Source organism: Hoplias malabaricus, chromosome 2 (genome assembly GCF_029633855.1).
Source record: "Hoplias malabaricus isolate fHopMal1 chromosome 2, fHopMal1.hap1, whole genome shotgun sequence".
Taxonomy (NCBI): domain Eukaryota; kingdom Metazoa; phylum Chordata; class Actinopteri; order Characiformes; family Erythrinidae; genus Hoplias; species Hoplias malabaricus.
The window spans coordinates 34,496,833-34,568,921 of NC_089801.1; the positions used below are offsets into that span (position 1 = coordinate 34,496,833).

The 72,089-nt window shown below is 39.0% G+C and overlaps 1 protein-coding gene across 1 annotated transcript; it reads right to left on the minus strand.

Annotated features, from left to right (window-relative positions):
* Positions 1–2,758: 2,758 nt before the first annotated feature.
* Positions 2,759–20,446, minus strand: LOC136682197 (uncharacterized). Its single transcript, XM_066658815.1, has 14 exons — positions 20,365–20,446; positions 13,980–14,189; positions 11,813–12,006; positions 11,695–11,718; positions 11,565–11,589; positions 8,997–9,209; positions 8,702–8,895; positions 8,260–8,290; positions 7,932–8,153; positions 6,447–6,592; positions 6,276–6,323; positions 6,072–6,090; positions 5,294–5,530; positions 2,759–4,774 (listed from the first exon to the last, which is right to left on the minus strand). The coding sequence occupies exons 1-14, from the start codon at positions 20,381–20,383 to the stop codon at positions 4,563–4,565; spliced, it is 1,794 nt and encodes a 597-aa protein (XP_066514912.1). The 5' UTR covers positions 20,384–20,446; the 3' UTR covers positions 2,759–4,562.
* Positions 20,447–72,089: the final 51,643 nt, after the last annotated feature.

The window sequence follows — 72,089 nt, forward strand, 5'->3', positions numbered from 1 at the left end:
AGCTGCTCCAGATGAGGGTAGGTACATGAGCTTTGCCTGACGTAAACAAGGACTACTGACGTGCAGACTGACCAATTAAAAGTTTACAGAGAAGGTTATCGACCAATAACGGTAGCTCTACAGTCAGACCGTCCAATCAGAAGATTTTAGGCTACTTCACCACGCCCCTTTCTCACTCAAGTGAACCAATCGGAGTAGGGGAGGGCGGGACTAGTTTGTGAACGAAACGCTTCTGGAAATTGTATGTAAGCTCTAGAAAAACAAAATCCCGGACATTTGTGAAATTCCACCCGGATATTTTTTTAAGTCTGAAAAAAGGACATGTCCGTGTAAAAGAGGACGTCTGGTCACCCTACTCCACACTCTTAAAACACTACAGTGCAACACATAAAAGCCCATTACAATACAGTATAATGCAGCTTTCTTCAACATTGCAAACATTGTCTTTTTTGTGTCTAAATTAAGTACAGATGATAGTAATCCAGAAGTCTGTTGATTTTTCTGCCTGAAAATATTTACCAAATCAATTAAGCAAAGCTAATAAGTGGGCAGCACGGTGGCGCATCAGGTAGTGTCGCAGTCACACTGGAAGCTGAAGCACCCAGAGGAATCCCACATGTACACAGGCAGAAGACACCAAACTACTGACAGCACTACCTCGAGCTGTGTGACAGATATATCCTGGCTGGTGTTTTATTTGGAAGCATACAAACTGATACAACTGATGACAGCACAACTTTGAGTACCCTCTAATACTCAAACAGACCTACCACTTTCCCAAGACTGAATATTAGCACAGCACTACTCTCAGTAGAAGCTCTGCCTAGTGTTAGCAACATAGAAACCAAAAATCTACCTGTTCGTCTACAGTGTTTGGCCCAATCAATATGAATAAACTCGCTATTGTTTTTATGCCCTTCAATAAAGCTCAGCATAAAGAATTATAATAAATATGCATAATTAAAACTGGGCGGCACGGTGGCGCAGCAGGTAGTGTCGCAGTCACACAGCTCCAGGGACCTAGAGGTTGTGGATTCGATTCCCGCTCCAGGTGACTGTCTGTGAGGAGTTGGTGTGTTCTCCCCGTGTCTGCGTGGGTTGAAACATGCGTGGGGGTGCTCCGGTTTTCTCCCACACTCCAAAAACACACGTTGGTAGGTGGATTAGTGACTCAATGAAAGATATTCCTTCATGTTTGATCAAACAGTGTTCTTAAAAATGCACCTCTTCAGTATTATAAAAGTCTACACCTGAAAACTTTTACTAATTAATGCAAATACACCTAAGTTTCCAGTTATCATTGATTTTAGAGAATTTCCAGCTTCAAAACCATCCAGTCTTTTGGAGTATTTCTGTATGTGCATTACCAGTTTTATAATGAAGTTGTTGAAGCGCTGCCTTAATGTCAGTTTCAACCACTGAGACAATGGGACAGAAACCCAGAATGACATCACACTCTGCCTCGGTGAACACCTCTTGTAGCTCTGCTCTTCTGTAGCAGAGAGCTCTCACAAAATCTTTATGAGAGTCCAGCATTTTTCCCATAACACAAGTGAAAAATCTCAGCTTTCCAACACTAGATTTAGCCTGTGACACAGCCGAAAGAAAGAGCCTCTTAAATGAGAATATACCTTAATAAATAACCAATGTATATGACTGAATACTGGTTGAAGACCTGCTAGACACTAGTGTTCGTGTTTGTGTTCCATTACAAGACAATTAAAATAATGCACTGTGTTTAAAAATAAAACTAAATGAAATGAAATGTTTTTCTTGATTTATTTCAGTGCATGATTATCACTGACTTAGTTTTACATCCTGTGGGGGGAAAATATAGTCTTTTATTAACACACCAATATAACAAAACCACCAAAACGGAGAGACAGAGAGAGCACACATTAAAGACTAAACACATTAAAGGGTACAGGTAGACTAAGAGAGAGGTACAAAAACAGACTAGAGAAAGACACACAATAGTTCTCACAGGCTAGGGAGAAATACAGACAGACTTGAGCAACAACAATCCAAACAGACAAGGCCAAGTGTGAGGGAAACAGATGAGAGAGAGGTACAAAGACAGACTAGAAGTACAAACAGACTAGAAGGGTACTTGCTTGAAGGGGAAATGCCCAAAAAAGAAGTAGCCACACAAAAGAACTTAAATGCACAACACAGAAAAGGGACACCTGGATCAATTAAAGAGGGGGCAGGACCACAAAGGAGGCACAGCAAGAGGGTGGAGCTAAGGAGGAGACAAGGAGGGAAATGGAACAAAACAATAACAGAGCCATGTGATCTTAGCGATGTGATTGTCTCAAAATGAGATACTATCTCAAGATAATGTTACAGTGTCTCAGTATACTGACTTATGTAGTGGAGTCAGTGATAATTAATTATTATTTTAATAATAATTAATTATTTCATTCATATTGCTAAGCTCCATGTTTGGGAGCCATTAAGTAATACGTAGTGTCTTTACCTGTCCAATCTCAGCCGTAATGCTGAGCGTCATTACACATAATATAGCGGAATTAGCCAGAATTAATTATTATTAATGAATTATTATGCTCATTGACCCGCTGTAGGTTCTTGGCTCCAAAACTGAATCTTGCCCAAAAGAAATAACTCTGTACAAGAAAGGTGCACACACAAATAACCAAGAACTCGTTTTATCACACAACTGGTTCATTAATTAATATTTATTAGGTAATATCAAATAATGAATATTGATTATACATTCATATAATGAAATGGATTACAGCAATTTATGAGGGAGCAGAGAGATTAATATATGAGGAAATTTCTCTATGATAATTACCCTAAATTCTAAAAAGGCTACAGTTTATCCCAGCAAAGCATTCAGCACCACTCCTGAGCTATGAAAGGAATGAAACCATGTGACGTATCCCTGGAGAGGAGTGAAGATGGCTTGCAGGACATCACAGAAGTGCTGGACTTTCTTCTCCCAGACATGGGCTTTGTAGCATTGCACCTTTTCTTCCATTTGGCGTTTTTGGTCAATAACACAGCCTTGGACATGGCGACCACTCTGTTGGAACTGGTGGCATTCTGAGGGGCATGTGGGATTCTTCTTCCTTGCTAATCCTCCTTGTGAGAGCCACGTCCATGCATGTGGCCTTTGCTCAGAGACACCACCTCAGAAGGCGATCATTCTGAGGGAGCATGTGGCCTTCTTCTTCGTCACTGATCATGAACTCTTGTCCCCACTTTGAAGATCAGAGGTCTGAGATCTCTTTCATGCTCTGGGCGTGGCATTAATCTTTGATGAATTTACAATATAGTTTTTCTTTAACTACAGTTTTTTTCTTCTAGAAATAAAAATAAAACTTCAGATTGGAATTTCTGGGCTCTCTTAGCTGAATTTCTGGGCAGGAAGCAGATTCACCATTCCACCCCTCATCTTTTCTTCTCTCTCTACATTTTCTTTCTAGGTTCTGGGTTTGTTCTGCCTAGACCCTGATGGAAAAGTCTAAGCCTGTTTTAACAGAGAGCCATAAAAGAGATCTGAAGAGCTTCTGAAGTAGTCTGAAGAGAGCTGAAGAGCTTCTCTAGAAAGTACTGAGCTGAAGAGAAGAGACTAAGCTTCTCGCGCCACTCGTTTTTAACCAGATTTTAGGAACCCTGCCTTGAAGGCCTGATTGGTCCTCAGGGATTGAGGATTGGAGCATCTCTTGCTCCTGATTGGATGTTTCCTGTACCCATGCAATTTATGAGACTTGACAAGACAAAGACTTGAGGAAGACTCCTGTTGAATGAATATCCAAGAATTCTGAATCATGCTTTTACAATATAAAAGACACAAAGTAATGTCATTCAGACAAAACCATGTTTTACATCATTCTTTACCAAATAACACACAGAGTATGTGGCTACCTTGGTTCCTACATACGTTTATATAAACAGGTGATTTTAAACACATGTAAATTAATTCCACCTGTTTTGATTGTCTAAATGGAATTAATTTCACACAGGTGTACCCATATGCAGCTTGTTTACCAGGTAAGAACTTATGAATTAAGAAATGTTTGATTCTTTTAGTTTTAACAGTCATTAATATGTGTGAGAGAACATTGAATCAAAGTTGAATATTCTGTGAGTCTCTGTGTGTCTCTCTGCATTCCACTGAGGAGACCTTTAAGACCTTGAGTCATAAACAGGGCCTGGAGTGGCTTGTTGTGTGGTTTACGACTCGTCTGGCTGTTATCTCAGATTCTGATCTGGGCTTGGGACTGGGAAGAGTGACTGAGAGTGAAGAGAGGTCACTGAAAACTTTCAGCAGATTAAGTCCCAAAAAGTCAAATTTCTTTCAGTAAAATGAATGCACATTCATCATAGTGTACTACACTATAATAATGAGATAGTATCACAAAATATTAATTAGCAAGTTGCATATTAATGAATTTATTTTATTTTATGTGGTGGAAACAGGCTTCCATATGTTACAGATCAAATTCTCACTTTTCTCAGCTCTTTTTTAAATCTTTTCTTGTAAAGGTTATAAAATAAAGCAAACGTTAACCCTAATTTAGCATTAACTAAGACTATAGACCACAATTCTCCTCTGGTATTAACCAATCTGCAACTCGGCACAAGGCCTCATCATTTCGAGTGCACTCCAGTAATCCTCTGTCTTCTTGGAACAGAAGGTCGACTGTGAATGTGTTCTCTCTGGTCACAATTCTGCTGATATCTGGAAGTATTTTATTCATGTCAGATGTGTGATGGAGTGCCATCAGAACCGCAGGCTTGGAGACTGCAGAAGGAAAGATTTCAGAGTGAGTTTAGTGAAACTCTGCATCATTACATCAGTTTACTTCAAATAACTCATACATTTTGCTTCATATACTTTTCCTAATTTATGGTATTTGCTTTATTGTAATATAATATATATGCCTCATAAATAAAAAATAATTTATTAATATCAAATAAATATATTAATTTGTTATGAATTATTTAACATTTTCACTTTTCAGGCTTAACCTAGCACAGTAACACTTCTTTTTCCCAATAAACCTAGTCCCAATTAGACATGTAATGGAGACTCATCAGAACAGCAGGCTTGGAGGCTGCGGAAGGAAAGACTTATTTTTACTTCATAACATTGAGTTAAATTAAGACTTCATTATAGTGTATATGTATAAATTACAATTAAAGTGTATGACACTGAAATACATTATTATAAAAATGTATTTATCTCATCACTGTCTTTTTTGCTTAATTCCTTTCAGGGTTGAGGGCAAACAAAGACAAAAAGAGCTGATTCATGAAGTACCTGAAAGGCCGAATAGAATTCTCAGTACTGCTTCAATGTAAATTCCAAGTGGTGGCAAAACAGGACAGAAAACAAGAATGACATCACAGTCCTCCAGTGTAGACACCTCCTGTAGCTCCATCCTTTGACGGTGAAGGTTTATCTTTATCTCTGCATTACAGTTTAGCGTCTTTCCAAGCATAACTCTGAAGTATTTGTGAAGCGGTGACTGACGTTTTTCTGAAGTTGTGCAGGAGTCTGTATTTGCAGAGAGTAACAGATTTGAATAATGTAAAAATTTAAATGAAATTTTAATCAGTTAAAATATGTACAACTATCATAGCATACTATTCATTATCTGTAACAGCTTATCCAGCTCAGGGTCGTGGTGGGTCCGGAGCCTTCCCGGAATCATTGGGTGCAAGGCAGGAACACACCCTGGAGGGGGCACCAGTCCTTCACAGGGCAACACACACATTCACACCTACGGACAATTTTGAGTTGCCAATCCACCTACTAACTTGTGTTTTGGGACCGTGAGACCAAACCGGAGCACCTGGAGGAAACCGGAGCACCCGGAGGAAAGCAAAGTGGACATGGGGAGAACACACCAAACTCCTCACAGACAGACAACCAGAGTGACTGCGACACTACCTGCTGCGCCACCCTGCCCCCCATAGCATATTAAACAGAAACAAAATAATTTAGGACTGACTTCAGATAAGAATATGCAGAAGTGATACTAATATATTATAATAGTAATAATAATATTAATATTACAGAAATGAAGCCCACTGACCTTTATATGTCACCATTTTCTGTAAGAAAACAAGTAAAAAGATACAAGTTACAGGGCTTTCCAAACCTGAGGGCCCACACAGCAGTTATTGTTTAATGTATTTATTGAACGTTCAATAGTTTTGAAAGAAAAGCCACACTTGCAAAAAAGCACTGTGCATAATGACTTCTAACGATGAGATAAAATGAATTCATACACACGTACCTTTCTAAAATTGGTTAAAGCTTTAGGCAGTGATGCTGACCAGTTTGCCTGTGAAAAAGAAATAGTCCTTATAGAAGTAGACATCTTTTGCACGTGTGACATAGCAAAGCAACAATTCACTTCTGAACCTAAATGAACTCATCAGAAACATCCAACAATGAAGTCAAATACCATATTCTTAATCCACTTTGAGACATTTCTGAGGGTCTCATTGTTCTCTATTGTGTTCTCTCTGGTTACATATTTGCTGCTGTCTGCTACCGTCCCAGTGATGTCAAATGTCTGATGAAGCACCACCAGAAGAACAGGCTTGGTTGCTGAGAGAGAAAGCACAGTTACTTTAGTGAATCAATCAACAATGAGACTTCAAGCAAACGAATAAGCTGCTACCAAATATACTCAGAAAATTCTGATTTTAATAATGAGTACTTAATGTGCTTTAAACAATACAAGCTCCATTTCTGACAGGGTATTTTCATTCATTCATTGTAACCGCTTATCCAATTCAGGAATCATTGGGCGCAAGGCGGGAATACACCCTGGAGGGGGCGCCAGTCCTTCACAGGGCAACACAGACACACACACACATTCACTCACACCTACGGACACTTTTGAGTCGCCAATCCACCTACCAACGTGTGTTTTTGGACTGTGGGAGGAAACCGGAGCACCCGGAGGAAACCCACGTGGACCGGGGAGAACTCCCGACAGTCACCCGAAGCGGGAATCGAACCCACAACCTCCAGGTCCGTGGAGCTGTGTGACTGCGACACTACCTGCTGCGCCCACAGGGTATTTTGTTCATTGCAATAGAAGCAATGTTCTCTGATTTGTTCATTCTTTTTAATATTTAATTAACTGACAGAAGCACACAGAAAAGATTTCCAATGTTGACAATAACAAACTGGACTGTATTTTTGCAAATATAAACACATATCAAATTTAATGCCTACAACACACTCCAAAAAATATGAGACAGAGGTGTATATCACCTTTTCTAATAATTACACTGTTTAACAGTTTGGGATCTGAGAATACAAAGTGTTGCAGTTGCTAAATAATCACTGCTAAATCATCACTGTTATACATTTTCAATAGAAGACTCCACAATGTAGAAACACATGCAAAATAAGTTTAGCATTGTCTTGCTGAAATAACCATGGACTGCACTTAAAGAAACAATGGCATGAGGGAGACACATGTCTTTCGAAAATACCTATATCAGTGGAATATAAATAATACCCTCAAACATCATCCCTAACCATGAAAAATTGTGGCTTTTCTGCATAAGTTCATGTATAGAGTTAACGGTGTTACCTACACAACTTAAGCAATTACTGCTCCCTCTTCCCAAATTATTAAACAGTGTAATTTAGGGATACAGTGATAGATAGTGGCAAACAAACCTCTGTCCCAAGTTTTTGAGAGTATGCTGCCAGGAATTAAATTCTAAACATATTTACAACATACTTACAAAATAAAATTGAGGTGGTCAGTGACAACTTTTCTTTGTGCTTTTGTCAGTTAAGGTTCCAGAGAACAGATTCTTATTCTTATTTAATTTAACAAAACCTCAATACACATTTTACAAATATCTACTGCAAATTGGGGGTTTTAAAAATGGTTTGGACTAATCAGTATTGGAATGTGTATTACCAGATAAATCACTGAGCTTTTGCAGTGCCTCTTTAATGTCAGTTGCTGCATCAGAAACAAGTCGACAAAATGTCAGAATGACATCACACTCCTCCACTGTAGACACCTCCCGTAGACCTGCCCTTAGTTTGAGAATTCTCATAAAATCAAGATGAAATCCCGGTGTGTTCCACACAAAAGCAGTGTAGGTTTTCACAGGTTCAGGTTCTTTCTGTGGTACATCTTTAAAATAATATATTTATTAGCAAAGTCCCCAAAATAAACAAAGGCAAATCTGTATTCCAAACTAACGAAGCATTCAGGTGGTTCCACAGAGATTATAACTTACATTTGACTGGACTTGAAGATTCTTTCTTGTCCTATAAAAATCAAATTGTAGCCATAAGAAATCGACCTCGAGTTACACAAATCTGACTTTTGTGTGTTTAAGCACAAGTCTAAACAATCATTCAATCAAAATAAACTTTGTCAATTATGGAGCTAAATTAATGACATAAGTATTTGAATCTGAATTCTGAATATTTGAATTATATTTGTCTGAATTTTGAATATTTTAATTGTATTTGTATGGATATCTTATATTTTAATTATTTTTGTATGGAATTTGACAAACTTTAAATTTTGAGGTGATAAAATATTCACATAAACAAAATCGGAATAAAAAATTCAGACCCATATCTCTAAAAAATTACGAATCTATGCCAGAGGTCAACCAGCAGGCAATATATGCGTTGATTAATATATTAATAGAACTACAGACAATGACTCACCTCAGGGATTAACCAGTCAGAAATTATGCGCAATGATTCATCATTCTGAGGACACTGTGGTAATTTTTGATCATCCTGATACACACAGTTCACTATGCGTGTATTCTTTCTGGTAACAAATGTGCTGCTGTCTGGAACTCTCGTGTTTGTGTTGGACATGTGATGAAGCACCACTAGAACAGCAGGCTTAGTGTCTGACAAAAGAAAGTGAAGAATTAATTCAGTAAATCAATCAGAGCTAAACCTGACAGGAAGACAAAAGCTACCTCACGTTTTCTAATGTACTGTGTATTACCAGGTATCATTTTCAGCTTCCGCAGTGCCTCTCTGTTGGGAGTTCCAGTACGAGAAACAGAGCCAAGACCCAGAACGAAATCACACTCCTCCAGTGTAGACACCTCTTCCAGTCCTGCTATGTGTTTGCAAAGATTTCTCACAAAATCTTTATGAAGGGGCAATGTTTTCCCAAAATAGGTGAACATTTTTTTGGCTTCTTCTTGTGGAGGATCTGAAAAATGCATATATTTTTAAAAACACATACAGTTGTGCTTGAAAGTTTGTAAAGTTCTTTTCTATATTTCTGCATAAATATGAACTAAACAACATCAGATTTCTGCACAGGCCCCAATAGTAAATAAATAGAACCCAATAAACCCCTTAAAAACAAATGTGACAAAAATATTACACTTGGTCATTTATTTATTGAGGGAAGTGATCCAGCATTACAGATCTGTGAGTGACAAAATATGTTCAGCCTTTGGTGTAAAGTATAAAAGTTAGGGCACCCCATGAAAACCTTTGCCTTTTTGAACATTTTTAAACATAATGACATATGAGTATTGAGAGATGGAGCTGATATAACTAAACAAATTTAACTGAAGAAATTACTTATAAACACAAGTTGTAAAATTTAATCAACAAAATTGTACATTTGTTGTGAGGAAAAAGATAGGACACCCCTACATTTATTACTGTTTAAAATGTCTATATTTAGAATCAGATACACCACATCAGCTGCAAATGATTAGACCATCATTAAAGAGGACATTGGAGGAGGCTCTTATTTAAACCTTAGACATTAGTTTGATTTGCCCTTGGTGGCTGAAGTGAGTGGTATCGCCATGTCGAGATCTAAAGAGATCTCTGAGGCTTTCAGAAAGAAGGTTATAGATGTATGAGCCTTGGAATGGATGTAAAAAGATCTCATAACATTTGTAAATTATTTTCCAGACAGTAGAATTGCTGATTTCTAAGTGGAGAACATTTAAACCACCTGCCGACATGGCCAGGTTAGGCCATCCTAACAAGTTCAGTCCAACAGCAGACCTCAAGATGCATAAAGAAGTCTCCAACAATCCTAAAATATCATCACAGGACCTACAAATGACTCCTGACACAGTTGATGTCAAGGTACATGCATCTACCATCAGGAAACGACTGCACAAGGAGGAAACCCTTGCTGTCAAAAATACATAAGGGCAAGAATAAGGTGGAAATGTCATGGTCTGGGGCTGCTTTGCTGCAGCAGGGGCCTGGCAAGCTCTCCATCATAGAATCTACTATGAATTCTTCACTGTATCAGAGGGTGCTTGAGGAAAATTTGAGAATATCTTTCAAAAGGCTGAAGCTGAAGTGGACATGGACCATGCAACATGACCATGAGCCAAACCATTCCAGTAAATTCACAAGGAATGACTTAAAAGTAAGAAATGGTCAAGTCAGAGCCCGGATCTTAATCCTACTGAGATGCTGTGGGGTGATCTGTGCATTCAAGAAACCCCTCAAATATCACACAGCTGAAGGAATTCTGCATGGAGGAATGGGAAAAACCACCTCACAGTCGATGTCGGAGACTAGTAGATGGTGACAGGAAACATCCATTTGAGGTTATTTCAGACAATGTGGGAAATACCAGTGATTAGGGCATAGGGTGTTCTAACTTTTTCCTCATAAGAAATGTAGATTTTTGTTCATTACATTTTACAACTTATGTTTATAAATAATTTCTTGAGTTTTATTTGTTTAGTTATATAAGCTCCATCTCTCAGTACTGTTTAAATGAAGATCAAATGTTTATATGTTTAAATATGTTCAGAAAGACAAGGATTATAATGTCATGGGGTGTCCTAACCTTTTCACATGGCTGTGTATATATATATATATATATATATATATACATTTAATGAGTTAAAGGTCACTGTGATTCTGCATGTCCCACATTCCCAGGTCCAGACCATTTATGATTTGCTGGTAGGTGGTAGCAGGACATCCTGGCCCAAATGCACCATAATAACACAGAACACTACATTTCACAGATAGAAATGCTTCTAATGCTGAAATGCCATGTTTTACATTCTCCAGAACCAAAACCTCTTTTTTAAATACATTTATTTATTTAATTATTTATTTGTTTATTTATTTGTTTGTTTGTTTGTTTGTTTGTTTGTTTATGAATAGCATATTAATTTTATTTATCAGGCATGAGTGGGAATCAGGCCATATTTAAAGAATACCACACAGCATTGGGTACTGACTCCTTTCCAAATTCAGTTTAATATCACCTTTGTTAACTAAACTTTTTACCACATTTCACTGGAACTGAATTCACTGGTCGACACAACCCACTCCCAATAAACTTCACACACTCTTTAATGCCACAAGTTTAATCTTGTTCTTTTGTTGTCTTCATCAAAACTTTGCTTGTTATTAAGTAAATACATGTGTTTATTGTCATCAGTAGACTGCCTAGTATCTCAATAGTAGTCAATGTAAAAAATGTCATCATTAAATTTCTGACTTGAACATTTTAGGGGTAAATCACCACCTGCCCTCCCCCATATTAAATGTTGGAGATATAACTTACACAGACTTGAGTCTTCTTCCACGGCCTGTGGAACAAAGAGATATTGGGAATCTCACTGAAATCTCTCTACAATTTAAGGTTATTTTAGCTCTCATCTTTAAAGTTAAAAAGCACATTAATTGAAACTTACTTTACATTTCTGACGCCTTGATCTCTGTGAAGTAAAATTACATTCCTGTCAAAACTATGAATAGAATTACACAAGAATTTCCTAATATATATTTTTAATCTAAACCAGCAGGACTCACCTCAGGAATTAACCAGTCTGCAACTCTGCACAGTGCTTCATCATTTTGATCGCATTTCTGTAAACCTGTTTTATCATTAAGCAGACAGTCCACTCTGAACGTGTCCTCTCTGGGTACATGTGTGTTGCTGCCATGAAGATTCTTATTGTGGTCACATGGCTGATGGAGCACAAACAGAATCGCAGGCTTGGACACTGTGGAATGAGGGGTTTAGATTTTTCTGCATCATTTCCTCAGTTAGCATACACTTCATATAACAATAACAATCCATTAAATATGATCATATATATATGATTATATTTATATTCTATCTATCTATATCTATATCTATCTATCTATCTATATATATATATATATATATATATATATATATATATATATATATATATATATATATATATTCAATCCAAAGTCAACTTCTGTGATGTGTTTTCACTCACAAACTCCTTCTCCACAGAAAGTAAACAGGACTACACCTTTTCATTTGACTGTTAACTCCTATTTTGAAGCTTTTTGAGTTTATTGGGGCAGTTAGAGGTTTGTCAGATTACAGTAAAGGACTGTCATACGTTTTGTTGTAAGACTGTGTTATAAGTTTGTTTCTGACATTGATTCCATTATTTAATGATTTACAAAAGCTTTCATATTACTATTAGTAATAGAACATTGCATTTTATTTTTTATTATGTTTACATAGATTCACAAGATCATCTTCTTTACATAAGGGTCTACTGAACTATAATGGAATTTGAATGAGGTACTGTTTTTTTTATTAATACTATTTAATTAATTATTATTTGTTCATTCATTCATTGTCTGTAACCGCTTATCCAGTTCCCAGGGTTGCAGTGGGTCCGGAGCCTACCCAGAATCACTGGCCACAAGGCAGGAATACACTCTGAAGTGGGCGCCAGACCCTCACAGGGCGACACACATTAGATACATACTCTGAATTACACAAGTCCTTCGCATGGTGACACTCACACACTCACACACACCTATGGACACTTTTGAGTCACCAATCCACCTACCAATGTGTGTTTTTGGACCGTGGGAGGAAACTGGAGCACCAGGAGGAAACCCACGCGAAACACGGGTAAAACACACTAAACATCTCACAGACAGTCACCCGGAGCGGGAATTGAACCCACAACCTCCAGGTCCCTGGTGCCACACCTAATTATTATTTAACTGTATTTATTAATTATTTAAAAGATATTTTTATCAAAATTAATTTTACATGTAATTTCAGTAAATACAAAAATGCCATTGTGCTATTGTTTATGTAAGTATAATTCATAACACATATTTCCCTAAAAACAGTTAAAACACCTACATACCAATGGAAAAATATCTGAAAAAAGAACATGGGAAGAAACACAATTGTAACGTGCTGTTTTGGTGTTCTCTTTTGTATTGTTTCTGTTCTGTGCTCCCCTTGTCATGTGACTGTTTCCCCATGTCTTGTGTCTGCTTCCTGCTTGCTCCCAGGTCATATGATACCCTTCCCTTGTGTTTCTAGTGTCATGTGTACCCAGGTGTTTCTTGTTGGTGTTGTCTTTCTATAGTCCTTGTTAGCGTTTCTTGTTTGTGGGTCATTGTAAGTATGTTTGGTTGTTGTTCATGGTCCTTGGCATTGATCTATTTTAATGACCTGTGTTTAGACTTGTTTAACTCTTGTGTTTTATGTTTAGATTCCTTGTTTAGTGTTTTGTTTAGTGTTTAGCATTTAGCCCCTTAGTTCTGTATAGTCCTTGTTTAGTGTTTCGCCCTTGTGTTTAGTGTCCCTCTGTCTAGTTTCCTTTAAGTTATTGTAATAAAGCCTCCCGCACTTACCTCCATCCCTTACGTCTACACCCCATTATTACAACAATAAATGTTAAGAAAAAATAAAATTAATTTCACAGTGTCTTTGAATTGAAGGGTTGTGCAGAATCAGATCATAGCTACAGTGATCTGAAAAGTGCTTTTAATGTCTAATGCCATATGACACTCATGAAACTGCATGTTTTGTCTTATTACATTAATGGTTACAGGATCAGTAAGTCTGCTATGTCTAACATGATGTCCATACATTTAATACTTAAAAGTAATTGCTGGCAGAGCACACTTCTAACTTTCATTAAGAATACAAACTTGTAGAGTAATGTTTTGAAGCATGAATTACCTGGCAGGACATTTAGTGCTGCGTCAGTGTCAGGAGAGAAAACCAGAATGACATCACACTTGTCCAACACAGACACCTCCTGTAGCTCTGGCCTTCGTTTATGAAGGACCGTCTTTATCTCACTGTAACAGTTTAGTGTCTCTCCAGTTTTAATAGTGAAGTATTTACAAAGTGGCCTCAGCGTCTCTGTAATTGGACAGGAGCTCTGACCTGTAATCAAACAAATGCAGAGAAACAAAATAAAGATTACAATAAATGAAACGACCTCAGTACTGAGGCAGTGTTGAGGGAGGAAGGCTCAGAGTAATGTCTGAACTGAATGCCTGATCTGCTCCAATAACTTCAATGTTGTAATTATTCTGACAAGTGTGCGTTATTAAATAAGTGTCCTGGCGCAGTGTTCACATACTGCTGTCTTTAAATCCTGTCTCAGGAATGCAACGGCCATAGAGTGGGCCAATAGTTCTGGCCCGCCTCTGGGAAAATCTCGGCCCAAGTGTTGAGGCTAATGACGCGGCTCAAATGACTCGGCCCTACTCCGGAAAGCCATAGCTAAATCGCGGTAACCGGACTACGGCCGAGTTTGTGCCAGAAGCCATAATTGCCAGACTCTGCCCAGATCTGGTTCATTACCGGTGGTAATAGTTTATTTCTATACACCTTCCTCACTGCTGCCACACCAACCCCCTTCCCTCAGAAAAGGATAGAATCAGGTTCATGGAGAAATTAATGCTTTATTAAATAACAACTTACACTCTCAAAAAAAAGGTACAATATTGGTCACTAAAGGTACAACAGTATTTAAAAGTCCAGTTTTGTTCCTTAAATGTACATTGCATTCTCTTCTCCAGTGTTTGTAATATTTCATTATAGAAATGTGTCATATAACAAAAAAACATAATAAAAGTCCTGGAGATGAAACAGTGTGTATGAAATCAACACATTTTAAAATCTACAATTATAATAGAATTATGTTCCTAATTAAATGTACAAATATATACCCTTGAGGGTACCACCACAGAGACAGCAAAAGGTACCACCATATTGAGAACATTTCTGACAGTGTACATACATGGTGTTTAAAGCCCAGTTCAGTGTGATGAGATCAGTAACTGTGCTTTTCATACAACCTTGAAACAATGTTAACATACAGCAATTGCAATGTATACAAACAGTACAAAAAATCAATAAATAGAAAATACATTTGTAGCTGGCATTTGAAATTGTCATTGATTTCCTAAATCCAATTAACATTCAAACACTGTTTTTCAAAGAAACATAATTGGTTTTACACCCTAAGAACTGCCATTTACATTCAGAATTTTCTTTAAAACTATGTAATTTACTACATTAAGGCCATCAGGCCAAATAAGCAAACGCTTATAATCAAAAACTAAATATTTCACCAGTGGGTTTGTAAAAGTAAAAAAAAAAAAGTTTCTACATGGCAGAAGGGTACTTTACAACAGTCTGAGTTTCCACAAACATGTGTAAGTACACATTAGACTTAGGCTCAGATTCATGACATACATTAGTTCCATCAACAGTTTACAAGCCTCTGCTGTGTTGTCACACTTTGTCAATACTTCACTGCCCTCAACAATGATGGAAATATCAGCCGTATTCTCATCTCTGGCAGCCTGGACAACAGAGATCTTCAGGACGTGCAGTGTAGTGAAAGAACGCTCAAGTGTAGTCACCTCAGTTGTACCCCTTGTTGAATTCCAGCTCTATAATTAAACAGAGAGATTATGTACTTGTTCTGTTTTCTTCAATATATTTTCTTTAAAAATCATTAATGAAAACCTGTAAACTGCTTTAGCATGCAAATTCCTTAACTACAGAGCTTCAAATGTGGCAAGATTATCAGGTTATAGAACAAACTATTACACAAACGAATATGCTGCAAACTGATGCTAAAGATCTCATATAAATAAATTAAACTCCTATCTGCATTTCTCACTGCCCGACTAGTTTTCTTGCTGCAGTCCATCTTTACATAATTACATAAAGAAAATTAATAAGTTCATGTTCATAGTTAATTTTGAACATTTTAACAAATTTCACAGCTCCAAAAATGAACTACTTCACATGCATTTGTTTCTTTTTTATCTCAATAAACAGGCTTCTATCATTTTCTATTTAACCTCCTTCAACCCATTAATCATCAGCCCAACATCAGTGCTATTCCCTAACAAAGAATGATTTTATGTGGAATTATACTTTACATTACACCAAAAAACAGCACTGAGATTGAGAATGTATTTTAACCTACTTTTTGTCTTCTTGTATTTAGACAGTTTCATTTGTTTTATTTCTTATACTGAGGGAAGCGGTCCTGTGTGACATAAAACCCAAAAAATGCTCACATGCTTCTTGTAAAATATGCCATGAACGACATAATTGCTAAAATTAAAATATTAGTCTAATGTAAGAGCGATTGTCATATAATTTAAATGTTTTCTATGTCAGAGGGAAAAAAGGAGCTAGCTAGTTAATGTTAAACAGGTTAGCTAAAGTTTGTCATTATAAAAAAAACGGTTCAATAATATGTAGCTATGTAGCTAACATACAGCAATTGATAGAATAACAAACATAACATTAACGATGTTAATTACATTTGGGCGGCTCTTATGCGTCCAAAAATAAAAGGTTAAACAGAAATACTTACAGGATGAAGCTGTTCCCTGAATCCGGTGAGAGCTGCTTGTGCACAGCAGTCACAGAAAAAAAAAAAAAAATCTTCATTGTACTTCCAGTCCAGTTGTCTTCAAAAACTTAAGCACGGCACTGTCTCCATCCATCCATTATCTGTAACCGCTTATCCAATTTAGGGTCGCGGGGGTCCAGAGCCTACCTGGAATCATTGGGCGCAAGGCGGGAATACACCCTGGAGGGGACGCCAGTCCTTCACAGGGCAACACAGACACACACACATTCACTCACACACTCACACACTTTCAAGTCGCCAATCCACCTGCAACGTGTGTTTTTGGACCGTGGGAGGAAACCGGAGCACCCGGAGGAAACCCACGCAGACACGGGAGAACACACCAACTCCTCACAGACAGTCACCCGGAGCTGGAATCGAACCCACAACCTCCAGACCCCTGGAGCTGTGTGACTGCGACACTACCTGCTGCGCCACCGTGCCACCCACTGTCTCCCTATCTTACCTATAACTGTATGGCATTTAACAACTTAAAATAAGTATTCCGTTTATTTAATATTTGCTACATTGTTTTCCAGACAGTAACCAGTATTGTCTTTTATTTATAGAGATAGGCCACATACGATTAACACGCAGTATTTAAAAAAATGCTCTGATCAGTGCAGTGTGCTAACTAGAGGTGGGCGGATCGATCCAAATATCGATAATATTGATACCAATGCTGATATTGGTATTGATCAATACTCGTGTAAAAAGATCGATACTCAAACTTTTTTTCTTTCGCTCCTGCGCAGACTCTCTGTCTGTGTGTGACTCAGCCCAGAGCTGAATTCACGGTATCGCAGAGAAGGGTATCTCTGCAGGACGGAGGCAGCTCCAAGTGGGCCGTACAGCTTCAAGTGGGCGGTACAGCTTCAAGGAGCGCGGAAGAACATTTTAAGCACAACTCAAGCACGTCGCTGGCTTCGAGATATGTAGTTGTTACCCATAGGCTAAAGAACCCTTTTTATTTGTTTTTAAAAACAGGTGATATGGAGCAGTTTCTAAAAGCTTGTGTTGATGAGCAGAGTCTCAGGGTCAATGTGATGTTTGTAGTTATGCCAGACTTGTCTGTGGTTGGATTAATATGTGAAATTCTTGCAATAAAAAGAGAATAACCATTTAACTGAGACCACATGTACTGAGAATGATAATGTTTGCTTACATATAGGCTACTACTCACTTCCTAACAAGAGACATGACAGTAAATATGGGTTCATCAGCACAGCTCAGTGCTGGGGTGCTATATATTCCTCACCTGGCATTAGGTTCATGTTTCTCTACTCCAGAGAATCCAATTGTATTGTCAGTATTTCTCTACAGGGATTAGAGAGGCAGTGTGTGCACGTTTGCACATCTGTGTTAGTAATGGGTGCAACTTAATGTAGAGTACATTCATTACATGAACAATATTAAAATAAATTGATAGCCCTTCGGGCGGCACAGTGGTGCGGCAGGTAGTGATGCAGTCACACAGCTCCAGGAACTTGGAGGTTGTGGGTTTGATCCACACCCCATGTGACGGTCTGTGAGGAGTTGGTAGGTGGATTGGCAACTCGGTGTGTGCACCCTGTGAGGGATTGGTGTGTTCCTGCCTTCCTTCCAGTGAATGATAGTCCTTCTACAAATTCACATGCACAATCCAGGTAAGAAGAAAGGGAGGCTTTCTGACAGTCTAAGCCAGTGTTATCTAATTCTGATTCTATTCGACCTGTTCAAACAAACTTGATTCAACTAATTTTGTGAGTAGGGTGTTCCAGGACCTGGTTCTGATGCCAAATCAAAGCATATGTGATCATCTGAACGCAAAGAGTAATACATATGTGGTGGGGGGCACGCTCCAGGGCTACTATGCACCCTCTATAGAATAAAAGAGCTTATCACCACATACAATAACCACGACTACGCCACCCCAATTGTCTAAAGGGTATGGGATTCCCTGTCAGGTTTCTCAAATAAATGAGTAATAAGACTGCTTAACAAAGGGCACTTTATTCAGTCAACACAGCATAAAATCAAGTCACATTAACACGAGTCTTGAATTCAATAGTGAACAACGGGACCACACCCATTCAGCCCAACACTTCTGGCAAAGTCTAAAAGGTTAATAGCAAGATGCACTAATATAAAAAAAGAGAAACACCAACCTAGCTGCTGCAAAGTGCGATCAACCAGCACAGGAACAATGACATTCAGGCAACTGCAATCAAGTATAAGATTTAACGGCGAAGTCAGTTATCCCTTGGCCTCGAACCACCATCTACCCTATAGCTCGCTGGGTAGTCAAGCAAGGCTAGAAACCTGCTTAAAACTCGGACACTTGGCTTCCAATTCAGCCAGAGAAATACGACTCAACTTCCACCGCCGCGACGACGCTGCACGCCCAAACACACCACCTTGGTTGATCAAAAGCGGAAGTCGAAATTATTGGTGATCCTGGGGCTTTTATCGTCCTATCCAACCCACCAGGTTGCGCCAATAATACTCTCTTTAGCGCTCCATGTCAACCATACCACACATAATACTCTACAACAAGGACATACTTCTATAAAGAATCATTTAAAACCAAGAAAAGGAACTATTCTTAGTTTTAAGTTAACTAAATTACAGTGAATTTCCATCTTATTAAGTTCACCTAGCTTGTAACTACAAGCACTGACTCTATTGCCATACACACCCACTATGACTGAGTGCTCATGGCAGGTTTGCTGAATATTATGATTATTTGCAAATTATTAACACCGTTTCTCCCATGTCCATTAATGGAAAGGAGCTGCTTTAAATATTTATTTGAATAGTGGGCCATTTTCTACAGTGTTAATTATTGTATTAAGGGTTTACACATTTAAAATGATTATAATCCAATACTGTGCTGAGTACAAAACAAATAATACAGTCCTATAGTTCTGTAATCAACTTAAAATAATGATTGTAGACATGAGAGACCTAATGGATTTCATAAGTTAGCAGTTCACCCCATAATCAGATCACCAAAAATATATAATTAAAATATCAGGAGTGCTATGTATTTCGTTTTCACTGAAACCTAATATTTTAAACTATAACTAGTAGAGGGTACCTAGTTCTGTTGGAGAGAAACTGTGCCCTTTTTTCAAATCACAAAGGCTGCTTTTCCTACATTCGCCTTCCCACAAAACATAGATCGCCCACTTGCTGCGTACGCCCTTCCCACTTGCTGTTTCCGCCCACATGCTGGCCTCCGGCCTGCAGAGATGGATGTAGTTGATGATAATCGCCTCGCCAGCCGACAGTGCCGAGCCTGAGCCAGAATCGCTAGTCTTTGGTAGCTGGGGTGTGTGCACAGTTTTTATTTCATAATAAATCACACAAACCATACTAACACCGTGTAGATTCTAATGCATAATGAAATATATCAAACATAGGATGTACATATATTCATTCATATTCAGCATCAGATACAATATCAGTACAAGAAATAACCTATTTTTATCTAATTAAACTAAGCACGTATAAACAGTATTCTATTAAATTAATAAATAAATACGGATCACAGCAACCCTGGCGTAGTTTGATTAAAAGAAATTGCAAGACACAACAAAAGCGAATATTTTTATTAATGTTGGCCTAAATGGTTTAATTATGTAAATACACACTTAATATCAGATTATGCACATACTGCGGTATATTACTGACCCGATCCGACTGCGTCCATTTTTGTGGCAGAAATCCTAAAAATCCCTGAAGTTCAGTGAGACCACGGTCGTGTGTCTGGATTTCACTTTCACTTTCAACATCACGGACTACTGCGCCTTCCAGTGCATCACGTGACTAGAGGTAGCGCTCCTATTGGTCAATTCAAATGAACAGAACCGGTCTGCTTGTATTTGTCCAAATCATTTATGATTCATTTAGAAGTTCAGTATCAGCATTTTTAAAATTACTGCTTTTCTGCACACGTTTATCATAAATGTAGAGTCCACAGTGAATGATTCTTTATGTTAGACATAGGTTTAAAGTTTCAGTTAAAGCCTAAAACTTCACTTAATGTTTTTGAATTGATGTAACTTGATGACATGCTGTGATGGAGTGTGTTCTTTATTACAGTTAGCATGAAAAACAATCATTATTTCACTTTTACTGCTTAATCTTAAAACATTACAGTGCTTCACATAACACACATGAACATTACTACAATGCATTTTCTACAGATTTACAGATTTTTTTTATAGTAAATAGAATATTTTGTCTTGTCATAATTCAGTCTGGGTGTTTCTCCTTATTAAGCACTTGCCAAATCCATTGGCAATTATAGATAAGACGTGTTGGAACTAATATACTCAGCCCATATCTACTGGTGATTTATTTAGAATCATTTTTGAATCACACACTTTGAGTTCACCTGTTTACCCTCTAACCCTCAAACAGGAGCTCTGTTGCTCCCTGTAGAACAGGACTGCTTTCCCAAGATTAAATATTAGCACAGCATTACTCTCATTAGAAGCTCTGCCCAATGTGAGCCTTACAACATGAAAACAACTAAATAACTGCACACTTACAATGTTTGACTTAGGCAAAATTAATAGATTATTGTGTTGTTATTATGAAATTCCATAAAGCTCACCACAAAGCATCATTTACAACATGCATTAGTGATACTGGTATATGAAGCAACATGATCAACATTCTGTATCCTGTGCTGCGAAACGTCATTAGCACTTTCTTAGACTCTAAGTGTGTGAGGGTTAAAATAAAATTGATAACAAAATAAAACTCCTGATAGGTGTCCTTTATCCCGTGTCGTTCAATGACGAGACCAAACCTGAATAAAAATACTCAGTCTGTGATATTTTTCCTAGACATAATTTTCTTAAGTGAAATACGATGTTCCTGTTAAACATTATAGTAATTAATATCAAATCATAACAGAAATTGAGCAGCACAGAATTAAGCCCCAGAAGTCCAAATATTTCTGCTTGTCTTGACTTAAAGTCAACATGTGCTCCATTTTTAAACTCTGTGTTTGATTGTGAAGGTTGTTAAGGATTTCTAAATGATCTTCAGAATTCGTCAGTGTCTCGCAGCTGCATCCCAGTCCATCATATTTCCTTTGACTTCTTTCCCCTTTAGACAGAGAATAACAGAGGAATCTCAACCACGATCTACTTCATAGCTTTACTCTTTTATCTTTTATCCTTTGTTTTTTACTGGTGCTAATACAAGTGAATGTTCAAGAATCATGACATTTGCAGTAATCAACAAACAATAAAAATACCTTGGTTTCCAGCCACTGCACAATTATGCTTAAAGCTTCAGTATTTTGTGAAGAAACCAGTAGACCTGTGCCTTCAAGGAACAAACAGTGCACTCTGACAGTCGCCTGTCTAGCCACAAATTTGCTGCTGTCATCTGTTCTCTCTTCTTTACACACGTGTAGTGGAGTATGGATCGGATAACGAGATCAAAATGAAGAAATGAAAAGTTTTGAATTAAAACTTTTCATTCTGACCAGGATTTTCATCTGCGGCAGAATACAACATTCCACAGGTTGTGTGTGTGTGCCTGCGACCAAGTCAGCATTCCACGAACCGCAGGGATGCAAAGACCCTGCAGCCCCCACACACACGCGCGCACATAAAATCTACATCAAAGACACTTCCCAGGCCACATGGCCCCGACCCCCTTTCCCTCTTCAGGAACTAAAAAAAAAAGATAACAAGTTTATAATGCTTTCAAGAAAAAGGACATAGAACAAAGAGGGGAGTTTTACTGCCCCCTTTTACGACAGTGGCGCCTCAGGGTCTCGTCGTTATCGCTTACAGGATCAACAAATGGTTAACAAAAGTGACCTCGGTTGAACCCCCGTTGACTCATCTACACGACAACCAACGGCATGGACCAACAGCGACCCCAAATGGACACTGGCGAAACTACGCCTCGCTCGGGGTCGCCTAAACAAATAACGGAAATGAAATCAATTCTGATTAATGTGCATAAACAATATGTATTAATGTCACTTTCTGTGTCCTCAGATGAACGCCCACCTTCTAATGAAATGATGTGTATTACTGTTGTCAACCATGAAAAGAAGTTCTGTCTCTGATTAGAAAAGTGAATTAACACCAGAATTAATACTTCTAACGTATCATTGTAAACGGGACGTAAAAACAACGTACCCAAGATGAAATTTTACGTAAATGTTTGATATTAATAATCCAGGATACTCATTGTTATATGTTACTAAAATGTATAAGAAATTTCAATACGCGAAATTTATATTCCGTTTCTGTGAATCGCTGATTCAAACTCCCCCTCCTCTCTCTCTCGAGAGAGAGAGTCACGTGAGCCTCGAACTCGCATCCAATCGGAAAAGGACGCCTCCCATTAAGGCGTGACAGCGCTGGCTTTGAAAAACAGTTGAGTTGGGACACACAGCTCAGTTCAAGAAAATCAGAAGAGAGTTAACTTCGAAACATCAAAGAGATCAGCAGAACATCTCTTCAAGCTCAACCTCTCCAAGCGAGACGCCTATCTCTTTTTCACGCCGACGAACGAAACAAAGAAGAACCTTAAAGACTTCATCAAAGCTCACAAGAGACGTCTTGAATTAGCTAGAGTATGAAGCCTTACTAATACGTCGAGTGATTTGAATATCTTCTTTTCTTTTAATCGTGTTTATGTTTTATCGCCCAATCTAAGTTTAATCTCACGACTGATCAAAGCAGGTGAACTTATTTGTGGCCAGAGTGAGAAACACCGCCGAGATAAAGAAAGTCGTAGAATAAGTAAGTTTATTGAATCGATTTTCAGTTCTGGATCTGCAGTAACTAGCGAAACTTCTCGTCCAAAACGTCCATATGGTTGGACACTCCTGTTCAAGACCGTAAGCCAAAGAGAGGATCCTGCCGCCTGCGTCATCACGCTCCGAGTACGCCCGAGGCGACTCAACCTACGAAGAAAGACCTCCACGCTGACTCAGCCTGGAAACTTCCGCGAGAGAACCGCGAAACTAAGTGAGACGCCTCCACTCCCAGGACCTCATAGAGCCTCGGTATTCAACGAGTGGTGAGAATCGACGAAAAAGTAAGCTAAACTTACGCATCTCCAGAGCTGAAAATTGAATCAAATCTCTTGATAAATTTTTATATTAATTAAACCTCAGTTAGCAACACTTTAGTCACAAGCCAGAAGTGCCTAGCTCACCTTTAAGGTCAAATCGGTTTCCCCTGCGGTGAGGCCATGAGATTACAAGGTCATGCTATGTTAATTAAATACCTTTCTTCTTATTAATAAAACTTTCATTGTTTGAAATTACAGTGTATACAGTTTGTTCATTAATTTTCCTGAAAATCCTGAAGTACTCACTTAGCTTGACTATTATCCATTCTCAAACTAATTATTAACGTTTTAATTGCTTAAGCTAATTATAAACTTTAATCAATATCATTAAGTCAATATCAGAGATCATAAGAGTTTGGATAAGGTCAACGCTATAAACACAAACTATAAATATAAATATAAAAATATATTTATATTTATCGGCGTATGACCAACATACGCTACACACGTCATGAAACACCACCAGAGCTGCAGGTTTGTTGTCTGTGGAAAGAGGGGTTTTATGTTGCTTGGTGGAATGAGTACTGTACACTAACTCCTTTAGCTTTAGAACATCCAGCTCACATTCATTAAAACAGTCCTTACCAGGAATATATTGCACTGATTGACCAACAGTGTAGAACACCAGAGTAACATCACACTCTCCCTCTGCATCAACCTTCTGCAGATATGGTAATTGTTCATGAAGTAAGCTCAGAAATTGTTGTTCTGGATCCTGGGTTGTTCCACTTGGAATACAGAAACATTTTAGATTCTTACTGAGACCCCCTCTAGGACCTGAAAATAAATAATAAATGATGAACACAGGTACAGTAGCCACTTGAAATAATCATCTTACCTAAATTTGAACTTAATTTTGCAGACATTAAAGAAATAATAAGAAATGTAATACTTAGAAAATATGCATTATGTGTTCAATATTCTTTGGCCATATGTTCTTTTAGAAACGTATCTCCTAACCAAACCTACAGCAACAAATAATAATCCGCAAACACAAAGGCATGCTTCTAAAGTCATATTTATGATAGTGTTTACTAATCATCTGCACAGAAAACAGGAGAAAATTCTCAGATACTACACGTCTGCACTGTTATAACATACTGTGTGTTACTCTTTAGTCTTTCTCATGCTGGGTTTGCAGAAATGAAGAAAATTCTCTTTCACTCACTAGAAGTGTCAATTTTCATTTTCTTCAAGCCACCTCCTCAACATTTCTGACAGTTTGAAAATCAACAAAATCCATCCAAAGCTAATTCAAATAGTAGAAATCATAATGTGTGCAGCAGAATTATAATAAAAGGTGCCCCCAAAGATGTAGAGTTCCCGCATTTTCATGTCTCTAGTGTCACATCCTGACCCAGTCTCCTGTCTGTCTTTGGTTAAATCATAGTATAGTCTTGTCTAGTTTCCATGTATCTACCAGTGTTTATTTTGATTCTCTCTGTGTTAAATAAAATTCCTTGCATTTACGTCCGTTTCCTCATCCTCCCTGCGCAGCCTTGACATCTAGTTCCATCTTGAACGAAGCATGCCTGTTTTACCAGCTGTGTTAAGCTGTGAGCTCTTATTGGAACTAGTTCAGTGTTGGGTGCTAAGGAACTATAGAAATGTCTCTGGAACATAATGATCTCTTCAATCTGTAACAAGGCCGACCTAACGTCAAACTCTGGTTAAGGAAACAGTATGTGACAATTAAAAGATATTGAAAATGTTATTAAAATTTAGCACACGGGGCGGCACGGTGGCGCAGCAGGTAGGTGTCGCAGTCACACAGCTCCAGGGACCTGGAGGTTGTGGGTTCGTGTCCCACTTCGGACAGTCTGTGAGGAGTTGGTGTGTTCTCCCCGTGTCCACGTGGGTTTCCTCCGGGTGCTCTGGTTTCCTCCCACAGTCCAAAAAACACACGTCGGTAGGTGGATCGGCGACTCAAAAGTGTCCGTAGGTGTGAGTGTGTGAGTGAATGTGTGTGTGTGTCTGTGTTGCCCTGTGAAGGACTGGCGCCCCCTCCAGGGTGTATTCCCGCCTTGCGCCCAATGATTCCAAGTAGGCTCTGGACCCACCGCGACCCTGAATTGGATAAGCGGTTACAGATAATGAATGAATGAATGAATGAATTTAGTACACATTTAAACAAAAATAATAAATGCACTCATTCATTCATTATCTGTAAGCGCAGCACTGAATAGTGGGCCATTTTCTACAGTGTTTCTTAAGGGCTTATACATTCACCTCAGCACTGTTCCTGAACCGGTTATCTTTGGTTGTGACATTGTTAGTTCGGTGTCCTTGCTTTGTCTGTGATTTAGCCAGTTTTAACTTCAAGGGGAAAAATTAATAATTTCTACATTTGATATGTTTTCCAAGTCACAAATAACATTTAAACAACATAAATATCAGAAAAATAACAGCCTGTCAACAATTGATTGATTTAACTGATGAAGTAAAGCTACCTGCTCCACAATCCACATTGAAACTGTTCTGAAAGCCTCTTCATTCTTATCACACCGCAGCAGTCCTCTATCCTCAGAGAACAGACAGTCCACTGTGAGTGTGTTCTCTCTTTTTACAAATCTGTTGCTGTTCTGAACAGAGGTGTCGGAGTTGATTGTGTGATGAAGCACCACCAGAACTGCAGGTTTAGAGTCTGTAAAACATGAAAATGAAACTTTACAGTGGACTTTTAGTGAAGTTCATATTCCTTCAGTTGGATTTTCAGGTTTTGGATTAAGCAATGCTCGTTAAAAATTAGATGCTTTCATTTTCCTAATTAAAAAAATCTACACATTTGAAACCTGTCTCTAAACAATGGCAGAAATCTTCTGACACACAAGTGACCAGATTCATTACAAAATCTTTATGAGAGCCCAGTGTTTTCCCCGTGACACAAGTGAAAAATCTCAGCTTTCCAATACTAGATTTGACCTGTGGCAGAGCTAAAACACAAATTCTCATAAACTGAAAAATATAAATCAAAAATAACCAATACATATAACTGTATAATAAAACATAATATAACAATATATAGGAACACTTTTGTGGCTGCAGGTAGGAAGAGACTGCCCTATGTGAAGCTCTATGGGCATAGGATATTTTACATCTTATCTGGTGTATGATTATAACTAAATAATTTCTGAATTAAGGTTATAAGGCGGCTCAACATTTTGTTTAAGTACAGGACTATGAAAAAGTTGTTTGAAATTTTTAAGACGTGCTTTAATATAAAATTAATTGAAAATCACTTTCCCAGTGTGCTTCGTTTATTACATTTTATGGCTTTCACTGACCTTGATTTACTCCCTGTCAGAAAGAGAGAGAGAGAAAGAATTATAAATGTTCTCATAAAAATCACCAACGTTACAAAATCAGGATAGTTACATCCTATAATTCAAACATAAGTGCATAACCACACACTGAGACATCTGTATTGGGAATTTGAGAATGCGTTTTATAAACTTACAGAACATAATGGATGTATCCCCTGTGATAAAGGACCTATTGTACCTCTTTTATTCCACAACTGTAAAGGAAGATTAAACAGCATCGTTATTATATATAATTATAAATGCAGTGTGTTTTAAACTAATCAATATACAGATCAGATCTCCAAAGTTATTCTCACATCATTCACTTTCTCCAGAAAGGTAGGTTTATGATCAGCATCTTTATTTTTCTGTAAAGACTGCAAGAAATCATCATGAACATGAACAACACGAAACACACACTGTTGTTCTGGAGAATTTACCCTAAGAGATGTGGAACGTGCAGACAATTCTGAAGTGTATTGTATTGAAAACACTATCAAGAAAATCACTCAAATGTTTAATACACTTTGTTAATGACTAAATTCATAGAAATATGGACCACAACTCACCTTAGGAAATAGCCAATCTGCAATTCTGCTCAATGCTTCACGATTCTGAGTACAGTCTAGTAATCCACTTCTCTCATTATACAGACAGTCCACTGTGAGTGTATTTTCTCTGGTCACTGGTCTCTTCCTTCCTGGAATTATTTTGTTTTGGTCAAACGTGTGATGGAGCATCATCAGAACAGCAGGCTTAGGGACTGTGGGTGAAAAGATTTCAGTAAGAGTTTAGAGGATGCCTGCATTATTACATCAATTAATCAGCACACCGTATTAAAAAGGTCCAACAGAGTGTTATACTTTCATCAGAAACATTTAAGGAATGTGCATACATGGTGCAAAATAATGGAGAAAAAAATCATGGAGTAATTTGTAGCAGTGTTATTATAATACAGGCTAAAATACTAAAATATTACACAGACAGTTAAAAGTGCATAATACAAAAAACATGTTGCAAATGCTATGCCTCTCAAGCAGAAAATCTACATTGATATTTGAGGTTATCTCTCATAAGCTGAAAAAAAAAACATCCCTATGCTTTAAGCAAAATATTTTAGTAAGGAATATACAGCAACACACACACACACAATTGAGTGCCGGGGTTAGCAGGTGAGTTCAGTAAGTGACGTTAGTTCCGATGAGGATTTCTGTAATTATCACTTAGTCAGTACCATACCATTATCAATAAGTCTTTATGTTATTAATGTTAGCTAGGAGTTAGCTTTTTTTTACGAGGCTAATGTTGCACTTTGCTGGTTGTCAGTCAAGCACTGTGCACAGTATGAAAGACAGAAGACATCTGTTGTACCACTGGTAGAGCCAAGGTGCTAGACTAGTATTGTTAAATAATTAGAATGACAGAGCAGAAGACATGATGAGATTAATGTTGCCCACCCAACACCTAGTGTGTGTGTGTGTGTGTGTGTGTGTGTGTGTGTGTGTGTGTGTGTGTGTGTGTGTGTGTGTGTGTGTGTTCAGCTAGACAGCCATGGGTATTCAATTGTTCTTCAAGAAAAAAATAGCTAGGTTCAGGTGAGAGAGAAATGTGCAAATGATGTGGCTTCATTGCCCACAGGATTCCATGCTGAATGCATTTTTCCTAAACAGTAACAGATACCTGCTATTGTGGGAGGCCCTAAAAATGTGTGGTTTATTACCTCTTATTACATCTGCTGACGTTTAAAATGAAAGTCACACTCTTGCCACCTGTGTCATAGTTTGTCTATAATATCCTCAGAATCTGTAAATAATCTTCATAATATTGATAACAGATTATTAGAATTAGTGTGTGATTTGAATCTGCCCACAGCAGCTCAGTATTCTCTGAAAAATCATATAAATTGATATTGATATTTATCAATTTATTTGTCTGTTATAAGGTTAAAATTCTCATTATTTGTTTGTTATATTTGCCAATTGCCTGGCAGCACCAAGAGGGAGAGAAGAGAATAGAGAGGAGGGTGAGAGAGAGGGATGGACAGCAAGAAGCAGGTGAGAATGTTAACAGTTAATGTTAGTGAAGAGCACATTAGTTAATGCCATGACAGCTTTTGTTTTCCTGCGCTCATTGCAGTAGAGTCCACAATGATTTCACAAAACCAAACTGAGCTTATGATATCCTGTCATAAAATGTGGATTCTCCCCAACCACCTCTTACATTTATATCCCTCAAACTTTGTTGGTTAAGCATTTTCATTAATATTTATTTCTGAGTCACAGTCAATATAGTTTTGTATGATTGTCAGTGCAAAGAGGGAGAGAAAGATGGAGAGAGTACAAAAGCAGGAAGAACCAGGTGAGAAAGTAGACATGTAGCGAATAGTGGCAAACGAAACAGTAACTGTCATGCTGAGAAAGAAAAACCTTTTCACAATATAAATGTATGTATTTCATGGAGGTTATCCGTTCTCCAAATATAGAGTTCATCTGCAGGATCCAATAAATCCAAAAGGGGAGAAAAGCATAGACTGACATGGCTTTTGCAGATCTGCCTCTCTTTATTGATTTATATGTCGGTATTTGTTTTTGTTTGTAGAGTACCTTGTTATCTTTTCATCTTAATAATTAATTTGCAACTCTTAGTAAGTGATAACTTTGTGACTCACAGGCTCGGCATTAAAGGAATCTTCTTAGATGTGTTTGTTTTTCTAGTCACAGTGTTTTCTCAGTCTAAATACTCAGATGACCCTGCTTCACCAATATGGGAATAATTCTCATTAAAAAAATGTGTGTGTTTCGAGGGGAGGAGTGGTCAGTGGTCAATGTGGAGTCTTTGAGGCCGCTAGACTCACTGGATGCTTAGAATTACCTGAAAGATGAAGCAGAATCTGTAGTCCTGCTTCAATGTCAATTCCAGTTTGTGAAACATCAGAAGAGAAAACCAGAATAAAATCACATTCATTGGCTGTAGTTTTAATCTTTGTTTACAAGGGTTTAACCCTATGTTTCCAATAGAGTGTTGTGTCTTTCCAAGCATAACAGGGAAGTATTTAAGACAAGGTGTCCTAAGCTTCTCTGCAGTTGAATTGAGGTCCTGGTCTGTAATCAAATAAGTGCAGAGAAAAAAGAGACAATAAAAAATGTAAACTAATGGTTTCATCCACTAGGCAGTCATTACACAGTCATGCATAACAGTTTTAGAAGTATGTAAAAAGGAAATAAGAACATTTAGAAAAGGACATGATGTACATAATTAAAAGGCAAAAAGAAGTGTATAGAAATAAATAAACAACAAATTAATTAACTAAATAAAATCTAATAAGAAATGATTTTTGGTCTATAACTGTAAAAAGCCTAAATTATTTAGTGCTCTTAGGTATTCTGGAAGTTTATTCCAGAGTTTTAAGACATAATATGAAAATACTGCCTCTTGTCAGCCAAGGTTCCATAAGTGTAGGCTGCTGAACGCCAGCTGAGCTCATGTTCAAACTCGTTTGCTTTGTGCAAGAACAGGTGTTTAACGAGTATGATGTGTTAGTAACAGCTTTCTACTGTAAAGAGTCAGCGCAGATTTGAGCACAAAGACTAACTGAGTTGGTGGAAACCAACACAGTACATGTCGCAGGTTCTCACCGATGACCCGCTGCTTAGTAATCAGTGTGAAGGAGCTGCAAAGACAAAAAAGTAACGTGTTAACATCGATGTCGAAGTTTACACAACTGGACCAATGGCGTTCCACAGTTATCTAGTGTGGCCACACGTCCTGGTTTTCCCGGTATTGTTCTCTTTTTTTACTATCTGTCCCGGAAAATTAATCATCCTTCTCGGGACAGCTATTGTCCCCGTTTTTCGTGAAAACACACTTCCATTCACATATTCATTCACTTGTGCTTACTTAGCACATGGCTCTGTTGCTGCTGTTGTTGTTGTTGTTGTCTCCGCCCTAGTCCCGCCTTCGCTCCACCCTCTGGTCATTGTCTCCATCTGTGTCCAATTTGTAATCCTGCCCTCTTGTTATGTCTCACGTGTTCTATTTTAGTATGGTGTATTTAAGTTCCATTGTGTGACTGCTTCTTTGTTGGACATTCCTCTTTTCTGTAGCCTGTTCCTCATTCCCTTCAAGTCAGACTTTGTATCTCTCTTGTCTCAAGTCTGTGTCTTAACTCAACGCTAATCAAGTCACTCCAGCTCTGAATTCGACTGTGCATTTGTGCGGAACAGTCAGGAGGAGAGTGTGTCCGTGCATTTGTATGAAACGCCGTTTATAACAAAAGCTGTGCGAAGACGTGTGCACTGTTTTTATTTCATAATAAATCACACAAACCATACTAACACCTTGTAGAATCTAATGCATAATGAAATATATCAAACATAGGATGTACATATATTCATTCATATTCAGCATCAGATACAATATCAGTACAAGAAATAGCCTATTTTTTATCTAGTTAAACTAAGCAAGTATAAACAGTATTCTATTAAATTAGTAAATAAATACGGATCACAGCAACCCTGGCGTAGTTTGATTAAAAGAAATTGTAAGGCACAACACAAGCGAATATTTTATTAATGTTGGCCTAAATGGTTTAATTATGTAAATACACACTTAATAACAGATTATGCACATACTGCGGTATATTACTGACCCGATCCGACTGCGTCCATTTTTGTGGCAGAAATCCTAAAAATTTCACTATTTTTACTTTCAACATCACTGACTACTGCGCCTTCCAGTGCATCACGTGACTAGAGGTAGCGCTCCTATTGGTCGATTCAAGGTAACAGAACCGGTCTGCTTGTATTTGTCCAAATCATATATGATTCATTTAGAAGTTCAGTAACAGTATTTTTAAAATTACTGCTTTTCTGCACACTTTTATCATAAATGTAGAGTCCACTGAATAATTCTTTGTGTTAGACATTTAAGTCTAACACAAATACAGTTAACTGTAAGACAGTTAACTGCTTACTTTATTAACCACTTGTTCATTACCTAGTGCACTGCATAGGGAGTAGGGAGCAATGTGAGACGTTTGCCTCCCCTTTCTTTTCTCGCAAAGCAGAGAACAGCTAAAGAAATTAAACTATAACATAGGTTTAAAGTTTAAGTTTAAGTTTAAGTCTGTGATATTTTTCCTAGACATAATTTTCTTAAGTGAAATACGATGTTCCTGTTAAACATTATAGTAATTAATATCAAATCATAACAGAAATTGAGCAGCACAGAATTAAGCCCCAGAAGTCCAAATATTTCTGCTTGTCTTGACTTAAAGTCAACATGTGCTCCATTTTTAAACTCTGTGTTTGATTGTGAAGGTTGTTAAGGATTTCTAAATGATCTTCAGAATTCTTCAGTGTCTCGCAGCTGCATCCCAGTCCATCATATTTCCTTTGACTTCTTTCCCCTTTAGACAGAGAATAACAGAGGAATCTCAACCACGATCTACTTCATAGCTTTACTCTTTTATCTTTTATCCTTTGTTTTTTACTGGTGCTAATACAAGTGAATGTTCAAGAATCATGACATTTGCAATAATCAACAAACAATAAAAATACCTTGGTTTCCAGCCACTGCACAATTATGCTTAAAGCTTCAGTATTTTGTGGAGAAGCCAGTAGACCTGTGCCTTCAAGGAACAAACAGTGCACTCCGACAGTTGCCTGTCTAGCCACAAATCTGCTGCTGTCATCTGTTCTCTCTTCTTTACAAACGTCATGAAACACCACCAGACCTGCAGGTTTGTTGTCTGTGGAAAGAGGGGTTTGTTTTATGTTGCTTGGTGGAATGAGTACTGTACACTAACTCCTTTAGCTTTAGAACATTCAGCTCACATTCATTAAAACAGTCCTTACCAGGAATATATTGCGCTGATTGACCAACAGTGCAGAACACCAGAGTAACATCACACTCTCCCTCTGCATCAACCTTCTGCAGATATGGTGATTGTTCATGAAGTAAGCTCAGAAATTGTTGTTCTGGACCCTGTGTTGTTCCACTTGGAATACAGAAACATTTTAGATTCTTACTGAGACCCCCTCTAGGACCTGAAAATAAATAATAAATGATGAACACAGGTACAGTAGCCACTTGAAATAATAATCATCTTACCTAAATTTGAACTTAATTTTGCAGACATTAAAGAAATAATAAGAAATTTAATATTTAGAAAATATGGGCCCAGACCACCTCCTCAACATTTCTGACAGTTTGAAAATCAACAAAATTCATCCAAAGCTAATTCAAATAGTAGAAAATATAATGTGTGCAGCAGACTTATAATAAAAGGTGCCCCCAAAGATGAAGAGTTCTCGCATTTTCATGTCTCTAGTTCCATCTTGAACAAAGCTTGCCAAAATAACCCTTTATGATTACTATAATCTCAAATAATTTTTAAATGATGTTGATTTCAAATGGCTGTTTCATCTCCAGGACTTATACTATGTTCTTATATTTACACAGTTCTATAAAAGCTTGAACTTGTAATCTTCAAAGCTTACAAATAATCACCTCGCCTTGTACCTATTAAGGTCCATTTTTATTGTTTGTACCTTTAGTGACTAATAACATACTGTAAGGGGCGCGGGGATGCGGACTGAATGAGGGCGGACGCAAACGCTGAGAACACAGACTTTATTTACAAGAACAAACACAAACGAACTAGAACAGGAAGTGAGCATGAAACGAACCAGAGAAACGAACACGAGAGACGAGCAACACTGCGACGAATACGAAGAACACTATAATCCGAAGAACAACAAGGGAGCAATACACGCAAAACAAGGAACAATCCAAAGAACAACGCGAACGAAACAAGGAACAAGGTACAAAGCGAACATTACGAAGAATATCTAACATGGCAAACGAAACTAGGAACAAAGAACAATGAACGACAAGAGGAAGTGAAAACAAGAGACTAAGACAAGGAACCGTGGGGCTGTAGACAAGAGGCTAGAATAAGGACAGAACAGAAGACTGACAAAGGGGAGAAACCAGAGAAGAACCTAGAAATAGAGACACGAAAAAACTAAATACGGGTGGCAAAGCGCTGAAACGAAGAGAACGGACTGGGGACAGAACTTGAGTGGGGAAAGAAGACTGAATTAACAGGGGATGGGACCTGGGTCTAGAAAGGGCTACACTGAACGGGAGTGTTTACGTGAGACTGGACGGGAGTGGACAAATGTGACTGGACGGGGTGCTTAACTTAGGAAGGGAACAAGGACGGGACATGAGACAGGGCAGAGGGTTGCATAGGGGACTGGACAGGTAACTGGGACTGGACTATACTGGAAACAGGGGGAGAGACACTGGACTGGAACATAGACTGGACGGGTGCTGGGATCTACACTGGGAGTGAACAGGGGACAGGACATGAGTATGTGCTTGGACAGGACTTGGCAGGGGAACCGGTATCAGGACATTCACAGGGACAGAAACGAACACCGTGACAGGGACAGGAATAGAAATGAAAGCAGACAAGGGTACAGGGACAAGCACAGAGACAGGAACTAGGACAGGGACAGACAGCGGAATCAAAATGACATGGGGGTGTCCAGGACTGGCAAATGTCTGTGGGGCAGTCCTAGGAACCAGCCTGGGCACAGTTCTGGGGATCGGCCCCGAAGTCCTTGGGGCCGTCCTACGGATATGACCGGGAGCGGCCCTACCCACAGTCTCGGGGGCAGAAACGGCCGTAGCCACAGTCTCGGGGGCAGAAACTGCCGTAGATGCCGCCCTCTCTGGGGCTGGAGCGTCTGGCTGCACCGCTTTCACGAGCAGAGAAGCGGCTGGCTGCGCCGCTTTCACGAGCAGAGGAGCGGCTGAGGGAGCCGCACTCATGGAGACTGGAGACCCTGCGACGACGTCCACGGAGACAGGGGAACCTGCAGCGACGTCGTCCACGGAGGCAGGGGAACCTGCAGCGACGTCGTCCACGGAGGCAGGGGAACCTGCAGCGACGTCGTCCACGGAGGCAGGGGAACCTGCAGCGACGTCGTCCACGGAGGCAGGAGAACCTGCAGCGACGTCGTCCACGGAGGCAGGAGAAACTGCGACGTTGTCCACGGAGGCAGGAGAAACTGCGACGACTTCCACGGAGGCAGGAGAAACTGCGACGACTTCCACGGAGGCAGGAGAAACTGCGACGACTTCCACGGAGGCAGGAGAAACTGCGACGACTTCCACGGAGGCAGGAGAAACTGCGACGACGTCCACGGAGGCAGGAGAGGCGGGCGTCGCTCTTACGAAGACAGGAGAGGCGGACGCCGCACTCACGAAGAGAGGAGCGGCTGGCTGCGCCGCGTTCACGCTGAGGGGAGCGGCTGGCTGCACCGCGTTCACGCTGAGGGGAGCGGCTGGCTGCACCGCGTTCACGAAGAGAGGAGTTTGTGCTGCTCGCCGGGCTCGCGCTGGAGCTGTAAAGGGTTCAGGGGGTTTCACAGGCGCACCCATTGGATCCCCTCGAGGTGCGCCCCTGTTAGCCTCACCTCCGTAGCTCTGAGGTCGGAGGCTAACAGCCCCTACCCTTAACGCCCCCCCAAAAATTTCCCCGGAACTGAGGGGGTAATCCTCCAGCGAAGGGGAGACTCCAGCACGCTTCCCTCGTCGGCTCCGTCAATTCACACTGGCGCGGTTACTCGATTCACGAGTCGACTCCCCCGGTAGGGGGTAAGGAACCGCGCCAGGCATGAGCTGGAGCCGGCGACTCCATTCCGAGGCCGCTCTTAACACCTCCTCCACCGGATCCTTGGGGCCTGTGCGGAATGGAGTCCGGCGAAACGCACACCTCGCAAAAGGAAAGTCTGTGTCAGCTGCGTCCTGAAGTTGGTCGTTCATTCTGTAAGGGTCGCGGGGTGCAGACTGAAGCAGGGCGGACGCAAACGCTAAGAACACAGACTTTATTTAACAAAACTCAATGAAACAAACACAACAGGACTGGGGCATGAAACGAGCGTGAAACGAGCAAGAGAAACGAACAAGAGAGACGAAGGTGACTACAAAGAACACTACGAAGAACACGGCTTAAGGAACAACTCGAACGAAACAAGGAACAAAGCGAACATTACGAAGAATATCTAACATGGCAAACGAAACTAGGAACAAAGAACAATGAACGACAAGAGGAAGTGAGACCAGAGGGCTTAAATACACAGACAAACGAGAAACAGCTGAAACGGATAACAAGGGAAAAGACGAGGAGGCGGAACATAGGCGGGGCATGAACATAAACAAAACACAGCCATGTGCGGAGACAGAGAAAACAAACCTGACGAGACAAGGGCGTGACACATACCTCTACCTCACTTTTCTTTCTGAGAACGTAGTGCTGTAGGATGTGTTTTACCAAAATTATTTAAATTTAGTACACATTTAAACAAAAAGAATAAACATATCAAAATATAACAGACACAAATGTCACAGTGGCCAATGACTTCTAAAGGAGATGAAAAAGCTTGCCTCTGTGTTTTGCTGAGCTTGATTACCAGTTGTTTTAATATAAAATAAAATGATTAACTATGACCTATAAAGACAATGTCTGTAGTGTTACAGAGACAAAATACTCATAGTTATATTCACCTCAGCACTGTTCCTGAACAAGTTATCTTTGGTTGTGACATTGTCAGTTTGGCATCCTTGCTTTGTCTGTGATTTAGCCAGTTTTAACTTCAAGGGAAAAAATTAATAATTTCTACATTCAATATGTTTTCAAGTCACAAATAACTTTCAAAACAACACAAATATCAGAAAAATAACAACCTGTCAACAATTGATTTAACTGATGAAGTAAAGCTACCTGCTCCACAATCCACACTGAAACTGTTCTGAAACCCTCTTTGCAGCAGTTGTCATATATAAATATAAATGCAGTGTGTTTAAAACTAATCAATATACAGATCAGATCTCCAAAGTTATTCTCACATCACTCACTTTCTCCAGAAAGCCAGGTTTATTATCAGCATCTTTATTTTTCTGTAAAGATTGCAAGAAATCATCATGAACATGAACAAAACAAAACACACACTGTTGTTCTGGAGAATTTACCCTAACAGATGTGGAACCTGCAGACAATTCTGAAGTGTATTGTATTGAAAACACTATCAAGGAAATCACTCAAATGTTTAATACACTTTTTAATGACTAAATTAACAGAAACATGGACCACAACTCACCTTAGGAAATAGCCAATCTGCAATTCTGCTCAATGCTTCATGATTCTGAGTACAGTCTAGTAATCCACTTCTCTCATTGTACAGTAAGGATTGTAAATTGAGTGTGAAAAATACCTTTGAATTAATTTGAGTACTATACATGGGGCTTCTACTTGATATTGAAGATGTAGAATTTGAAAAACACAACAGCAAGGCCGGTCAAGAGAGTTGGCTGTATGCCCTCACAGATGATGTGTCCCTCAAGACTGACCATCCAGCATTCAATATGGCTGATTGTTTTCTCACCTGAAACAAAATTAACCAATGTTGTCCATTCTTATCCAGTGACAGCAAAGATATTTTGACCATTTTGACAAAATATTATTTTTGTTAGGTAATATAAACTCTTAATAAACAGTCGTTTAAAGTCGTTTAAAGTTCTTTTCCCCAAATTTGCAGAAAGAAGCTAGCAGTAGTTGGTTTCACCAGTTTTTTTTTTGGGTGCAAATCTTTTAAATGTTTAAAGAAAAAAAAGAAAAAAAAAACACGAATGCATAAAATGAACCTCAAAGTCATACAAATTCAAATGTCCATATATCACAAAAATATTTGAAATGGCCTAGGAGTTCTGTCCTCATGGCATCTGAGATGTTTAGACAGCGAAGAGACCTCCAAACATTAAAATAATGAATCGAGATGAGGATATTGCTCTATCCCTGCTCCGGTGGGCAATATTCACTTTTTTTTGCTTTTTTAGATTACTTAAGGTGGAAATAGGGTGACCAGACGTCCTCTTTTACACTGACATGTCCTCTTTTTTAGACTTAAAAAATGTCCGGGGCGGAATTTCACAAACGTCCGGGATGTTGTTTTTCTAGAGTTTACATATAATTTTGAGAAGCGTTTTGTTAACAAACTAGTCCCTTAAAAGACACAGAGATGAAAAACATGAGTCTGAAATTGAATCTGAACTAGAAGTTATAATTCCATACAAGAAAGGTGCACACACAAACAAATAACCAAGGATTGGTTTTATCACACAACTGGTTTATTAATTGTAATATCAAATAATGAATATTGATTAGACATTCATATAATAAAATGGATTACAGCGATATATGAGGGAACAGGGAGATTAATATATGAGGGAATTTCTCTATGATAATTATTACCCTAAGTTCTAAGAAAGGCTATTGTTTATCCCAGCAAACTTTCAGTACCACCCCATGAGCCATGAGAGACATGAGACCATGTGACCTTACGTATCCGGAGATGGATAGGGAGCATGTCGCTGACGGTGCCTTCTGGCATGGCTTCCTGGAGAATTGCAGACGCGGGCCTTGTAGGTTGCAACCGCGGGCGTTCCTTTTCTCCCGAGGCTTCCAGACGCAGCCCTCTGAGCTGGTGGCGTTCTGAAGGTCTCTGTGGGGATTCTTTGTTGTCGGTGATCTGCCGCCTTGTGAGAGATAGTCCAAGTAGGTCTCTCCTGGGACCTCATCTCAGAAGGTCATTCTGAGAGTGCGTGCGGCCGTCTTCTTTCATCATTGTTGGTCCGGAGGCGTTGTCGTCCTTTTTAGGGTCAGAGGTCTAAGGTTTCCTTCAGGCTCTGGGTGTGGTGTTGAAATTTCGCTAGGGTTAAAGCTTTTCTTCATCTATAGTTTCTATCTGGACAATATTAATATAAAAATATCGGTTCTCTCTGGACCACGAGGGGCCCAAGACTGTTGAAGAGAGCCATGAGAGAGCCTACATCTGCAGAGCAGGGGAGCTCTCTGACTACCCTATACCAGATTAACCATCACATCACATTTTAAAAGTGTTTGTGTGGATGCGACCAATGGTGTGTGTGCTGTTCAAAGAAGCAGGCATGGTTTTTCTATACCTGTTCATGTACAGAGAAAGACATGGGGCCAAAAACACTTTACTGGATGTGTTTTATGGATGAAGTTTTCAGTACCAGCTTCTAGCACTACGGCGTGGATGTGCCTTCAGCCACTGCAAACATATTCGTTCACCTGACTATTGTTCTCACACCATAAGTGAAGTGTTCCTTCAAGACGATGTTCTAGATTAAATGGTGCATCATAAGCTATTTGGTTTATCAAAGAAGAGTCTGTGCTTAAAAAGACAGAAAGCAGCCATGTCAGCCCATGTACCTCTGTCTGTAGAAGTAACACTCAGTGGTTCATCCCAAGCAAAATGTCTATCTATTTATGAGCCAGTGAAGAAGCACTTTAGTCGTCTTGGCAGAATTATGGTGACCTACAAGACAAAGAAAAGCTCATGGCATTGTCCTTGTGCTAAGCTAAGAATGTCTTGTGTGCACAAAAGTATAGCAAAATGGCACTTATTCCAAACACTTATTTGAGACAGATTCACATGCTGCTGTGACAGACCAGCCCACAACCCAGCCTATCTACCCTGTAACAGACCACTTGGAACGTGTAGTACAGTATATTTGTACTCAGAAAAAAATTCCCTCCAGACTCCCAGAAGACGTGACAGCTCCCAGAGCACCATTTAATTGCCCTTCAAAACATCTTCCAACAGAGACCACTTGCACTTTCTGTTCTAGTGATCCTGCTTTGGATAATCCAGTGATGATAACAAACAAAGCCCGGATTGTGGCTATAGGTGGCATTATTGACAGCAAGTTTAAGCCTTTGATTAATACCTCAGGTAATTTTACATTTTCATTCAGTAACACTGTAACTTTGTAATCTGATTTTTCTTCTTTAGATGTGTCAACTTACTTCAAACAATGCACTCTGTGTCAGATGGTGTACCGTTATCAACCGTTATGTTGTGCTTACCTTGGAACTCTGTATTTTTCTGAGGCAGAACCTTCAGGTAAAATAACACATTGAATGGTACACTTCATAAGATGTTAAGTATTAAATGTTGTCATAGCTTTTTTTTTTTTTTTTTTAACAAAAATGTCATCTACAGAACCATAGTGCAGTGTCAAGAACTCACTGGAGGGACTTCAGGGTGTTAAATTTCCATCAAGAGACACCATTCTACATGCATATTGCCATTTTGAGGCACTCACAAGTCATGATTAAACATACTCCTGTATTAATTGTGGCTACTACCCTGCTGTTGTTATTATGGACCTACACAAAAAGGAGTCTTCAGCATGGCAGGTAAGTTCTTCCTTTTAGAGCATCTCAGCCCCATACTTAATCCCAGAGACCTAGTGGCTAGCCCACCTCAACCCAGAGACAAAGTTGTTAGCCCACCTCATCCCAGAGACCAAGTTGTTAGCCCACCTCGTCCCAGAGATCAAGTTGTTAGCCCACCTCATCCCAGAGATCAAGTTGTTAGCCCACCTCATCCCAGAGACCTAGTGGCTAGCCCACCTCATCCCAGAGATTAAGTTGTTAGCCCACCTCATCCCAGAGACCAAGTTGTTAGCCCACCTCATCCCAGAGGCCTAGTGGCTAGCCCACCTCATCCCAGAGACAAAGTTGTTAGCCCACCTCATCCCAGAGACCCAGTGGCTAGCCCACCTCGTCCCAGAGATCAAGTTGTTAGCCCACCTCGTCCCAGAGATCAAGTTGTTAGCCCACCTCATCCCAGAGACCAAGTTGTTAGCCCACCTCATCCCAGAGGCCTAGTGGCTAGCCCACCTCATCCCAGAGACAAAGTTGTTAGCCCACCTCATCCCAGAGATCCAGTGGCTAGCCCACCTCATCCCAGAGACCTAGTAGCTAGCCCACCTTATCCCAGAGATCAAGTTGTTAGCCAACCTCATCCCAGAGACCTAGTCGCTAGCTCACCTCATCCCAGAGACCTAGTGGCTAGCCCACCTTATCCCAGAAACCAAGTTGTTAGCCCAGCTCATCCCAGAGACCTAGTGGCTAGCCCACCTTATCCCAGAGACCAAGTTGTTAGCGCACCTCATACCAGAGACCTAGTGACTAACCCACCTCATCCCAGAGTCCTAGAGAGTTGCTAACCCTCCTCATCCCAGGGTCTCATCTTGAACTTCTCCCTGCTTGTTTTTTTTGTTTGTTTGTTTGTTTTTTAAACAGTTTTGGATATTTTACTGTATAAATCTATTGTGAAAGCGGTTAAGATTCCTTGTTACCAATATATTGCTTTAAGGGCTGGTTTCTTTTAATAGGGACTCTCCATTCAGAACCTGTAGAGTCAAGGACGGCACTTAATCCCTATCTGGGAAAGCAAGCCTAAAAGTGCTGTTTGTTTGACACTGAGTGACATAAAAGAGACTCCTAGAAACTTCAAAGTAGAGGTCAACTGTCACGGATCACGGGGCGGACTGACAGAGGCGAACGCACTTGCTAAAACACAAATACTTTAATCAAAACAAAGAAACCACACGACAAGAACAGGAAGCAAAACGAAACAACTTAACTGGGAATAACAAAGACTTGATTCGGGATAGGAAAGAAACAAAACAACATGACTTAGAAAACAAAACGACTGGAATAGGAGAGGGAAAGAGACAACACGACAGGACTCGGAACATAGTAGAAACACGACATGACTGGGCAACAATACAATACAAAATGAACGACAACAGGAAGTGATGGAAGGGGACTTAAATACACAACATAGACGAGACGCACCTGGACAGATAACGAGGAGGAAGGGTTAACACATGACACAGACGAGAAGGCGGAACAAAGGCGGGACAAGGGCGGAGACAAGAACATAAACAAAACATAGCCATGTGCTAAAAGAGCACATGACCGGGGAAAACAGAGGTGACGAGACGAGGGCGTGACATCAACATTGAAGAATTTTGGAAGTCAGTCAATTTTGAAATGATTGCTCATGGATTTGTCCCCAATAAGTTTATGAATTGTTATTTTAATAATGATATAATAATATTAATAGTACATTACATTTATAAAATGATTTCAAGAACCTTGACAGTTGGTTTGAATACCTATGCACAGCGACACCTATTTGTCATTCTTTTTGTTATTAATTTTATAGGTCGTGCAAAAAATCTGGGCTGTTTGTCCATCTTATGAATATTAGGCACCATGGATTGGCAGACACACCAGAAAAGGAGACTGTGTGATTAATACAGAGTATGAAAAAGTCTTGCCTGTTGGAGAGAGTCCAGAGACAGAACTGTTCATGATAACAGAGGAACGTCTTATGGATGAGCTTAAAATACAAAAGGTGCTACTAAAACATGAGTAGTGTAAATGCAAGGTGAAATGTGATGAATGCACTTTATTTCTACACTTGTTATTTTCTCAGCTCCACTGAACATACAGGACCACTATGTAGTTATGCAATTACAGACTGTAGTCCATCTGTTGATCTGCATATTTTGTAAACCTCATTCAACCTGTTCTGACCCCTAGTGGACCTTAGCGCTGCAGTGACACTGATGGTGATTGTGGAGTGTTACTGTGTGTTGGAATGATATGAGTGGATCAGACACAGCAGCACTGCTGGGTCTAACAAAATATTTAGATGGACAGATAGACTACAGTCTAATTGTAGGGCTGTGAATTTGTGTGTGTGTGTGTGTGTGTGTGTATTTCTCTAGGTAGGCACAGTGCGCAAACTATGCAAGGCATGTCACATAGACTCAAGAGGGTCACGTAATGACCTAATTGTAAGATTGCAAGAGGAGATGAAGAACAGGCACACCTATGACAAGGTCTTTCAGAAAATCTGAGGTGCCTCTGGTAAGCAAATTTCAGAAAAGTTATTTTGCCAGTCCATCATTTTTGTTCTTCTCTTCCTTATATTCATTTTTTAACATGTGGATGGTGTGTCATTGCATGTCCACATGGTGTTGTGTAGTTTGAAATTCAACTTAAGGACAGAAATTCCTAGAGACTTCACTGATCTTCTCCTATCATGGAAACACATACCAAATGTGTCAGTCTATGATTTTGCTCGTGGTTTGGCCACACATGCAAACTTGAGATTTCCAGCCATCATACCACTCAAACCCCATGAAGGGCAGTTGGCTGAGCCTACACCTCAAAACATTTCTGCAGCACAGAAAGTAAAAAACTCGAAGTGTCCCTCTCTTGGCTTGTTGAAAGGTCTCCCAATTCAGAGGGTAGTGGTCATCCCATCACTGGGGCTAGCAGTCATTATGTGCTTTATGATAAGCTTCATGAATCAAACACAAAGGATCAGAGGGACATCTTAAGGAGAATAAATCTTGTCTTAATGTGCTTTCTGTTCAAACCTCTCAAGCATCTACACATATACAGCAGTCAGGTGTGATGTCAGTGGAGCAAAAATCCCCAGAACCCATGCAGCCCCGAACACTTGTGTCTTCATGTGATGATGGTAGAACATTTTTTGTGTTTAAATAACAAATGTATTGTCCCAAATATATATATTTTTTTTTCTCATGTGACTTTTTACGTCACTTGTCATATGCAGAAAATGAAACCTGTGGGATGCAGTGTGAAGCCCTGCACAAAGTTTCAGAACATCAAACATTTTCGGGCTTTTTGGTCTTTGGCTTTTCACTCTGACCAGGAGAAACTGGTATGAGGAAATTTATAGTCCAAAATAAATCATACATTTAAGTACACAAAGTGATAATATGCAATATATGTTTAATATTGTTGTTTTTACAGCTTTCTTATATCCTAGATTAACAAAAGCCAAGACAAGAGCTTATTGTAAAAAATGGAAAAATTTGCCTTGTCCGGGAGGACTTTTGGACTTTGGGCTTGCCCCAAGACATGGAAGCAAGGATGATTTAAATATTTTTAACCCATTAACACATTGTATAGTTAAACCTATACATGTAATGTATCTGACTCAGGTTAGGCTGCATGTGTGTTGATATATTTACACAGAACCGACACTTCATCAAGTACACTTCGGTCCAAGTGGCTGGACAGGGTATATATCTGTTTCTTGCTGTTTGTTTGTAGGAAGGAAATGTCTGCCTCAGTACCATTTGATGGAATTGCCAGAGCACTGGTAATTGTAGTTGTATTTTATTAAGAAAAATAATTTATAGGGAAGGAATATTTTCATTGCAAATATCTGTTGTGCCAAAGTGGTTACCTCCTTGCAATGCTGATCAACTTGACCATCTCCCTGTAAGTGTTTGCACTCTAACCCTAAACCTATTTTTGAAATATTCAGTGTTTTTGTGATGATTATGTGAATAATATCTGTATTTCTAAGTATGATGCTCAATTGAAAGAGGCCCTTGTCATCCCACTGTGGACATCAGGACATCATTGTATTTTTCCTTTGTTTTCTGTCTAGTATTGGACTGTTATAGGAAATGTTGCTTTGCTTACTGTATCGATGACATGGAATGTAGTGAGCATTTTTGTGTGTAACATGTTTACTGAGAATGCAGACTTCAGATCCACTCATAGGTTTTGAGGCCAGCCAAGAGGGAAATTCTTTTTCTAGATCCCATGTTCACAAAAAGGACTGAATCTCATGGATTTGGTGATCTGATGTTCCAATCAGTGTTGAGGTTATAGCTTACAGCAAACATTGCATGCCGTTCAAGGATTTACCGGTCGCGTTCCAAGACCAAGCGTGTACCAGCATGGAATATTTGGATTGAAAATTCATGTTCTGTTTGATGTTAAATTTTATTTGTGTGATTCATTGTCAGCTGAGGTGGGCTGATGATATTTCTTTGCTTAAAACTATTGTTTTCTTTGAAATGACAGTAATCTGGCTCAGATGCTGAACCCAGGACAGTGGGAGGAGAAAACGGTGGGGTTTGCAGGTAAAAGAAAAAATAAGGAAAACACAAGTTTTTCCCACCTTTATGTTAATAGTAAGTTGTTTCTAATTGAATGTTGTTCTATTAAAAGGACCTTCCAATTCAGCACTGGGGAAATGATTGTGGCATCTTCATGTTAATGGTGACAATTTTGAAACATATCTGTTTATTTTGTCTTATTTTTATGTATTTATTTATTGCTTTTCTCTCATGTGTATATTAAATGGTTGTCTCTGTCTTTCTTTTTCAAGTATGCACTTTATCTTGTACTGGATGCCCCTTTTGACTTCATTGTTGTGAGTAGATTTTATTTATATTTCTTATTTAAAAAATAATAATAATGTAAGTTATTTTATTTAGCATGACATGCCAATGCTGCGTAAATGGTGCTGTGTGATGATAATGGAGAACTTTGAGATAGAAGGGTAAGATCATATATTCTTTTTTTTTTTTTTTTTTTTTTTTTTTTTGCCAGCAATTTACTTGATTATTGAAAACATATGTGATCTTTTTTTTAAGCTATGGAAAGAGATTTGCCCACTGGACAGATGATGCTAAAGCTCTTTTAAAATGACACTTGCAACGTGTCTTCCGGGTCGGAGAACATGTGTGCAGCCAGGTTAGGTTTCAAGATTGCTTACAGTAGATTGATATTAAAGATTAAATATTAAACAATCAAATTTTAATAATGGGCGGCACGGTGGCGCAGCAGGTACTGTCGCAGTCACACAGCTCCAGGGACCTGGAGGTTGTGGGTTCGATTCCCACTCCAGGTGACTGTTTGTGAGGAGTTGGTGTGTTCTCCCCGTGTCCGCATGGGTTTCCTCTGGGTGCTCCGGTTTCCTCCCACAGTCCAAAAACACACGTTGCTGGTGGATTGGTGACTCAAAAGTGTCCGTGGGGGTGTGTGTGTGTCTGTGTTGCCCTGTGAAGGACTGGCGCCCCCTCCAGGGTGTATTCCCAATGATTCAAGGTAGGCTCTGGACCCACCGCGACCCTGAATTGGATAAGCGCTTACAGATAATGAATGAATGAATGAATTTTAATAATTTATTCAATGTATTGATCCAGTATACTGATACTGCAGTTGATTTCAGTTCCTGTTTGGTTATTTTATTTTGGTTGATGTCATCAACATATAGCATTATGGAACTATGGAATATAAATTATATATAGATTCTATATAGATATAGAATTATGGAGTCTTATTTCTTTAAAAAAAATAAGTTTATTGCTATGAATTCTTGCTTTGCTATCTGTACAGTTTCACTCCAGTATTACACTGACCATAATGAAAAAATATTCTCACTAGGAACCTCTACCACCAGTAGAGACGGAGGAAGAACGAAAATCTACACACCATTACCACTCTTGCACTGAACATATATGCCTGTGTGTACCAAAGGATAGGAAAAAAGTAATAGAAAATAACATTAAAATGTATGGTCTAAAACCTGTGGGTTTTTTTGTAATTTATAGATCAATGTATTCAGAAGTGCAGTCAGTGAATTAGATCCAGTGTCAGTATTGTGGGGTTCAGCTGCATGCCGACTGTGCTGGAGTGGAAACATTGCAAGAAGACGTGCCATTTAGCTGTGGTTGTCTCCGCCCAGAGCCCTTTCCATATAAAAGGTTTAATTTATTATGTAAACATTTTTTCTTAGATTATTTGTATAAAATACATGAATTTTTAAAAAAAATGAACTTTTTTGTGCCTCCAGGACATATGCAGCCATAAGAGAAGGATCAGTCATCAACCATGTAAGGGATGAAGAGATTCTGGTAAAGAGTATTTTTAATTGTGGACACTTTATTTTAGGGGAGCTTTTTGGAGGGCAAACACTTTTTTTTTTCTTTACTGTTTTAGGTATATTCATATTATATTGGAGAAAGCAACTTTTTATTTGTTTCATTTTTAAAACAGTTATTGGCCTCTATTTCTGCTTGTAGACACTACAAAGGAAATTACAACTAGGAATATTGAGGTCCAACAGGATGTTCCTACATGAGAACCCCACGTTTCACCCAAAGATGAAGCAAATTAGAGACGGAAGCATATCTGTTTTTGGTGAAGAACAGGTGAACACATTTAAGATACAGTTTATTTATAATAAAACAGGCAGTCATGGCCTTGGGACTGGAAGGTTGCTGGTTCAATCCCCACAACTGGCAGGACCACCCATGGCTGAAGTGTCCTAGAACAAGGCACCTAACCTTCAAAAATGCTCCACAGGCACCAAGGATGTCTGCCCGCTACTCTTGGTGGGTGTGTGTGTGTTCATTGCCCCAATCACAAGTGTGAGTGTGTTCACTGCCACAGATGGGTTAAACACAAAAGTCAAATTTCATTTTACGGTTATACAATGATCATAAAGCATGTCACTTGTCAAGGAGTTCTCCCTACTCTGCAACTCAGAGTTGTCCTGCTCTGATGCAACTGACACCAGAATCAAACCTTATCAATTTTTTAAAGACAGACAATATAATCAGCTGAACTCCTGCTTGATAGGCATAAAAACCTGCAGCCACATTGGCCTTTTTTGGATAAGACTGGTGACCACTGGTGGGTGAGTTACAGCAAGAAATAATTAAAATGTGCAGGCTCTCCTCCAGAATTGGGAACCAATGTCCTAATATAATAATCTGATCTTTTATCATTTGTGTATGGCTCACCATTCTTTCAAGACAAGTTAAATTAAATGATGCTCAGGTCACAAGTCTTGATTATAAGTAAAAAAAAAAATTGTAATGTCACAAGCTTCATTTCACTGTCTGTTCAAATTTATGTCCAATAGTGTATAAATAGTGGCACGGTGGCGCAGCAGGTAGTGTCACAGTCACACAGCTCCAGGGACCTGGAGGTTGTGGGTGCGAGTCCCGCTCCGGGTGACTGTCTGGGAGGAGTTGGTGTGTTCTCCCCGTGTCCGTGTGGGTTTCCTCCGGGTGCTCCGGTTTCCTCCCACAGTCCAAAAACACACGTTGGTAGGTGGATTGGTGACTCCAAAGTGTTCGTAGGTGTGAGTGTGTGAGTGAATGTGTGTGTGTCTGTGCTGCCCTGTGAAGGACTGGCGCCCCCTCCAGGGTGTATTCCCGCCTTGCGCCCAATGATTCCAGGTAGGCTCTGGACCCACCGCGACCCTGAATTGGATAAGCGTTTACAGATAATGAATGAATGAATGAATTTCTCATAGACTGAAGCCATCATAGAGAGGACGTTTGCGGTGATAAAATGCAACAGAGCAAGTTTGAACAGAGGTAAAAAGTTATATTTAAAAATTTTGTTTATTAACATTGCATTATCCTGTCTAATCAATAATTTATCTCAATTTAAGATCACCATCTTTCTGCTGAGAAAACTGGAAGGATTCAACAGATATGAAGCTGAAATGTGTAGCCTTTGAATGACTCAAACTGATTGCTTTTATTATATTGTTTTGCTGTTTGCATTTTGCTGTTACATAGTATTGTTTTTTTTTCCCCATTGTGACAGGTGATTTTATTAGTAAAAACCTGTTCTTGCATGTCACTTATTTTCTCTGTTTAAATTCTGTAGGATTTATTTATTTCTAACTACTTCTTTTATTACATTTATCTCTGTTCATATTTGTGTTTTATTCCATATATTTTATAAATAATTAAAGCAAGAATGCTGTCATTAAATGCAAGATTACTCTGTTCAGAATATTCTTTGTATTTATTCTGTAGTCTGTTTTTATAGTAAACTGAATATTTGCTTTTATTACATTGTTTTCCTATTTAAATTAGTTTTTTTAGACTAAGTCTATGTAGAATTTGTAAACTACAAAAATTTAATGTGTTTTTTTCTTAATTTATGTTTATTCATGTTTTGAATTGTTTTTTAAATTATTTAATTATTTTAATATTTTTCAAATACAAATAAATACTTCAGCCCCCTCCAGGGTGTATTCCCGCCTTGCGCCCAATGATTCCAGGTAGGCTCTGGATCCACCGCGACCCTGAATTGGATAAGCGGTTACAGAAAATGAATGAATGAATGAAATAAATACTTCATATGTTTCCAGTGTAATTTAGTTAACAAACATTTTAAAATGTGCTTTTATAAGGTGACATTAAAATACAAACTAGCATTTTATTAAAGTAAATGCAATAATAACCAAATTTTTTAAAAGGATGCCTAAAAATATGAAATATGAAAATTGTTAGAGATCTGAGTGACTGTCTCTGAGGAGTGTCTTCTCCCTGTGTCTGTGTGGGTTTCCTCCGGGTGCTCCGGATTCCTCCCACAGTCCAAAAACACACATTGGTAGGTGGATTGGCGAATCAAAAGAGTTTGTAGGTGTGAGTGTGTGTGTGTGTGTTGCCTTGTGAAGGACTGGCTCCAGGGTGTATTCCTGCCTTGCGCCCAATGATTCCAGGTAGGCTCTGAACTGGATAAGGGTTACAGATAATGAATGAAAAACTACAGCTCCCAAAAAACTGACAGAAGAAAGTGATGTCACTGCTCCTTATTCCATACTGAAACTGTTCTGAAAGCCTCTTCATTTCTATCACAACGAAGCAGCCCTGTATCCTCATGGAACAGACTGTGAGTGTGTTCTTTTTTATTTTTACAAATCTGTTGCTGTTGGGAATAAAGATTTTGGGGTCAAATGTGTGATGGAGCACCGCCAGAACTGTAAAACATGTAAAAACATTATATTGGAATTGGAGTGAAATATTGGATATTCCTTCATGTTTGATCAAACAGTGTTCTTAAAAATGCACCTCTTCAGTATTATAAAAGCCTACACCTGAAAACTTTTACTAATTAATGCAAATACACCTAAGTTTCCAGTTATCATTGATTTTAGAGAAAAGCTTCAAAACCATCCAGTCTTTTGGAGTATTTGTGTATGTGCATTACCAGTTTTATAATGAAGTTGTTGAAGCGCTGCCTTAATGTCAGTTTCAACCACTGAGACAATGGGACAGAAACCCAGAATGACATCACACTCTGCCTCGGTGAACACCTCTTGTAGCTCTGCTCTTCTGTAGCAGAGAGCTCTCACAAAATCTTTATGAGAGTCCAGCATTTTTCCCATAACACAAGTGAAAAATTTCAGCTTTCCAACACTAGATTTAACCTGTGACAGAGCTGAAAGAAAGAGCCTCTTAAATGGGAATATACCTTAATAAATAACCAATGTATATGACTGAATACAGGTTGAAGAACTGCTAGACACTAGTGTTCCTGTTTGTGTTCCATTACAAGACAATTAAAATAAGACAGTGTTTAAAAATAAAACTAAATGAAATGTTTTTCTTGATTGATTTCAGTGCATGATTATCACTGACTTCATTTTACATCCTGTGGAGGGGGGGGGGGTATAGTCTTTTATTAACACACCAATGTAACAAAACAATCAAAATGTATCATGATAGAAAAGTTGTGCATTTACAACATACTCAAGGCTTAAAATCAGACTCAGATGTCTGTTTTAGGGAGTTGAAAATGCATGAAAGAAACTTACAGAAACATGTGCCTTGGTCCTTTGTGATAAAGATGCAGTTCTTCATATATGTTACTTGACATGTAAAGAAGAATTAAACAACATCTATGAAATTACTGAACTGTTTTTAAACAAATTGCTTTACTATGGAAGCCTGTTCCACCACATAAAAAATAATGAAAAAAGGCATCAATTTTTTTAATTAATATTCAATTTCGTGATACTATCTCATATTTTGAGATACAAAGTCAACATATTGAGATACTTTCTCATTTTTGTGTGATACTCAGTCAATATATTAAAATAGTATCTCATTATTTTGAGATACTTAGTCAATATATTCAGATACTATTTCATTTTGAGATATTAAGTCAATATATAGAAATAGTATCTCATTATTTCGTGATACTAAGTCAATATATTGAAATACTATCTCATTTTGAGATACCAAGGCAATATATTGAGATACTATCTTGTTTTGAGATTATTAAGGCAATATATTGAGATCTCATTTGTCACGACCTGGTGGACTGACTGAAGGAGGCGGACACAAACACAATAACACACTTTTATTGACACAACAGAGAATCAAGAGAGATAAATGGGGCTAACTAGACAGGGAATACTTAGATACAAAAAACTTAACAGAAAGAGACCTGGACAGAGAGAGCTAAACAGAGAGACTCGGGCACATAATGCTAAGACGGGAAGACCTAGTGGACAGGGAGAGCTAAACAGACTAAACATAGATAAGGAGAGCTAAACAGACTAAACCTAGACAGGGAAAGCTAAACAGATTAAAGGGTTCAGACAGACTAAGAGAGAGGTACAAAAACAGACTAGAGGAAGACACACAACAGTTCTCACAGGCTACGGTATAAATACTATACGGTATAAATACAGACAGACTTGAGCAACAACAATCCAAACAGACAAGGCCAAGTGTGAGAGAAACAGATGAGAGAGAGGTACAAAGCCAGACTAGAAGTACAAACAGACTAGACTAGAAGGGTACTTGCTTGAAGGGGAAATGCCCAACAAAGAAGTAGCCACACAAAGGAACTTAAATGCACAACACAGAAAAGGGACACCTGGATCAAATAAAGAGGGGGCAGGAGGAGACAAGAAGGGAAATGGAACAAAACAATAGCAGAGCCATGTGATCTTAGCACACCAGACAGGGTAAAAGGGTAACATTATTTCGAGATACCAGGTCAATATATTGAGATTGTCTCAAAATGAGATACTATCTCAAGATAATGTTACAGTATCTCAGTATATTGACTTATGTAGTGGAGTCAGTGATAATTAATTATTATTTTAATAATAATTAATTATTTCATTCATATTGCTAAGCTCCATGTTTGGGAGCCATTAAGTAATACGTAGTGTCTTTACCTGTCCAATCTCAGCCGTAATGCTGAGCGTCATTCCACATAATATAGCAGAATGAATTATTATTAATGAATTATTATGCTCATTGACCCGCTGTAGGTTCTTGGCTCCAAAACTGAATCTTGCCCAAAAGAAATAACTCTGTACAAGAAAGGTGCACACACAAATAACCAAGAACTCGTTTTATCACACAACTGGTTCATTAATTAATATTTATTAGGTAATATCAAATAATGAATATTGATTATACATTCATATAATGAAATGGATTACAGCAATTTATGAGGGAGCAGAGAGATTAATATATGAGGAAATTTCTCTATGATAATTACCCTAAATTCTAAAAAGGCTACAGTTTATCCCAGCAAAGCATTCAGCACCACTCCTGAGCTATGAAAGGAATGAAACCATGTGACGTATCCCTGGAGAGGAGTGAAGATGGCTTGCAGGACATCACAGAGGTGCTGGACTTTCTTCTCCCAGACGTGGGCCTTGTAGCATTGCACCTTTTCTTCCATTAGGCTTTTGGTCAATAACACAGCCTTGGACATGGCGACCACTCTGTTGGAACTGGTGGCATTCTGAGGGGCATGTGGGATTCTTCTTCCTTGCTAATCCTCGTTGTGAGAGCCACGTCCATGCATGTGGCCTTTGCTCAGAGACACCACCTCGGAAGGCGATCATTCTGAGGGAGCATATGGCCTTCTTCATCACTGATCCTGAACTCTTGTCCCCACTTTGAAGATCAGAGGTCTGAGATCTCTTTCATGCTCTGGGCGTGGCATTAATCTTTGATGAATTTACAATATAGTTTTTCTTTAACTACAGTCTTTTTCTTCTAGAAATAAAAATAAAACTTCAGGTTGGAAATTCTGGGCTCTCTTAGCTGAATTTCTGGGCAGGAAGCAGGTTCACCCTTCCACCCTTCATCTTTTCTTCTCTCTCTACATTTTCTTTCTAAGTTCTGGGCTTGTTCTGCCTAGACCCTGATGGAAAAGCCTAAGCCTGTTTTAAGAGAGAGCCATAAAAGAGATCTGAAGAGCTTCTGAAGTAGTCTGAAGAGAGCTGAAGAGCTTCTCTAGAAAGTACTGAGCTGAAGAGAAGAGACTAAACTTCTCGCGACACTCGTTTTTAACCAGATTTTAAGAACCCTGCCTTGAAGGCCTGATTGGTCCTCAAGGATTGAGGATTGGAGCATCTCTTGCTCCTGATTGAATGCTTCCTGTACCCACGCAATTTATGAGACTTGACAAGACAAAGACTTAAGGAAGACTCCTGTTGAATGAATATCCAAGAATTCTGAATCATGCTTTTACAATATAAAAGACTAAATGTTAACACAAAATAATGTAATTCAGACAAAACCATGTTTTACATCATTCTTTACCAAATAACAAACAGAGTATGTGGCTACCTTGGTTCCTACATAAGTTTATATAAACAGGTGATTTTAAACACATGTAAATTAATTCCACCAGTTTTGATTGTCTAAATGGAAATAATTTCACACAGGTGTACCCATATGCAGCTTGTTTACCAGGTAAGAACTTAGGAATTAAGGAATGTTTGATTCTTTTAGTTTTAACTAATATGTGTGAGAGAACATTGAATCAAAGTTGAATATTATGTGAGTCTGTGTGTGTCTCTCTGCATTCCACTGAGGAGACCTTTAAGACCTTGAGTCATAAACAGGGCCTGGAGTGGCTTGTTGTGTGATTTACGAATCGTCTGGCTGTTATCTCAGATTCTGTTCTGGGTTTGGGATTGGGAAGGGTGACTGAGAGTGAAGCGAGGTCACTGAAAACATTCGGCAGATTAAGTCCCAAAAAGTCAAATTTCTTTCAGTAAAATGAATGCACATTCATCATAGTGTACTACACTATAATAATGAGATAGTATCACAAAATATTAAGATAGCAAGTTGCATATTAATAAATTTATTTTATTTTTATTTTATGTGGTGGAAACAGGCTTCCATATGTTACAGATCAAATTCTCACTTTTCTCAGCTCTTTTTTAAATCTTTTCTTGTAAAGGTTATAAAATAAAGCAAAAGTTAACCCTAATTTAGCATTAACTAAGACTATAGACCACAATTCTCCTCTGGTATTAACCAATCTGCAACTCGGCACAAAGCCTCATCATTTCGAGTGCACTCCAGTAATCCTCTGTCTTCTTGGAACAGAAGGTCGACTGTGAATGTGTTCTCTCTGGTCACAATTCTGCTGATATCTGGAATTATTTTATTCATGTCAGATGTGTGATGGAGTGCCATCAGAACCGCAGGCTTGGAGACTGCAGAAGGAAAGATTTCAGAGTGAGTTTAGTGAAACTCTGCATCATTACATCAGTTTACTTCAAATAACTCATACATTTTGCTTCATATACTTTTCCTAATTTATGGTATTTGCTTTATTGTAATATAATATATATATGCCTCATAAATAAAAAATAATTTATTAATATCAAATAAATATATTAATTTGTTATGAATTATTTAACATTTTCACTTTTCAGGCTTAACCTAGCACAGTAACACTTCTTTTTCCCAATAAACCTAGTCCCAATTAGACATGTGATGGAACCTCATCAGAACAGCAGGCTTGGAGGCTGCGGAAGGAAAGACTTATTTTTACTTCATAACATTGAGTTAATTTAAGACTTCATTATAGTGTATATGTATGAATTACAATTAAAGTGTATGACACTGAAATGCATTATTATAAAAATGTATTTATCTCATCACTGTCTTTTTTGCTTAATTCCTTTCAGGGTTGAGGGCAAACAAAGACAAAAAGAGCTGATTCATGAAGTACCTGAAAGGCCGAATAGAATTCTCAGTACTGCTTCAATGTAAATTCCAAGTGGTGGCAAAACAGGACAGAAAACAAGAATGACATCACAGTCCTCCAGTGTAGACACCTCCTGTAGCTCCATCCTTTGACGGTGAAGGTTTATCTTTATCTCTGCATTACAGTTTAGCGTCTTTCCAAGCATAACTCTGAAGTATTTGTGAAGCGGTGACTGACGTTTCTCTGAAGTTGTGCAGGAATCTGTATTTGCGGAGTCTAACAGATTTGAATAATGTAAAAATTTAAATGCAATTTTAATCAGTTAAAATATGTACAACTATCATAGCATACTATTCATTTTCTGTAACAGCTTATCCAGTTCAGGGTCGTGGTGGGTCCGGAGCCTTCCCGGAATCATTGGGTGCAAGGCAGGAACACACCCTGGAGGGAGCACCAGTCCTTCACAGGGCAACACTCACACATTCACACCTACGGACGATTTTGAGTTGCCAATCCACCTACTACTTGTGTTTTGGGACCGTGAGACGAGACTGGAGCACCCGGAGGAAACCGGAGCACCCGGAGGAAAGCAACGTGGACATGGGGAGAACACACCAAACTCCTCACAGACAGACAACCAGAGTGACTGCGACACTACCTGCTGCGCCACCCTGCCCCCCATAGCATATTAAACAGAAACAAAATAATTTAGGACTGACTTCAGATGAGAATATGCAGAAGTGATACTAATATATTATAATATTAATAATAATATTAATATTACAGAAATGAAGCCCACTGACCTTTATATGTCACCATTTTCTGTAAGAAAACAAGTAAAAAGATACAAGTTACAGGGCTTTCCAAACATGAGGGCCCACACAGCATTTATTGTTTAATGTTTTTATTGTACGTTTAATAGTTTTTAAGGAAAAGCCACACTTGCAAAAAAGCACTGTGCATAATGACTTCTAACGATGAGATAAAATGAATTCATACACACGTACCTTTCTAAAATTGGTTAAAGCTTTAGGCAGTGATGCTGACCAGTTTGCCTGTGAAAAAGAAATAGTCCTTATAGAAGTAGACATCTTTTGCACGTGTGACATAGCAAAGCAGCAATTCACTCTTGAACCTAAATGAACTCATCAGAAACATCCAACAATGAAGTCAAATACCATATTCTTAATCCAGTTTGAGACATTTCTGAGGGTCTCATTGTTCTTCGTGCAATGCAGCAGTCCTGTTTGCTCATGGAACAGAAAGTCCACTGTGAGTGTGTTCTCTCTGGTTACATATTTGCTGCTGTCTGCTACCGTCCCAGTGATGTCAAATGTCTGATGAAGCACCACCAGAAGAACAGGCTTGGTGGCTGAGAGAGAAAGCAGTTACTTTAGTGAATCAATCAACAATGAGACTTCAAGCAAACGAATACGCTGCTACCAAATATGCTCAGAAAATTCTGATTTTAATAATGAGTACTTAATGTGCTTTAAACAATACAAGCTCTATTTCTGACAGGGTATTTTGTTCAGTGCAATAGAAGCAATATTCTCTGATTTGTTCATTCTTTTTAATATTTAATTAACTGACAGAAGCACACAGAAAAGATTTCAAATGTTGACAATAACAAACTGGACTGTATCTTTGCAAATATAAACACATATCAAATTTAATGCCTACAACACACTCCAAAAATATGAGACAGAGGTGTATATCACCTTTTCTAATAATTACACTGTTATAGTGTGGGATCTGAGAATACAAAGTGTTGCAGTTGCTAAATAATCACTGCTAAATCGTCACCTTTGTCAGTTTCTCTTCTTCATGACGCAATATACATTTTCAATAGAAGACTCCACAATGTAGAAACACATGCAACATAAGGTTAGCATTGTCTTACTGAAATAACCATGGACTGCACTTAAAGAAACAATGGCATGTGGGAGACACACATCTTTCGAAAATACCTATATCAGTGGAATATAAATAATACCCTCAAACATCAGCTCAAACCATGAAAAATTGTGGCTTTTCTGCATAAGTTCATGTATAGAGTTAACGGTGTTACCTACACAACTAAAGCAATTACTGCTCCCTCTTCCCAAATTATTAAACAGTGTAATTTAGGGATACAGTGATAGATAGTGGCAAACACACCTCTGTCCCAAGTTTTTGAGAGTATGCTGCCAGGAATTAAATTCTAAACATATTTACAACATATTTACAAAATAAAATTGAGGTGGTCAGTGACAACTTTTCTTTGTGCTTTTGTCAGTTAAGGTTCCAGAGAACAGATTCTTATTCTTATTTAATTTAACAAAACCTCAATACACATTTTACAAATACCTACTGCAAATTGGGCGTTTTAAAAATGGTTTGGACTAATCAGTATTGGAATGTGTATTACCAGATAAATTACTGAGCTATGCAGTGCCTCTTTAATGTCAGTTGCTGCATCAGAAACAGGTCGACAAAATGTCAGAATGACATCACACTCCTCCACTGTAGACACCTCCTGTAGACCTGCTCTTAGTTTGAGAATTCTCATAAAATCAAGATGAAATCCCGGTGTGTTCCACACAAAAGCAGTGTAGGTTTTCACAGGTTCAGGTTCTTTCTGTGGTACATCTTTAAAATAATATATTTATTAGCAAAGTCCCCAAAATAAACAAAGGCAAATCTGTATTCCAAACTAACGAAGCATTCAGGTGGTTCCACACAGATGACTTACATTTGACTGGACTTGAAGATTCTTTCTTGTCCTATAAAAATCAAATTGTAGCCATAAGAAATTGACCTCGAGTTACACAAATCTGATTTTTGTGTGTTTAAGCCACATTGATTACTCCAAATTATATTATAATTTTCGCACGGTCTAAACAATCATTCAATCAAAATAAACTTTGTCAATTATGGAGCTAAATTAATGACATAAGTATTTGAATCTAAATTCTGAATATTTTAATTATATTTGTCTGAATTTTGAATATTTTAATTGTATTTGTATGGATATCTTATATTTTAATTATTTTTGTATGGAATTTGACAAACTTTAAATTTTGAGGTGATAAAATATTTACATAAAAAAATCGGAATAAAAAATTCAGACCCATATCTCTAAAAAATTACGAATCTATGCCAGAGGTCAACCAGCAGGCAATATATGCGTTGATTAATATATTAATAGAACTACAGACAATGACTCACCTCAGGGATTAACCAATGAGCAATTATGCACAATGATTCATCATTCTGAGGACACTGTGGTAATATTTGATCATCCTGATACACACAGTTCACTATGCGTGTATTCTTTCTGGTAACAGATGTGCTGCTGTCTGGAACTCTTTTGTTTGTGTTGGACGTGTGATGAAGCACCACTAGAACAGCAGGCTTAGTGTCTGACAAAAGAAAGTGAAGAATTAGTTCAGTAAATCAATCAGAGCTAAACCTGACAGAAAGACAAAAGCTACCTCACGTTTTCTAATGTACTGTGTATTACCAGGTATCATTTTCAGCTTCCGCAGTGTCTCTCTGTTGGGAGTTCCAGTACAAAAAATAGAGCCAAGACCCAGAACGAAATCACATTCCTCCAGTGTAGACACCTCTTCCAGTCCTGCTATGTGTTTGCAAAGATTTCTCACAAAATCTTTATGAATGGACAATGTTTTCCCAAAATAGGTGAACATTTTTTTGGCTTCTTCTTGTGGAGGATCTAAAAACACATACAGTTGTGCTTGAAAGTTTGTAAAGTTCTTTTCTATATTTCTGCATAAATATGAACTAAACAACATCCGATTTCTGCACAGGCCCCAATAGTAAATAAATAGAACCCCTTAAACCCCTTAAAAACAAATGTGACAAAAATATTACACTTGGTCATTTATTTATTGAGGGAAGTGGTCCAGCATTACAGATCTGTGAGTGACAAAATATGTTCAGCCTTTGGTGTAAAGTTCAAAAGTTAGGGCACCCCATGAAAACCTTTGTCTTTGTGATAAAGCTCACCCCTCAACCATCGCAAAGTGTAATGGTGGGAGGTGTTCTCTATGGGTAGAGTCAGGCGAGAGGCTGAAATAACACAGAGGGGTTCGATTTTTGGTTCCCTTCCCCCTTTATTTACACACCAGACTTTACATCACTATTCACAATATATACAAGCGCGCTCCATGATTACAGAAATTAACAAAACACAAACTCTCCATTAGCAGAGACAAAAAATATAACGATGAAAAAGTCAATTGAGTCTTGTTATACACTTCAAGTTATGTTCTCTCACTACGGTCTAGCAGAGTGTTCCCCTTCTTTTACCCTTGTGTGGTATATATATATATATATATATATATATATATATATAGGTAGCCCCGCCCCCTAGAATATACCATTCCCTAAAGAGGTAAAACTTATTGTATCTTGGAAACACAAGTTTCATAAGCAATAAAAATAACAATGAACTAACAACATTCCCAAGATTCATTTACGGCCATGGCATGTTTTACATTTATTAATAATATCAAAATTTATTAGTGAATATATTTTCCTTCTTCTAGATGCTAATTCTCCCTTCCCTCTATGGAGAATGGATTCAACCAGGTAAGTAAAATTCAGCATCAAGAGATAGTACTCTTTTCCCTCTCACATGACCCATCTGTAGGTGAGTAAGTACAGGTAAGCATACATATAATGATTTCTCTTGGTGATGTGTCAGAGGTATTGTCCATCATCACAGTCTTTTTAAACATAATGGCATATGAGTATTGAGAGATGGAGCTGATATAACTAAACAAATAAAACTGAAGAAATTACTTATAAACACAAGTTGTAAAATTTAATTAACAAAATTGTACATTTGTTGTGAGGAAAAAGTTAGGACACCCCTACATTTACTACTGTTTAAATTTTTTATATTTAGAATCAGATACACCACATCAGCTGTAAATGATTAGACCATCATTAAAGAGGACATTGGAGGAGGCTCTTATTTAAACCTTAGACATTAGTTTGATTTGCCCTTGGTGGCTGAAGTGAGTGGTATTGCCATGTCGAGATCTAAAGAGATCTCTGAGGCCTTCAGAAAGAAGGTTATAGATGTATATGAGCCTTGGAATGGATGTAAAAAGACAGTAGAATTGCTGATTTCTAAGTGGAGAACATTTAAACCACCTGCCGACATGGCCAGGTTAGGCCATCCTAACAATTTCAGTCCAACAGCAGACCTCAAGAGGCATAAAGAAGTCTCCAACAATCCTAAAATATCATCACAGGACCTACAAATGACTCCTGACACAGTTGATGTCAAGGTACATTCATCTACCATCAGGAAACGATTCAACAATGAGGAAACCCTTGCTGTCAAAAATACATCAGGGCAAGACTAAAGTTTGCCAGAAAGCACATAGACAAAGACCAGGACTTCTGGAACAATGTGCTTTGGACAGATGAATCCAAAGCTGAATTATTTAGGCACAGTAACAAAAGACGACCAGCACAGCATTTGAGCACAGAACCCCATACCAACCGTGAAGCAGGGAGGTGGAAACGTCATGGTTTGGGGCTGCTTTGCTGCAGTAGGGGCCTGGCAAGCTCTCCATCATAGAATCTACTATGATCTCTTCACTGTATCAAAGGGTGCTTGAGGAAAATGTGAGACTATCTTTCAAAAAACTGAAGCTGAAGTGGATCTGGACCATGCAACATGACCATGAGCCAAAACATTCCAGTAAATTCACAAGGAATGGCTTAAAAGTAAGAAATTTTCAAGTCAGAGCCCGGACCTTAATCCAACTGAGATGCTGTGGGGTGATCTGTGCATTCAAGAAACCCCTCAAAAATCACACAGCTGAAGGAATTCTGCATGGAGGAATGGGAAATCCCAGTCGATGTCGGAGACAAGTAGATGGTTACAGGAAACATCCAATTGAGGTTATTTCAGACAAAGTGGGAAATACCAGTGTGTCATGCCCTTTTCCTCTCACTTAGCGCATGGCTCTGTTTGTTATTGTTCGTGTCTCTGCCCTTGTCCTCATCAGTCTCGTTTGTAATCCGTCCCCCTCGTTATCTGTTCCAGGTGTCCGTTGTCTGTGTTTAGTATTTAAGTCCTCTTGTGTCACTTCCTAGTTGTCGGTCATTTGTATTGTTTCGTATCAGTTTTGTTTCACTTCGTTTCCCAGTCTAGTCTGTCTTTGCTATTGTCTCATTTCCTGTCATCGTTTGGTCTCATCTGTTCCCGGCTTCATGTTTGCCCTCAAGCCAGTTTGTGTTTGTTTTATTATTTTTTGTTTAATAAAGTTTGCTGTGTTTTTAGCAAGTGCGTCCGCCTCCGTCAGTCCGCCCCGTGAGCCTGACACAGTGATTAGGGCATAGGGTGTCCTAACTTTTTCCTCACAATAAATGTAAATTTTTGTTCATTATATTTTACAACTTATGTTTATGAATAATTTCTTTGTTTGTTTAGTTATATAAGCTCCATCTCTCAGTACTGTTCAAATGAAGATCAAATGTTTATATGTTTAAATATGTTCAAAAAGCAAGATTATCATGGGTTTCCATCACCTTTATACATGGCTATATATATATATATATATATATATATATATATATGTATATATATATATATATATATTTATATATATATAAACTTTGTTATATCACATTTTTTTTAATGAGTTAAAGGTCACTGTGATTCTGCATGTCCCACATTCCCAGGTCCAGACCATTTATGATTTGCTGGTAGGTGGTAGCAGGACATCCTGGCCCAAATGCACCATAATAACACAGAACACAACGTTTCACAGATGGAAATGCTTCTAATGCTGAAATGCCATGTTTTACGTTCTCCAGAACCAAAACCTCTTTTTTAAATACATTTATTCATTTAATTATGTTTATGAATAGCATATTAATTTTATTTATCAGGCGTGAGTGGGAATCAGGCCATATTTAAAGAATACCACACAGCATTGGGTACTGACTCTTTTCCAAATTCAGTTTAATATCACCTTTGTTAACTAAACTTTTTACCACCTTTCACTGGAACTGAATTCACTGGTCGACACAACCCACTCCCAATAAACTTCACACACTCTTTAACGCCACAAGTTTAATCTTGTTCTTTTGTTGTCTTCATCAAAACTTGTTATTAAGCTTGTTATTAAGTAAATACATGTGTTTATTGTCATCAGTAGACTGCCTAGTATCTCAATAGTAGTCAATGTAAAAAATGTCATCATTAAATTTCTGACTTGAACATTTTAGGGGTAAATCACCACCTGCCCTCCCCCATATTAAATGTTGGAGATATAACTTACACAGACTTGAGTCTTCTTCCACGGCCTGTGGAACAAAGAGATATTGGGAATCTCACTGAAATCTCTCTACAATTTAAAGTTATTTTAGCTCTCATCTTTAAAGTTAAAAAGCACATTAATTGAAACTTACTTTACATTTCTGACGCCTTGATCTCTGTGAAGTAAAATTACATTCCTGTCAAAACTATGAATAGAATTACACAAGAATTTCCTAATATATATTTTTAATCTAAACCAGCAGGACTCACCTAAGGAATTAACCAGTCTGCAACTCTGCACAGTGCTTCATCATTTTGATCGCATTTCTGTAAACCTGTTTTATCATTAACCAGACAGTCCACTCTGAACGTGTCCTCTCTGGATACATGTGTGTTGCTGCCATGAAGATTCTTATTGTGGTCACATGGCTGATGGAGCACAAACAGAATCGCAGGCTTGGACGCTGTGGAATGAGAGGTTTAGATTTTTCTGCATCATTTCCTCAGTTAGCATACACTTCATATAACAATAACAATCCATTAAATATAATCATATATATATATATATATATATTCAATCCAACTTCTGTGATGTGTTTTCACTCACAAAATCCTTCTCCACAGAAAGTAAACAGGACTACACCTTTTCATTTGACTGTCAACTCCTATTTTGAAGCTTTTTGAGTTTATTGGGGCAGTTAGAGGTTTGTCAGGTTACAGTAAAGGACTGTCGTAAGTTTTGTTGTAAGACTGTGTTACAAGTTTGTTTCTGACATTGATTCCATTATTTAATGATTTACAAAAGCTTTCATATTATTATTAGTAATAGAACATTGCATTTTATTTTTTATTAATTTTACATAGATTCACAAGATCATCTTCTTTACATAAGGGTCTACTGAACTATAATGGAATTTGAATGAGGTACTGTTTTTTTTTATTATTATTATTACTATTTAATTAATTATTATTTATTCATTGATTCATTCATTGCCATCACAGTGGGTCCGCAGCCTACCCAGAATCACTGGCCACAAGGCGGGAATACACTCTGGAGGGGGCGCCAGACCCTCACAGGGCGACACACACTAACACCTTGGGGGTCACAGTGGTTCCGGAGCCTACCCGGAATCACTGGGCACAAGGTACATGTCCAACAACACCAGTCCTTCGCATGGTGACACTCACACACTCACACACACCTATGGACACTTTTGAGCCACCAATCCACCTACCAACGTGTGTTTTTGGAGCGTGGGAAGAAACCGGAGCACCCGGAGGAAACCCACGCAGACACGGGGAGAACACACCAATCTCCTCACAGACAGTCACCCGGAGCGGGAATCAAACCCACGACCTCCAGGTCCCTGGAGCTGTGTGACCATGCCACCCCTAATTATTATTTAACTGTATTCATCATTTAAAATATATTTTTTATCAACATTACCTTTACATGTAATTTCAGTAAATACAAAAATGCCATTGTGCTATTGTTTATGTAAGTATAATTCATAACAAATATTTCCCTAAAAAACAGTTAAAACACCTACATACCAGTGGAAAAATATCTGAAAAAGAACATGTGAAGAAACAAAATAAAAGTCAAGAAAATATAAAATTAATTTCACAGGGTCTTTGAATTGAAGGGTTGTGCAGAATCAGATCATAGCTACAGTGATCTGAAAAGTGCTTTTAATGTCTAATGCCATATGACACTCATGAAACTGCATGTTTTGTCTTATTACATTAATGGTTACAGGATCAGTAAGTCTGCTATGTCTAACATGATGTCCATACATTTAATACTTAAAAGTAATTGCTGGCAGAGCACACTTCTAACTTACATTAAGAATACAAACTTGTAGAGAAATGTTTTGAAGCATGAGTTACCTGGCAGGACATTTAGTGCTGCATCAGTGTCAGGAGAGAAAACCAGAATGACATCACACTTGTCCAACACAGACACCTCCTGTAGCTCTGGCCTTATTTTATGAAGGACCGTCTTTATCTCACTGTAACAGTTTAGTGTCTCTCCAGTTTTAATAGTGAAGTATTTACAAAGTGGCCTCAGCGTCTCTGTAATTGGACAGGAGCTCTGACCTGTAATCAAACAAATGCAGAGAAACAAAATAAAGATTACAATAAATGAAACGACCTCAGTACTGAGGCAGTGTTGAGGGAGGAAGGCTCAGAGTAATGTCTGAACTGAATGCCTGATCTGCTCCAATAACTTCAATGTTGTAATTATTCTGACAAGTGTGCGTTATTAAATAAGTGTCCTGGCGCAGTGTTCACATACTGCTGTCTTTAAATCCTGTCTCAGGAATGCAACGGCCATAGAGTGGGCCAATAGTCCTGGCCCGCGTCTGGGAAAATCTCAGCCCAGACTCGGCCAAGTGTTGAGGCTAATGTGCGGCTCAAATGACTCGGCCCTACTCTGGCAAGCCATAACTAAATCGCGGTAACCGGACTACGGCCGAGTTTGTGCCAGAAGCCATAAGTGCCAGACTCTGCCCAGATCTGGCTCATTACCGGTGGTAATAGTTTATTTCTATACACCTTCCTCACCGCTGCCACACCAACCCCCTTCCCTCAGAAAAGGATAGAATCAGGTTCATGGAGAAATTACTGCTTTATTAAATAACAACTTACACTCTCAAAAAAAGGTACAATATTGGTCACTAAAGGTACAACAGTATTTAAAAGTCCAGTTTTGTTCCATAAAGGTACATTGCATTCTCTTCTCCAGAAGGAGAGATACATGTTTGTAATATTTGATTATAGAAATGTGTCATATAACAAAAAAAAAAAAACATAATAAAAGTCCTGGAGATGAAACAGTGTGTATGAAATCAGCACGATTTAAAATCTACAATTATAATATAATTATGTTCCTAATTAAATGTACAAATATATACCCTTGAGGGTACCACCACAGAGAGAGCAAAAGGTACCACCATATTGAGAACATTTCTGACAGTGTACATACATGGTGTTTAAAGCCCAATTCAATGCGATGAGATCAGTAACTGTGCTTTTCATACAACCTTGAAACAATGTTAACATACAGCCATTGCAATGTATACAAACAGTACATAAAATCAATAGAAAATACATTTGTATCTGGCATTTGAAATTGTCATTGATTTCCTAAATCCAATTAACATTCAAACACTGTTTTTCAAAGAAACATAATTGGTTTTACACCCTAAGAACCGCCATTTACGTTCAGACTTTTCTTTAAAACTATGTAATTTACTACATTAAGGCCATCAGGCCAAATAAGCAAACGCTTATAACCAAAAAATAAATATTACACCAGTGGGTTTGTAGAAGTAAAAAAAAAGAGTTTCTACATGGCAGAAGGGTACTTTACAACAGTTTGAGTTTCCTCAAATGTGTGGAAGCACACATTTGACTTAGGCTCAGATTCATGGCTTACATCAGTTCCATCAACAGTTTACAAGCCTCTGCTGTGTTGTCACACTTTGTCAATACTTCACTGCCCTCAACAATGATGGAAATATCAGCCGTATTCTCATCTCTGTCAGCCTGGACAACAGGGATCTTCAGGATGTGCAGTGTAGTGAAAGAACGCTCAAGTGTAGTCACCTCAGTTGTACCCCTTGTTGAATTCCACCTCTGTAATTAAACAGAGAGATTATGTACATGTTCTGTTCTCTTCAATATATTTTCTTTAAAAATCATTAATTAAATCCTGTAAACTGCTTTAGCATGCAAATTCATTAACTACAGAGCTTCAAATGTGGCAAGATTATCAGGTTATAGTACAAACTATTACACAAACGAATATGCTACAAACTGATGCTAAAGATCTCATCTAAATAAATTAAACTCCTATCTGCATTTCTCACTGCCCGACTAGTTTTCTTGCTGTAGTCCATCTTTACATAATTACATAAAGAAAATTAATAAGTTCATGTTCATAGTTAATTTTGAACATTTTAACAAATTTCACAGCTCCAAAAATGAACTACTTCACATGCATTTGTTTCTTTTTTATCTCAATAAACAGGCTTCTATCATTTTCTATTTAACCTCCTTCAACCCATTAATCATAAGCCCAACATCAGTGCTATTCCCTAACAAAGAATGATTTTATGTGGAATTATACTTTACATTACACCAAAAAACAGCATTGAGATTGAGAATGTATTTTAACCTACTTTTTGTCTTCTTGTTTTTAGACAGTTTCATTTGTTTTATTTCTTATACTGAGGGAAGCGGTCCTGTGTGACATAAAACCCAAGAAATGCTCACATCTTCTTGTAAAATATGCCATGAACGACATAATTACTAAAATTAAAATATTAGTCTAATGTAAGAGCGATTGTCATATAATTTAAATGTTTTCTATGTCAGAGGGAAAAAAGGAGCTAGCTAGTTAATGTTAAACAGGTTAGCTAAAGTTTGTCATTATAAAAAAAACGGTTCAATAATATGTAGCTATGTAGCTAACATACAGCAATTGATAGAATAACAAACATAACATTAACGATGTTAATTACATTTGGGCGGCTCTTATGCGTCCAAAAATAAAAGATTAAACAGAAATACTTACAGGATGAAGCTGTTCCCTGAATCCGGTGAGAGCTGCTTGTGCACAGCAGTCACAGAAAAAAAAAAAAAAATCTTCATTGTACTTCCAGTCCAGTTGTCTTCAAAAACTTAAGCACGGCACTGTCTCCATATTATATCTATTTACAATAATCATTTCTGTCGTTCGTGTCTCAGTTTTCTAAAATATTACAATATTAACAAATCTTACCTATAACTGTATGGCATTTAACAACTTAAAATATGTATTCCGTTTATTTAATATTTGCTACATTGTTTTCCAGACAGTAACCAGTATTGTCTTTTATTTATAGAGATAGGCCACATACGATTAACACACAGTATTTAATAAAATGCTCTGATCAGTGTAGTGTGCTAACTAGAGGTGGGCGGATCGATCCAAATATTGATAATATTGATACCAACGCTGATATTGGTATTGATCAATACTCGTGTAATAAGATCGATACTCAAGCTTTTTTTCTCCCGCTCCTGCGCAGACTCTCTGTCTGTGTGTGACTCAGCCCAGAGCTGAATTCACGGTATCGCAGAGAAGGGCATCTCTGCAGGACGGAGGCAGCTCCAAGTGGGCCGTACAGCTTCAAGTGGGCGGTACAGCTTCAAGGAGCGCGGAAGAACATTTTAAGCACAACTCAAGCACGTCGCTGGCTTCGAGATATGTAGTTGTCATAAAGGCTCTGGAGATGACCCATAGGCTAAAGAACCCTTTTTATTTGTTTTTAAAAACAGGTGATATGGAGCTGTTTCTAAAAGCTTGTGTTGATGAGCAGGGTCTCAGGGTCAATGTGATGTTTGTAGTTACGCCAGACTTGTTTGTGGTTGGATTAATATGTGAAATTCTTGCAATAAAAAGAGAATAACCATTTAACTGAGACCACATGTACTGAGAATGATAATGTTTGCTTACATATAGGCTACTACTCACTTCCTAACAAGAGACATGACAGTAAATATGGGTTCATCAGCACAGCTCAGTACTGGGGTGCTATATATTCCTCACTTGGCATTAGGTTCATGTTTCTCTACTCCAGAGAATCCAATTGTATTGTCAGTATTTCTCTACAGGGATTAGGGAGGCAGTGTGTGCATGTTTGCACATCTGTGTTAGTAATGGGTGCAACTTAATGTAGAGTACATTCATTACATGAACAATATTAAAATAAATTGATAGCCCTTCGGGCGGCACAGTGGTGCGGCAGGTAGTGTTGCAGTCACACAGCTCCAGGAACTTGGAGGTTGTGGGTTTGAGCCACACCCCATGTGACGGTCTGTGAGGAGTTGGTAGGTGGATTGGCAACTCAGTGTGTGCGCCCTGTGAGGGATTGGTGTGTTCCTGCCTTCCTTCCAGTGAATGATAGTCCTTCTACAAATTCACATGCACAATCCAGGTAAGAAGAAAGGGAGGCTTTCTGACAGTCTAAGCCAGTGTTATCTAATTCTGATCCTATTCGACCTGTTCAAACAAACTTGATTCAACTAATTTTGTGAGTAGGGTGTTCCAGGACCTGGTTCTGATGCCAAATCAAAGCATATGTGATCATCTGAACGCAAAGAGTAATACATATGTGGTGGGGGGCACGCTCCAGGGCTACTATGCACCCTCTATAGAATAAAAGAGCTTATCACCACATACAATAACCACGACTACGCCACCCCAATTGTCTAAAGGGTATGGGGATCCCTGTCAGGTTTCTCAAATAAATGAGTAATAAGACTGCTTAACAAAGGGCCCTTTATTCAGTCAACACAGCATAAAATCAAGTCACATTAACACGAGTCTTGAATTCAATAGTGAACAACGGGACCACACCCATTCAGCCCAACACTTCTGGCAAAGTCTAAAAGGTTAATAGCAAGATGCACTAATATAAAAAAAGAGAAACACCAACCTAGCTGCTGCAAAGTGCGATCCACCAGCACAGGAACAATGACATTCAGGCAACTGCAATCAAGTATAAGCCTTAACGGCGAAGTCAGTTATCCCGTGGCCTCGAACCACCATCTACCCTATAGCTCGCTGGGTAGTCAAGCAGGGCTAGAAACCTGCTTAAAACTTGGACACTTGGCTTCCAATTCAGCCAGAGAAATACGACTCAGCTTCCACCGCCGCGAAGACGCTGCACGCCCAAACACACCACCTTGGTTGATCAAAAGCGGAAGTCGAAATAATTGGTGATCCTGGGGCTTTTATCGTCCTATCCAACCCACCAGGTGGCGCCAATAATACCCTCTTTAGCGCTCCCTGTCAACCATACCACATTCAACCCCTCAAAGTTCATCGTCCCGGTGAACTAGTTACCCCACCAGAACACTACTTCCATGGCCGAAAAATGGTAAGAACGGGGCCAGATGTGACTAAACCAGTAACACAATTTGATGTAGCTGCACGAGGGAGATGGAAAGGGTTTGGATGCTGGCCCGCAGTACTACGAGCCGAACGCCGCAACACAGGAACAGGTAAAAACTCCGGCCCTTAATGTTCAGGTATCAAAGGCACCTGAGGAGCTAAGGGGATAGCAGATGCGCTAACTGTACACCCCTGCTTGCAACCTTCCTCAGTCCCTGTTGGCCTAATCTTATACAGAGTCCCCACATGATCTAAGCACTCTACTATATCAAAGACAGTAGAACTCCAGAGATCCTGTTCCTTATGCCTACCTTGAAAATGATTCCTACAATGAACCTGTGTGCCTGGAGAAAGTAGGGGTGCTGGTGCATTATAATTACGCCTCCGATATGCTGCTGCCTCCTCTAAACGTTCTTTTGCTCTAACGTACACCTCAGCCAAATGCTCCCTATGTTGGGTTACCCAATCAGAAAGATCAATGTTCCCCTCCCCTTCCTCACAACCATTCCCCAACAACCTATTAATGGGCAGCTGTGGTTTCTGCCCAAACATTAATTCATATGGGGAGTAGTGGGTAGACTGGTGCACCGTGGTGTTATAAGCAAACACTAACTGTGGTAACAGTTGCGGCCACTTCCTTTTCTTTTCAGGAGGCAAAGTTCTAAGCAAATCATGCAGAGTTCTATTAAAACGCTCACATTGCCCATTGTCTTCCGGATGGTAAGGTGTAGTCCGACTCTTCTCTATGCCGTAGAGTTCACAAAGGCGTCGCAACAACTCCCCCTCAAAGCTACGACCCTGATCTGAATGGATCCTTTGAGGTACCCCATACACATAGAACCACCTTTCGGTTAACACCCTCACCACCGTACTGGCTTTTTGGTCAGGCACTGGATATGCTTGGGTAAATTTTGAAAATACATCTGTAATTACCAACACATTCTCTTGTCCGCTACTAGCCCGCTCCAAAAGGGTAAAATCAATGGCCACAATTTCTAAAGGTCGAGTGGCCAATAAACTACCCATAAAAGTTCTTACTTTAGGGCGTGTGGCCTTAGCCACGGAACATTGGTCACACTGAAGGCACCAATCCCTCACATCTTGCCACACCTTAGGCCAGTAACACCTCTGCCGCACAAGGTCCGTAGTGCGCTCTATACCCTGGTGACCGTGGTGGTCATGTAGCCCAGTGAGCACCTCACCCTGCAGTGCCTTAGGCAACAACAACCGAAAGACTGGGTTGGTTGCTGATGGAAATTTGACTTGTCTGTACAAAACACCCTCATTCTCTATGATCCTAGGCCATTGCCTAACCAACTCCCTCAACCCCTCTGTCTCCCTTCTTAGCTCTAGTACCGTAGGCTTCCGTCCTTGCTTCCAATACTGCAAAAACGCAGCAATACATGGGTCAGCCGCTTGCAACACCTTAAGATCAGCCCTACTGCGACTAGGGACTGCATCTACTGTCTGACACAACAGGTCGCGTCTCTCTAAGCCACCTACCTGATGAGCTACCTCGAGGGGAATGGAAACCCCTCCTACCAACCCCCCCGAAAAAGCTTCAGAAGGGGCAGGCAACCGAGACAAGGCATCTGCATTGCGATTGGCCACGTCTGGGCGATACTTGATCTCATAATCAAACAATGCTAACTGGGATGCCCACCGCTGTTCTACTGCCCCCAGTTTTGCAGACTATAAATAACTCAACGGATTGTTATCCGTATAGACGATACATTTATTGCCCAAAAGATACTCCCTAAATTTTTCAGTTACAGCCCACTTTAAAGCCAACAGCTCTAACTTCATAGTGCTGTAGTTTGACATATTTCGCTCAGATGGTCGCAACCCACGACTGGCATATGCAATTGGCCGTCGCTGCCCATCTACATCCTGGGACAACACTGCCCCTAACCCAGCATGACTCGCATCAATTTCCACATGGAAAGGGCGAGTGAAGTAGGCATATCCCAGCACAGGTGCACTTACAAGTTGCTCTTTAAGACCTAAAAAGCTCCTCTCACAGGCTTCATCCCAATGTTGCCCAAGGGGATCCTGCACTCTAGGCCTGGGTCGTTTTTTAGAGCCCTGTATGGCACTCACAAGTCGATGCAGGGGAGCCGCCAAACGAGTAAACCCCTCCACAAACCGTCTATAATATGAGGCAAAACCTAAAAAGGACCACAACTCTTTAACCGTTGAGGGTCTTTTCCAGTCCTCTACTACCCGGATCTTCTCCAGGTCAGTGGACACACCTGCAGTGGAAATAACATGCCCCAAATAACCGACCTCCATCTGAAAGAACTTACATTTCTGTAACTTCAGTTTTAGGTTATGCTGTCGCAACCTGCCCAGTACCATATTCAACCGTTGGAGATGCTGCTCGACAGTTGGAGAGAAAATGACCACATCATCTAGATACAACAACAGGGAATAGAAACTTTGGTCGGCAAAAATCCGTTCCATCAGTCGCTGAAACGTACTCGGCGCATTGCATAGACCAAATGGCATCCTGTTAAATTCAAACAGGCCAAAAGGTGTACAGAAGGCAGTTTTCTCTCTATCTTGTTTAGCTACTGACACCTGGTTATACCCACTGGCCAAATCTAATGTACTAAACCACTTAGCACCACTCAAAGCATCTAGGGATTCTTCAATCCTAGGCAAAGGAAAAGCATCTTTGCGCGTCTTAGCATTAAGCTGACAATAATCGACACACAAACGGATGGACCCATCCTTCTTCTGAACAACCACTATGGGCGATGCATAAGGGCTTGTACTAGGGCTCGCTACTTTACGATCTACCAGTTCTTGTATATGAGCTTTCACTAGGTCATACTGCGAAGGTGCAAGGCGCCGATACCTCTGCCTCACTGGAATAGGATCCACAAGAGGGATGGTATGCTGAACCAGTGTAGTACATCCCAAGTCACCATCATGTTGACTAAAGGTGTCACGATACTTCTCCAAAACCGCTCGAGCTTGTTCCTGTTCTTGATCAGAAAGAGAGGGCCAGGTGAATTGGGAAAAATCAATGCCAAACCCATCATCCCTTTGAACAGACTGAATTGCCACCACTTGCTGCTGCTCATCTCTCTGGACTTGCACGGTACTACCACTAGAAAAACATTTAGGTACATAAAGCTCCCCCAACACCACCTTGGGCTGAAGCCACCTATCTTGATAACTCACATTCACCACAGGCACATGTATCACTCCCTGTTCCACAGTCAAAAAGGCTGA

Bases quoted from the DNA above. Each gene is read 5' to 3' on its own strand.
- LOC136682197 (XM_066658815.1), bottom strand. The intron at 9,210-11,564 runs GTAAGTTATATC...TGCATTTTTCAG, and splicing joins GGAAGAAGACTCAAGTCTGT to ATCCTCCACAAGAAGAAGCC. The intron at 8,896-8,996 runs GTAATACACAGT...TTCTTTTGTCAG, and splicing joins GAAGCTGAAAATGATACCTG to ACACTAAGCCTGCTGTTCTA.